The following is a 60,948-nucleotide window of genomic DNA, read 5'->3' as shown; positions in this document are numbered from 1 at the left end:
CCCATGAGCTCTCAGGAAGGCCAATGTAGAAACGAATACACTTTGAAGCCACACACATTTCTTTAGTGCCAAAGCAGTGATGATAGCCTCATGAAGAAAAGGCAATCGTTAAGAAAGAAAATTCAGAGACTAACTTCAGATCCTCAGCTGCATTTCCAGCAGAAGGAAGGCCAAACTGTCTCCAGACTCAGCAACGACGTGAACAGTGAGGCTCCTGATGGAATGCTTTAGATATGTGGCTCTCAGGGACACCTGGATATCAAACTATGGAATAAAATATTTTCAAAACATGGATGTTTCACTGTCGGCATAGAAGAAAAATAAATTAAAAAGCCCAGTACGTTTTCCAGTCTGATATAAATTAATTCTAATGGCATATTTAAAAGAGTCAATTATAAGTTTCTCTCATAAAATTTTAAAAGGCAGCAATCAGTCCGCAGATTGTACAAGTGCAACGGTATTTTCTCCATGATCAAGACACCTCAGTATCTGTGTAAGAATTGCCAGTGTTCCCATTTGATCGAAAACTTGGGCCAGGGCAGTCGATGCAACCCTCGTCATACTGCTCCTTTCCCCTTAATGTCCAGCTTGCTACTGGCTTCTGACTGTCTGCTCGGCTGCTCTTCAGAGAAGGTGATGTAGGAATATGCCAGGCTCCCAGCAATGCTGCAAAACAGGAAACCACCATCAGAGAGGAAGGAAGGAATGGCACAAATATAAGGCAGCCTGGACTGAGGGTTGGAGCTACCTTTATGAATGAACACCACATAAAATGAAAACATACAGCATTTTCATTTACCAAACTAGAGACATTCCCTCATCATGGTACTATCCACTGTCGTTGATGCTTTGGAAAAACGAATATTTGCATATACTTGTCAGCAGAAGTGCCAATTTTTTACAGTCTTTCTTCATGACTATTGGTTGAAATAAAAACCTCAGAATTCCACTTATCCTCTGACCTACCAATCTATTTCATGGATGAACTGTATACATCTTCATAGACTTATTGACAAAGCATTTATCACAAAATCTATAACTGCAGAAAATTAGCTAAAGGATAAGTGTCTCACAATAGAGTATTATATAAATTCATACAATAGAATACTAGGCATTTATTTAAATGGCAGAAAATAAAGAGCTGGCCATGACCTTTAAAATGAAAAAATAGTTCAGCATTCTCCAACCCTATTTTATTTAAATGAACATGAATATGTACATTAATGCATCAGAATAAAGTCTGGAAGAAACAAAATAAGAATATTAATGAATAATTACATCTAGACTGAGATTATAGGTGATTTCTACTTGTATTTTTTGCATTTTCAAAAATAATCATTCGAGGCAGAAATACTTTTTAATAAGAATAAAAAACATCCCAATAAGTAAGAAAAGAGGCTTCCCAGGTGGCGCAATGGAAGGAATCCGCCTTGTCAATGCGGATTTTCAAGGTATCTCCTGTCAATGCAGGAAATGCAAGAGAAGCAGGTTTGATCCCGGGGTCAGGAAGATCTCCTGGAAATGGCAACGCAATCCAGTAGTCTTGCCTGGAAAATTCCATGGACAGAGGAGCCTGGCAGGCTGCAGTCCACGGGGTTGCAAAGAGTCAGACATGGCTGAGAACACATGCACACACACAAGAAAGGAAACATGCAGATCCCGGGAGACTCAGAGCTAGTTTTTCTCCAACTAGCATCAAGGGGAACCTCCATCTTCCGAGCCCTTGGCCTCTGAGCGGGCTGCCGCCACCCCTCACACCTGTCTACCACACCTACTGCCAGGGGGGTTTGCTCTTCTGGGACAGGGATTATTTTGGGGACCTCGCCCACCTGGGCTACACAGGCTCCTGAAAGCTCTTTGGAAGGAATGTATTAAAAGTACCTATCACGTGTGTTTAGGAATAAGTGAATCTTCCCAACTAGATTACAAATTCCCTTAAGGTAAAAATTAGTCTATGCCTTTGCATACTAATCAGTCACCTCCTTAAGGAGACAGGAGAATAAAGACAAGCCGGTGCTAAGACAGAAGGTATGCAAAGAGACTGAAAATGTTCAAAACAAAGTGGGACCATTTTCCTCTCTTATCCGATGTGCTCTCACATGGCTAAATGATGCAGCAGATTTTTATAGTCAGATCAGGGGTAGAGTGTCAGCTCCGCTTCTTACTATGGTGGCTGTGTGACCTTGGGCAAGTTATTTCATCCCGAGTCTCAATTTCATTTTCATGTGAACTCGGGGATGATTAAATGAAACAATGTTGTAAAGGTGGCTGTAACAGACTAGGCACTCAATAAATATTAACACCTTATGTTGCCTTCATAGATATCTATGTCCCTTCTATATCAAGGTAAGTGTTGGTCTGTGCACATACTTTATTTAGTTTTAATTGAAGTACAGTTGATTTACAAAGTTATGTTAGTTTCTGGTGTACAGCAAAGTTATGCAATTTCATATATATACCTACACATGTTCTTTTTCATATTATTTTTGTTATGATTTACTACAGGACATTAAATATCATTCCCTTGTGTGCACATACTTTAAAAATAGAAGTACCTCAGTCACAAAAGTCTGACCAGGATGTTTGTTAACCATTCTATCCGCCTAGGCATTTTAGGAATTTGGCCAGGAGTAAATTTACAAAAAAAAATAAAAGGCTCTCAAATTTTGTTGTGATTTCTTTGGAACTCAATGGCATTGATAAGGATATTATTTATTAACTGATGTGAGTCAGGTAGATGCTCCCTTTTAAGATCAGAATTCTGATAAGATTGCCTTCATGTACAATACAGTTTTGTTTTTTAAAGGACTCAACTAGAGAAAAGTTAAAGAAATAGAATATGAACCTAAAAACTTACTTTCTACCTATTCTTACCATTTAATGTCAGTATTTTTAGAAACAGGGCATTTTTCTCATATATTTGGAAACAGGGTGTTTTTTTTCGTTTGTTTGTTTTGTTGTTGTTTTTGCTTTCCTGGTATCTTTGATACTCTTCCCCGACTCAGGGCTGAATCCAAACTACTCAAGCATTTCCATCATTTTTTTCCCCTACTTCTACTCCTTTTTCTTTTCTGCCTCTTAAAAAAAAAAAAAAAAAAAAACTTAAAAGGTAGGTAGAGGACTCCTGTCAGAACATTTAAAAAGGTAATATATTATATATGTTCCCACACCTGGAAGAAGTTCCTTCAAATGTCATTAGTCTCTTGCAAAATAACTTTAGACCTCATGACCAGGATCAATCAGGGAAGTTTAGTAGCCAAACTAAAACACAACCCTAGCTTAAAAACTGAGAAAAGAAAACTGAGGTTATGAAAAGTGAACTATAAATAGCTAGTGGCAGTACCCATAACAGAATACAAATCTGCTGCTATATTCCATTTCAGTGCTCTTCTGTAAGGAATTATAATATCGCAAAGGGCTAGCCAACCTCCCTACATCCTTTTAGAAGTCAAAGTTATTCCAGTGAGAAGTCAGTTATTTATCTCTATGAAAAGCCTGGTAACTGTTACAGCAGCAGCAACCCACTGATAATACAAAACATGTCCTTCTCTCTCTCCAAATGAGAGAACCACTAAGAAGAGATCATGTCCTTACTTCAGGAGAAGATTGGAACTAGAAGAGTCTGCTAGAATGGAATTATGCAGGAGGAGAAGGCTGGAACCAGGAAGCAAAACCTCCTTTTAAGGAAACAGGTGAAGGATTCCCAGATGCAGGAACAGCAGACTCAGGAGCCAGGCAGAAGTGGCTAGACCAAAGTCCTCTCTGGAGCCAGACTCTGAGCTGCATCACTGCCCACCCCCAGAGACCGTATAGACTCCGGTTTGATGTCAGAAGGTACAGTAAAACGGGGTGTTTTACACAAAAGGAGGCTGGCTTAAGAGTTATGTAACCAGTATGATGACATATGCTGACGGGATATGAAAATAATTTATTCCTCTATTCACTTTTACTGGACTGCAGTTAAGAAAACTTGGAAGGCAATCATGGACTGAATGTTTCACCAGCTGGATAATACATGGCAAGTTTCTCAGCCCCTCTATGAAATGAAATACTCACAGTACCTATCTCAGAGAACTGTTAGATTAAGTATGGCATACTTAGGGCAATGCAGAGGATAAGACTAAGCATAAAAAAATATTGTCTGATATTTGGCTATTATTATTACTAGTTGGATGCCTGTTACAGACCAGGCACTGGTAAGTACTGACACAACTATAAATAAGACAAGTGATTTCTGCCCTCAGATAGCTGAGAATCTAAAGTGGCAATGGTTACATATGGTTCACTTAGGCTACATTATAACTAATTAGTCATTTACTGAATGATAATTCATTAAAGGGTGAGAACCTGGACTCTGGAGTTCAACCCATCAGGGCTGAAATCCTTCAATGACAGGAGCTGTGTGACCTTGGCAGAGCTATGAGTGAATGCACCACCTCTCTCTAGAGCACAGTGCCAGGCAAACAGAAACAGGCCCAATGCATGTCTTCAGAATGCATAAGACTGAAACTTTCTAAGCCTCAGCCTCCTCATTTATAAAATAGCGATAATAAAAGAACTTCAGGGCTTCCCAAGTGACTCAATGATAAAGAATCTACCTGCCAATGCAGGAGACACAGGGTCAATCTCTGAGCTGGGAATTCTATAATAGAATACTGCTGCTGCTAAGTTGCTTCAGTTGTGTCCAACTCTGTGCGACCCCAGAGACGGCAGCCCACCAGGCTCCTCCATCCCTGGGATTCTCCAGGCAAGGACACTGGAGTGGGTTGTCATTTCCTTCTCCAATGCATGAAAGAGAAAAGTGAATGTGAAGTCGCTCAGTCGTGTCCAACTCCTAGCCACCCCATGGACTGCAGCCTACCAGGCTCCTCCGTCCCTACTCAGCAATAAAAGGGAATTCCCCAATGGCTCTGCAGGTAAAGAATCCGCCTACAATGCAGGAGACACAGAAGACTCAGGTTCTCTTCCTGGGTTGGGAAGATTTCCTGGAGAGGAAATGGCAACCCACGCCAGTATTCTTGCCAGGAAAACCCCACAGACAGAGGACCCTGGCGGGCTACAGTTCAAAGCATCACAAAGAGCCAGACATGACTGAGCCACTAAGCACGCACATACCACCCTAAGGGATCTGCAGCCAACAGCAGCAGCAGGAAAGAGGTACAGACTACTGACACATGCATACCACAGAATCTCAACTGCAACACGGAATCTCACGCAATTATGTCAAGTGAAAGAGGTCAGACAAAGAGCTGCATAACATTTTGTATCATTATACAACATTCGGGACATCATATGGATACAGAACAGATCTTTGTAGGCGAGAGAGGTTCAATGAAAAAGGACACAGGGAGATCTGGGAGGTATTACAATTGTTTTATACCTTGAATATGGTGGTGGTAGTTATATAACTGTATGCACTTATCAAAACTTCCAGAACTGTACAGGAAATGGGGGGGATTTTACTGTATTTAAATTATGGTTTATTTTTTTAAATAGAAGGAAAAAAAGAATCATAGATAAAAATAAACTCCAAAAGTTCTCTGAATTCTAGCCTGGGCAGTTATGGAGATGCTGGGGTCATTATCTGGAAAGCCTGCATTTCTTGGGCCAAAGACACAGGCCAGAGCCCAACTTCTGGTGAAAGTACAGAAGCACATTCTGTCACCACCCTTCACTATTCATTCCCCACTTGCTCTGCTGCTTTTTTGAGCCTGAGTGAACACGCAGTAATTGGCCACTGGAAAAAGGCACTTAGGGAAGTTGGAGACAGCCAGGCTCTTAACAGAGCCCTACTGGGGGACAGAAAAAAAAAAATCAAATTGGAGTCTGAGAACCTACCAAACCTCTTGCTTCCTAGAATTGAATCCTATCAGAAAGGACTATTTAAACTTTTCCTGAAACAGCAGGGGAAAAAAAAAAAATTCCAAGCAGGATGAAGGGAAGCTAGATTCATCAGAGTATAATCAGAAAATTCTTTAAGAGGACAGTTTTATTAGTGATTTCTTTCAAAGTGCAATCAGCCAAGGATGGACTCATACCATTTCCAATCAATGTGAAATCTACTAAGCAGCAAATCTAAGTTTGGTTTTTCACATTAAAAAAAATAAAAAGTAATGTTCGCAATCCATGAGTCCACTAACTAGTGTAAGATGTAAAAAAAAAAACCCAAAACCATAATTTTTATTTTAAAGGGGAAAAGTGAAAGAAAAAAAAAGGCAACATATACTTTGCTTTACAGACACTGAAACACAAGTTGTAATGGAAAGAAATGATACTTAAAACACAAGGTCATCTGGACTCTAATCCTAACTCTGCAAATAATTTGAATGCTGACAGGCAAGTAAGTATACTACTTACTCTCCTTAACTCTGTAATGAAACAGAGATTAAAGAGATATGGCCTGTAACATTTATTACAATAAAATGTGAAGGCAATTCGAAAGTATTAAAAATACTACATAAGGGAAGAGTACCAATGACAGCATTATCGACTAACCTTCCTAGCAAAATGGTACTGTTTAACCAGAACTATAATCACTACTTAACACAAAAAGAAACTTTCAAGACTTTAGATTTGACATATGTTGGGCTGACACATGAAACATTCCAACATACTCAGGCACTAAAGTTTCTTTTTTTAAAATAGCCTGCGATGTGGAAAAAAAAGCAATATTTCTTATAATACTATGGATACTATGTTATGAGATTTAAACTGCAGACATCTGAAAATGCAAACAGCAGCTCTTACTTCATTTTTACCATCAAGTTCTTATTTAAAGGAGACAAAAAAAAAAAAAAAAATCAAGGCATTTCTGAATCAGGCCCATAATGTATCATAAAGACTCTTTAATCCAGATTTTTAGAAATGAAGGAAGCTTAGGCTACATGCAACCTCAGAACTAGTTCACCATATTGATCCTTATATCCTGGCGTTCCTCACAACTATTAGTGAAAGAAACTGATTATCTACTAAGCATAAATATCAAGCAATGAATCAGGTACTTCATTCATTGGATTATTTCATTCCAACAACCCTAAAGATACAGGTTTCTAATGGAAATATGTAAGAAAACTGAAGATCAGAAAAAAACAATGCTTTCAAAATCACACAACTGTTAAGTATCAGAACTGCAACTGTGAATGAGATCTGAGACTCAACTGCTCACCTTCCTTCCAGAATATGCAATCCTCAGGCATATTTACATATCCAAATTCCAACCAACATACCCAACCCCCACAAATAAAATAATTTTTCCTCTAAAAAGACAGACAATAATAATGGCAAATAAATGTCATGGAAGGGAAAATAATGAATTATCTTATTAATAACATTAGTATTAATTCTCACACTGAGTCATAAGAAAGGTGGAATAGGCATTATCACTTGTTTACATTTAAAGATATAAAAGCTCAAGAGAGTTATATAATTTATTGTAAATTAAAAAGATACTATCATTAAAGATCTTTATAGTTTTCAAAAAAGTGTGTTTTTTTTTTTTTTCATCACCAATCCACAGAGAATTCATCAAACAAATATTAAGCAATGACCAGAACTCATTCTAGGAGCTTGGAAAGATAAGTGAACAATACAGGCAGAGATCTATACCCTCATGGAACTTACACTGTATCAGGGGAGATAAAAAATGCATAGTTTATATAAACATAAACAGAAAAATAGAATAAGAGGGCTTCAGAGTATCAGAAGAGGAAGAGCAGGTTGCAGTTTTAAATAAGGTGGTCAGGATAAACTTCCATGAGTAGGTAACATTTGAGCAAAAATATATAGGCATAAGGGAACCAGCCATGCAAGTATCTGGCAGTACAGTGTTCCAGGTAAAGAAAATATTCTGTCCAAACACCTAAAGAGACAGCATGCCCTGTATTCGAAAAGAATAGCAAGGAGGTCTGTGTAGATGAAATAGAGTGAGGGAGAAGAGAAGCAAGAGCTGAAATTGAAATTGAAGGGCAAGCAAGAGACAGACTTTGTAGGGCCTCGTCAGGACGCTGGGACATGGAGAGGGGAGTACAAAGAGTGACATGCTCTGACTTAGCTCTGACAAGGAATACGCTGTCTACTCTTGAGAACTGACTAGGGCGAGATGTGGGGATGAGCCAAATCCAAGATGCAAGTAGAGAAGACAGGGCAGTAATCTAGGCAAAAGATGTTGATGGCTGAGATAATGCTGGAAGGAATGCAGGTGGTGAAAAGTGATCTTTTTGGATGTATTCTGAAGGTAGAACCAATCAAATTTGCTAACACACTGGATGTTGGGTATAAGTTGAAGAATTGAGGATAGCTCCAAGGCTTTTGAATTGAGAGGCTAGAAGGATGGAGTGTCACCAGTTGCGATGTTCAGGCTGTGGGTGGAACAGACTTTGGAGGAAATACAAGGAGTTCAGTTTTGGACATGTCAGCTGGAGATGTCAAGTGAGCTAATTAGATGTACAAGTCTGAGATCAGGATAGAGATCTTTAAAATTTGAGGGTTTTAAAGCATATAAGTAGCATTTAAAACCATGAAATTCAAAATTCTCAAACTGAAAAAGCTCTTTCAGGCAAGTTACCCGCATCATTGTTAAAGAAGAATGAAGTCTAAATAAATGCAGTGATGTGTCCAAAGTAAGATGCATATAAAGCAATATAAAGAGAGTTGGTATTCTTTAGCCTGGAATTTTCTTAAGAACACTACACTGACATCTAGCACAATAAATAAAAGATTATTCTTTCAAGGCTAAACAAAAGGAGTTCAACTTCCAGAAAAGACTCCCCAAAAACTGTGCATGAAATATGAAACCACTTTCTCCTTTTTCCTTAAAAAGCACTATCAAAAAGACATTAATTGTATAATGTATTATAGGAATTCCACAAATGTCTGTTTAATAACAAGTGAACAAATTTGCCATTAAATAGTCCAAGCTAACTGTGACTATTTGACAATCTAAATCCATCTGTCAAAGTGGTTACAGTTAAATATTTTTACTTACCTGATATTTAAGCCAATGAAGTTTGTCCAAGTGAAAATATAATCTCCACCAAAGACCATTCCAATATAAGTTATTAATATATTCTAAAAAGAAAAATGGCAAAATACTGTTACACAGGTTTGAACTTTTTCAATATTCAAATAAAGTCATCCACACAATGACCCAAACATATATCCTTAAATTGAAAAAGCAAATAAAGAGAAACTATCAAAAACCCAACGATCCTAAAATGAGTGTAGCATGAGTATGAACATCAACTAACAAACAATAACATTAGTCTCTTCCTGGTCTCTCTCCAGAAGCTAAATGCTTTCACCAATACTGAAGAATACTAAAAAGATCATCAAACTTTCCCCTTCCTTGTGATATGGGCTGACATTACAAATCTAAATAGAGAATCACTTTTATTACCAGGGGTATTTCTACACATTTAACACGTTCAAAAAGAATGTTTTTTCCTGCCACAGAGGTAGCAGTTGATTTTGTGAGGAGAGAGTGAAGGAAAATCTGCTTACAGGCAAGTATCTTTCCCTTTTTTTTTGAAAGGGAAAAAGGGGATGATGGAGAATTTACCAACTCAAAGACTATTTCTAGAGGACTCTTGTTGGTATCTTAAAAAAACAAGGGGAAGTCATCTCAAAGTATCACACCTAAAATCACCTCTCCCAACTCCCTTAATCTCCCAAGTGTAAACACCTGCTTACCTTGCTCCTTTTTCAGCTTGTGAGATCTTAATTCCTAAACTAGGCCTCCCCTGATGGCTCAGAGGGTAAAGTGTCTGTCTGCAATGCAGGAGACCCAGGTTCGATCCCTGGGTCGGGAAGATCCCCCCCGGAGAAGGAAATGGCAACCCACTCCAGTACTATTGCCTGGAAAATCCCATGGACGGAGGAGCCTGGTAGGCTACAGTCTACGGGGTCGCAAAGAGCCGGAGACGACTGAGCGACTTCACTTTCATAACGAGGCCTCAAACTGGGCCCACAGCAGTGAAAACCTCTGGCTCCTTTTTAATTATCCTCAGACCACAAAGATAAGATAAAAATTTCTGAAGTTTAAGCTCTTATTCAATTCCTCCCTAACCTTTTTCCATCCTTAAGTCACTGACTCCTGTGCTGTTACAACTGCCCAAACGGTAAAGGTCACAAATATTTTTAGCACCTGGGCTCTCTTAGATTAGGCCTACAAAGCAGAAAGTAAAGTGTTTATCGTGTTTTGCAAAGGCCAAAAATAAACTTCAAAATTATTCTTATAGTGGAGCAGTACCCTTTGAGAGAGCATTCAAAATTATGTCAGCCTCTTCCAGGTCTAAAAATAGAGAAAAAAAGTCACTTTGGAGCAAATTTTCTTATTATTTGAGAGGAGGAAAAAAAAAATATCATGTAGCCATAAACAAGGCTGGTAGGCAACTTGGGAAAATGTGTTAACAGGACCCCTCTTGGAATAATACAGAGATTCAGGGAAAAGAGAGATTAGTCAGCATAAACTGCCCAAGGAATTTCAGAAAAGGAAAGAACAGAGAACCCAATCTTTTGCTCAATATCAGTCAGAAGTCAGAAAAACTATATATTAAAGCATCCTAACCAAGATTTTCCATCAGAAGACACACTCATGCCCCGCAAAGTAGAACTCACCAGGAGGCACAGAAGAGTCTGTGCTGGGAGCTCAAAACGAAGACCACAATTCTGAGCCTTTAGTTTAACTGAGACTCAGCGGGAAATCCTGATGACTTCCATGCCCTACTTTAGAGATTCTGATTCAAAACATCTGAGGTGGGCCTAGCACCCTCCACATTTAACAAGTTCTCCTTCCACGTTTAACAAGTTCTCCTAAGTAATTCTACCACCACACTTAAGAGAAACAAGGAATGCTGACCCAAGGGTTTAGCAGGTTAGGATCTTCAAGCACAGAAGGCAGCTTAAAGCCTGCGGGGGAACAGTGACTGAGCTACACAGGTTGTAACTGGGAGGCCAATGAAAGAAGCTCCACTCTGGCCCAGCTCCAAACCAGCAAGGCTATCAGGGTACTCCCATCTGTCTGAAGGTATAAGACATCCTTCAATACCTTCCTTAGCAGCTGTGAGAAGCAATAGCAATATAAACCACAGCTGACCCTTGTACAAAGCTAGAGTTAGGGGTGCAGTGAAAAATCTGAGTATAACTTATAGATGCGTGTGTGCATGTCAGCTGCTCAGTTGTGCCCTACTTTGCGACTGCATGGACTGTAGCCCACCAGGCTCCTCTGTCCATGAGATTCTCCAGGCAAGAACACTGGAGTGGGTTGCCATTTCCTTCTCTAGGGGATCTTCCCGACGCAACCCAGGTCCAACCCAGGTCTCCAGCATTGCAGGCAGATTCTTTACCATCTGGAGGCACCAGGGAAGCCCAACTTATGGATGGCCCTCCTTATCTGAGATTGGGCATCTGTGGATTCAGCAACCACAGATGGTACCGTACTGTAATATTTACTACTGAAAAAATTCTGCATGTTAATACATTATTGACTGGGGGATTTTCGCAGACCCTAACGCCTGTGGCTGGCGATTTGTTATGTAAGTAAACACAGAAATGTCTCTGGCCAATGGTTTTTGGGTAACGAAACATACTAATACGTCTCTGGTCAATAATGAGTAAAGTGGACCCTAGCGGTTGAAACTTGCTTTGCTCAAGGGTCAGCTATAATCAGACACTCCAGTTTTTTCCCTCCCTCTAGAGTTTAGAAGTAACACTGTTCCCTTTGGACTGAGGAAGTTCACACGATTCGGTGGAGAGGAGGCAATATCCAAAGAAAGCGCTGGACTCAATGCTGATGAGAGCATTACTGTATCCATCCCTCACACTGATGACGATGCAGAATGTGCACCAAGAAACTGTAGGCCATTAGGGTTAGTTATTTGCTAAATAACTCTCCCATGCCATCCTTCTTCTTGGTTAAGAACAAGGCACCACCTGTCCTGTGTCTCGTGTTCCTGCTGTTTTTATTCTGAAGAGGCAAGCCATCTACTTTGCTCCTGAAGCATTGCCTTTACAAAACCCAAACAGGGCTGGAGAGGTAACTTGGGGCTGAAACTGTCTCAGCCAGCCCAGGCCTTCGAATACTCATCTCTAGCTTTCACAGAAGTCACACAGTTATTACAGCTTAATTTAGAATTCGATTCACACCAAACGCTCCAATTCTACATTTGAAATCACAGACCTTCTGAGGCTTTAACACAAATCTAGTTCTAAAATGAGGTCTGGTGTCTATGAATACAACTCCATGGGGGGTACGAAGGGAAACACAGCACACCAGGACAAACTCTACTCTGCAACCCCTTCCCTCATGATTGACAAATGAGGCACCAGAAGTTAAGTCCCAAGGGGAACTGTGCTGTTTCCTCCAAATGATCAAGGACCTACCTCTCTCTATTGTGCTCTTTTAGAAAGTGTACACCCGTGGCGGATTCATGTTGATGTATGGCAAAACCAACACAATATTGTAAAGTAATTAGCCTCCAATTAAATAAATTTATATTAAACAAAAATAAAAATAAAAAAAGAAAGAAAGCCTACCTCACTAATGCTTTAGGAATTCAGGGATGCTGCGGCCTCTTGGATCTTAAAGCATTAGAATCATAAATTCAGATGAAAGAGGCCTCAGGCTTCAAGCTGCTAAGCAGCTCACTGTTCAAGTCAATGTGGCTCTCCTGGCTGAAGACAAATGAACCTCCCTCAAATAAAATGGATCGGGAGGAAATGACATCACTGGTAATGTCAGACACAGCTTTTAAAAGTGGGCCATTTAAGGCTTGGCTCACGCTTAGGAAAACTCTCTTGATTAGCTTCTGGCAGGCATCCTTCTTCTACGACACAGCCAGAGCTCAGCGAGGAAGAGAATAATTCTCTTCAGGAGTTAAAGGGACAAACCCACCAGTACCAAGCTGGTCACCTTTTCTGTCAGAAACAGGGCTGAATATCATTCTCCTTCATCCCCTCTGAGATGACGCATTCTCCTTTTCTCACTCCTCAGACCTAAGCTGCCTGGAAGTGGAGATCATGTTCTCCCTGAGTTCTTCTGGATTGGTCTAGAAACCATTGCCAGACTTTGTCAAACTAGCAAGGCAACACATCAGGAAATAAGAATGAAAGGGAGAAGGCCACAGTCAGACTTATTTTAGAAGAACACTTTTCAAATAAAGCAGGCACCAAAAAGAATACAGTACCTTTTCAACTCACCTTAATACAGCCAACTATTGTAGTTGTAAGAGCAGAATTATACTGAGTGCAAAGTACTGTAGCATACATCAAGATAAATCTGGAAAAGGAAAGGTATCTTATAAGTAAAATCCAACTGCTTGTTTTATAATAACCCCTAGCCAAGGGAAATGATCAGTGTTGGCCACGCCAGTACATTTTACTAGACACTGACTATGAGCGCTCCCACCTCACTGCTGCTTCTAGTGAAGCTTTGGATTTTTTTTTTTTTAATTTCATTAAAGAGAAACACATGTCCATTTAATGATCAGGTGCTTTTCCCAGATACTGCACCAACGCCTTGAAACCACCATTCACAATCATGAGTCATCTTTTTAGATCATGGTCCTAATTCACCTAACTGAGATACAAAGCTCAGGGCTTACAGACCCTGGCTCAGGTGTATATGTAACATGAAGGCAATATGATTCTGGACCAGGGTAAAGACAAGAGAGATACTTTAAGGATGGAAGAAAAAGAAGTGAGAACTACTTTAAGAGGGGATATTGTTCACTTAACAACAGTGGCAACAGTCGGCACTCCCAGATTTTACAACGAGGCTTCTGAGCCTGACTCAGTACCACGCTATCATGTCAACTTCATTTTGAAGCATCCAGTCACTATACAGGAAGCCTGGGCTAGATCCAGTCACAAATATCAACTGAAATGACTGGTTGAGGGGAAAAAAAAACCATTAGGGAAATTTGAAGGTGAAGAGAGGTGAAGAGGCACATTTGCAGATACCTCTTGCCTTCTTCAACATGGTAGGGAGAAGTCAGTCCTAAATTCAAAAGCTGCTACTGCTGCATACTAACTCTGCAAACTTAAGGCAATTTATTTGAATTCTGAGCCTGTTTTTTCAGGCAGTAAGGAGCAGGGGGCAACAATATCTGTCAAATGGTTAATGTAGAAATAAAATTAAATAATGCATGTTGAAATATAATGGTGCTTATTACATACTAGCTTACTGAATAAATATTTAGTTTTTTTTCATTTATCCTTCTAAAAGCATGACTTTGAGATTAGTTTGGTAGCCCCGGGGGTACATTCCCAAGGATGGTGAAACCACTTGAGTCTGGAGGTTTATCCTAAGCTGATACATTCAAGAGACAGGAATGAGGCAGAAAGACACTAGACCAAATTTCTTTAGGAAAACTATTGCTAACAAGGCAGCAAAGGCTTACCCCATCACACAAGAGAGGGTGAACTGCAGAAGAAAGAGGGTGTCAGCCCAGCCTTCAAAATCCAATGCCTGTAATAAACAAGAAAGCACCGGATTTTAGAGCAGGCCCTCCAAGTCGGCTGTGTCATTCATTAATGAAAACCCTGTGCAGTTGCTCCCATCACACAGTCATATAATACATTTCCATGCATCACTCCAAGGATAAAGAGTGATGTTCAAGAATCTCATATATATGGAAATGAATCAACAAGCAGTTTTGTAAGGTTTTCTCCTTTCCAAAATGTAACATGAGCGAGATTTTATATTTCTCCATGTTGGTACAAAGAAACTGCTATTTGCTTGAAGGCACAAGCCATGTCTTGCTAATTTCAGCAATCTTCCCAGATGGCTGGTATTAAATAACGGCTTTCTCAAATCTTAAAACATATTTCTTCCTTGTCATGTGTGAAAGCTCAAGTATAGTCTTAAGTTACCTAAATTCAGCTGAGGTCTGTCCAGGGAGAATTACTATTCTAAAACAGTTGATTTTATAAAAGCAAAGTTTCTGTTGTTGCCCTTTGTTTCTAAGCCAAACGTCAACGGAATGAACAGAAACGACAGTGTGCATTGATCATCTGTCTCTCACCCATGAGGGAGGGTTTCTCTCTCAAGTACATAATTTCTCTTGCAATATGAGTTTGTCAAGCAAATGTGAGGAACATTCCACTTTTTCTCTCTCTACCAACCTGTCCAACTTCAACTCTTGCCACTTCAACACAAATCTCATAGCTCCAGGGCTCCAGCAATACCAGGCTCCTCGCAGTTTATAAAATATAACATACATTTCACACTCACATGCCTTGGCCTGGAATGCCCTTCCCCTCGACATTCACCTGACTCCTGCTCACCCATCAAACTAGAAGCCAAGCAGTTCCTCTGTGGGGCTTTCCCAGATCAAGAACTCCTTCCCCTGGGCCTCAGCACTACTCCTCTTCAGTACTTCTCTCTCCATGAACTCCAAGTCTTCCTCTACCACATCTACAGGCGGGGAGCTCCCTGGTGGGAGGACCCACTTCACATTAGTTGAATCACAGCATTTGACAGACAGTAGACATTCAACTTGCTTATGATTCCTTGTTGAGGCATAACATATTAAAAAAATAAATTCACCAATTTTTAAGTGTTTAATTCAATGAGTCTTGACAAATGCATAGGCATGAAACCACCATTACAATCATGATGAAGAAAGTTCGGCCTAAAACCATAAACCCTAGAGGAAAACAGAGGGGAAAGCACCTTGGCAATGGTCTTGACAACAATTTTCTGGCTATGACACCAAAAGCAACCAAGGCAAAGAGGGATGACATCAAACTAAAAGGCTTCTGCACAGCAAAAGAAACAATCCACAAAATGAGAAGGCAAACTATGGGATGGGAAAAACATTTGCAAACTACATATCTGATAAGAGGTTAACTGTCAAAGCACGTAAGAAACCCATACAACTCAACAGCAAGAAAAACCCCAAACAATCCAATTAAAAAAGGGGCAAAGGAATTGAGTAGATTTCCCCCCCCCCAAAAAAAGTATAAATGGATAACAGGTACATGAAAAGGTGCTCAACATCACTAAAAAAGTACAAATTAAAACCACAATGAGATAGCACCCCACAACTGTTAGAATAGCTGTCATCAAAGAGATGACAAGTGCTGACAACGGTGTGGAGAAAAGAGAATCCTTGTATATTGTTGGCAAGAATGTACATTTTACAGTCAGGATGAAACACACACACACACACACACACACACACACACACACACACACACACACAGGAACACTATTTAGCCATGAGAAAGGAAATCCTGCATTTTGTAACAACATAAACGGACCTTGAAGGCATTATGCAAAGTGAGATAGATCAGACGAAGAAAGTCATACACAGTTTGATCTCACATGTAAAAATCTAAAAAAGCCAAATGCATAGAATCAGAGCAGAATGGTGGTTGCCAGGCACTGGCAGGGGGAAACAGTGAGATGTTGGTTTTATAACTTAGAATACGTATATGTTCTAGGGCTCTGATGTGCAAGCACGGTTTTATGGTTAACAATACTATAAAGTTCACATACTTGAAAGTTACTAAGAGAGTAGATCCCAAGTGTTTTCACCACAAAAAAAGAAATGGCAGTTATGTGAGGTGACGGTAGGGTTAACTCATGTTACTACGGTAATCACTTCCTAATACATAACTATCAAATCAACCACTGTACAACTTAAACTTACACAATATTAAATGTCCATTGTATCTGTAAAGTTGGGGAAAAAAATATTTGCTAGCCTAGAAAGGTCCCTCCTGACCCTTTATAGTCAATCCCTCCCCTATTACAGGGTCTGGGAACCTCTGATCTCCTTTCTGTTACTGGAGTTTTGCCATTCAATAATTTCATATAAATGGCATTGTATACTATGTACTCTTATACATGCCTTCTTTAACTTGACATATACTTTTGGTTCCTTTTATCTTTTCATATGGAAACGTCAAACTGTTTTCCAAAGTGGCTAAAACATTTTGTATTCCCACCAGCACTGTGTGAGAGTTCCCACTTCATTTAGTTTTTTTTTGGGGGGGTGGGGTTTAACTCTTTTTTTTTTTTTTTTTAATTTTTACTATATTTTACTTTACAATACTGTATTGGTTTTGCCATACATTGACATGAATCCACCACGGGTGTAAAAAGCCAAAATAAATGGAACTAGAAAACTTGATACTGTTAGTCTGTTTGTTAGGGCTACTGTAGCAAAGTACCACCAACTGAGCGACTTAAAAAACAAAAGTCATTTCTTATGGTTTCAAATGCCAGGAGTCCAAGATGCAGGCGTCAGCAGGGTGGGCTCCTGCTGACTGCTGGGAGGGACAATGCCTCTGCCCGAGATGCTGGTGATGTGCTGGCAATCTGTGGTGTTCCTTAGCTTACAGAGGCATCATTGGGATGTTTGCCTGCATATTTTCACGGCATTCTATGTTATTGTCTGTATCCAAATTTCCTCTTCTTCTAACCACACCAGTGATACTGGATTAGGGTATACCCTACTCCATTACCTTTTCATCTTAATGAATTGTAATGACCCTATTTCAAAGGCACTGGGGTACTAGGGGTAGGACGTCAACATGACTTAGGGGAGTAACACCACAATGCAATTCCAAATACATTTCAAGTTAATTTTTGTGTATTTCCTGAGGTACGGGTCAGGTTCATTTCTCTGCACACAGATGTCAAATTGCTATAGCACCATTAGTTGCAGAGACCATCCTTTCCTCACTGATTTATTCAGGCAACTTTGACAAAAACAACGGACCACATGGTCTATTTCTGCTTCTTGATTCTCTGCTGTTTCATCGATCTATTATTGTTTTGTAAAGTTTTCAGGGCACAGATATAGACATTTTTTGCTAAACTTTTCCCTGAGTATTTCATACTTTTGAAGCTTTTGTAAATGGTACTATTTAGTTTCCAAAAGTTCACTGCTGGTAAATCACAGTTCAGTCGATTTTTACATGCTAACCTTGTTATCTTACAACTTTGTAAACTAGTTAGTTCTAATCACTCTTTTGTAGATTCTTTTTTCTCTACATATATGATCGTGGTTTTTATAGAGGTATTTTAAATTCTTCCTTTATAATCTCTCATTCTTCCTTTCTTGCACTGATGAGGTCTTCTAGTACAATGCTGAATAGAACATTATATAAGAGTGGACATCCCTGCCTTGTTCTCAGTCCTAGAGAAAAGGTACTGAGTCATTCACCACTAAGCACGATAGCAACATATTATTTTGGTAGATGTCCTTTATTGGACTGAGAAAGTTCCCTTCTATTCCAAGTTTGCTGAGAATTTTAAACCCATAAATGGGTGTCACCTTCATCAAATACATTTTCTCTAACTATTGACGTGTTTCTTCCATTTTTGCTGTTGTTTACTCACTAAGTTGTGTCCGATTCTTGTGACCTCATGGACTGTAGCTCCTCTGTCCAGCCTCCTCTGTCCATGGGATTTCCCTGGCAAGAATACTGGGTTGATATTTCCTTCTCCAGGGGATCTTCCCGACCCAGGGATCAAACCTGCATCTCCTGCATTGGCAGGCAGATTCTTTACCACAGAGCCACCTGGGAAGCCCTTCTTCTATTTTACTCTTGCCAATATGATGAATTATACTGATTAATTTTCCAGCTTTAAACTAACCCTAATTCCTGAGATAAACACAACTTGGTCATGAGATAGTGTCCTTTTTATATACTGCTGGATGTTTTTAGACTAGTTTTTTTTTTTCTCTCCTTATAATTTTTTTGTCAGCTAGTGGTAGAGGGCATGCTGGCCTCATAAAAAATCATTTGGGAAGTGTTCCTCCTTTTCTACATTCTGGAAGAAGTTATGTGGAATTAGCATTATTTCTTCCTTAAACACTCCAGTGAAGTGATCAGTGCCTGAAGTGTCCTTTTTCAGAAGGTTTTAAACTACAAATACAATTTCTCTAATAAAGATGGGGCTAAATAGCCCTATTAATTAGGACTTTTAATTATTTTAACCAAATCAAGCAAGTTAATTATTTTATACAGTAAGGCTATTCATGTTACCTATTTCTTCTTGAGTGAGGTTTTACAGCTTTGTCTTTCAAGAATTTGTACACCTCTCAGTTTTTCAGTTTATGGCATATTGTTCATATAATTCTCTTATCCCTTTAATATATACAGGCTCTGTATGTTTATTTCTGATGTTGGTAATTTGTGTATTCTGACTTTCCGTCCTGATTAATTGGCCAGGGCTTAGCAATTTTATTGATCCTTTCAAAGAACCAGCTTTTACTTTTATTGATTTCTCTGCTGCTTTTCTGTTTTCTATTTCATTGATTTCTGCATCCTTCTATTTACTTTGGGTTTAATTTGCTCTTATTTTCTAGTTTCTTAAGGGAGACGTTTTAGATCACTGAATTGAAATCTTTCTTGTTTTTGATATATTTTAACTTCTAGTTTAATTCTGGGCTGATCACTACACACACTTTGTATGGTTGCAATTCTTTTAAACTTCCAAGACTTGTTTTACGGCCCAGAATGCAGTCTATGTTAGTGCGCTGTTCCGTGTGCACTTGAAATGAATGAGTATCCTGTTGCTGTTTGACAGAAGTGCTCTACAAACACCAGCTAGGTTGCATTGGTTCATGGTGCTGGTCAAGTCTTCTCTATCCTTAATGACTTTCAGTTTAGGTATTTTCATCAATTACTTGAATATTAAATCTCCCAACAGGTTGGTCTATTTATCCTTTCTGTGCTATCAGCTTTTGCTTCATATATTTTGAAGCTCTCTCATCAAGTATATACACATTTAGGATTGTTGTACCCACCTATATTAACCCTTTTAGCATTATGATATGTCCCTCTCTATGGTACAGTCTCCTTTATGTTTATTCTATTTAAGGTTTACTGACTTTCCTGTGTGTGCAGGTTTAGAGATTTCATCAAATTTGGAAAAAATTCAGCTATTGTTTCTTCACATTTGTTTCTGCCCCCCACTCACCCCTTTTCAGAACTCCAGTCACGCAAATGTTGGTGCTCTCAGTGTTATCCCACACGGCACTCATGACCTGCTCACTTGCTTTCTAGCCTTCCCCTGCCCTCGTCTCGAACGCTTTCTACTGCGTCTCTGTAGCGCACCGAGCTCTGCCTCCTGCGCAGTGCCTGACTGCTGCTTGATACTTTCCGCTGCGTTTTCAAATTCTGACTATATTTTTCATCCCTACAAGTCCCACTGGAGCCTTTTTAAATATATATATATGCACTCTTCTCATCCTTTCCCTCTCAACAATCTTTTACTGCTTTCAATGTACAATTTGACACCTACTAAAACTCAAATCGTGCTCCAGACCCCAAGGTGGGCCTCAGAGCACTGAGCTGAAGATAGCTAAGTTGAATTTGTTGATAATGAAGGGATAAATAGTGGCAATAAAAATGTATTACCTTCACAGTTAAAAATGTACTGCTGCGTATTGTGGAGCACTTTATGGTTGGCAAAGTGCTTCTATATACACCCCATCATTTGATTCCTACAACAAGCCAGTGAGGTAGAAAGGCCAAATCTTATTATTCCCAGAAGACAATGAGTGACTGTCTTTAAGTAACACAGCTAATCAATGGGAGACTTAATATATTTCAAGCCCAATGTTCTCTACACTGAACATTAAACTCTATTCAGAAAAATGCCCCAAATATATAGTGCACAGTGCCCTTTGGGAACCTAATAACTGTATCTGTAGAACACTAAAAATAAATCTCATGGACATAATTCTATTTATATACAATTCAGAAATAGAAAAATAATTCTAAGATTTTTTTTTCTTTCCCTACATACTCAGCCTATCTCTGGAGAAAGCCAGTCAACGGGTCAGGCAGCCTGTGCATCCCCCTGCTCTGCCACAGGAACGGGTCTTGGCTGACACAGAACAAGCAGCAGCCATCTGAGAGCACAGCTGCAGGATAAATACAAGCCTAACAGCATTACAGTACAATGCAGTCCACTCTCCCTACCATAAAACCAGCATTAAAAACAAATAAATAAATAACCCCACAACTTACTAAGCTATTATGCTCTAGGCTAAGAAACATTAGGTAACTTTCTCCAAATTACTCACCTAGTAAACGCCCATGCAGTTCTATATCTTATCATCTTTCCATCTGCACTACTGGGGAAAACCAAAGACAAGGCAATATAGTCTGAATTTTTTTCTCCCAGATGGTTCTACATGGTTGCTGAGTCAAAAAGCCGAAGTTCTAATTCCAACTCTGCCATTAATTTCCTGTGAGGCCGTTAGGAAGTCATTAACCTTTCTAAAGATGGAGCCAAAGATGGAGAAGCTCTATACAGTCAACAAAAACAAGACCAGGAGCTGACTGTGGCTCAGATCATGAACTCCTTATTGCCAAATTCAGACTTAAATTGAAGAAAGTAGAGAACACCACTAGACCATGCAGGTATGACCTAAATCAAATCCCTTATGATTATACAGTGGAAGTGAGAAATAGATTTAAGGGCCTAGATCTGATAGATAGAGTTCCTGATGAACTATGGACTGAGGTTCGTGACATTATACAGGAGACAGGGATCAAGACCATCCCCATGGAAAAGAGATGCAAACAAGCAAAATGGCTGTCTGGAGAGGCCTTACAAATAGCTGTGAAAAGAAGAGAAGCAAAAAGCAAAGGAGAAAAGGAAAGATATAAGCATCTGAATGCAGAGTTCCAAGGAACAGCAAGAAGAGATAAGAAAGCCTTCCTCAGTGATCAATGCAAAGAAATAGAGGAAAACAACAGAATGGGAAAGAGCTCTCTAGCCTTCGACTGTGTGGATCACAATAAACTGTGGAAAATTCTTCAGTAGATGGGAATACCAGACCACCTGACCTGCCTCTTGAGAAACCTGTATGCAGCCCAGGAAGCAACAGAAGGACAGAAATGGTATGGACCTAACAGAAGCAGAAGATACTAAGAAGAAGTGACAAGAATATACAGAAGAACTATACAAAAAAGATCTTCACGACCCAGATAATCATGATGGTGTGATCACTCATCTAGACCCAGACATCCTGGAATGTGAAGTCAAGTGGGCCTTAGAAAGCATCACTATGAACAAAGCTAGTGGAGGTGAAGGAATTCCAGTTGAGCTATTTCAAATCCTGAAAGATGATGCTGTGAAAGTGCTGCAATCAATATGCCAGCAAATTTGGAAAACTCAGCAGTGGCCACAGGACTGGAAAAGGTCAGTTTTCATTCCAGTCCCAAAGAAAGGCAATGCCAAAGAATGCTCAAACTACCGCACAATTGCACTCATCTCACATGCTAGTAAAGTAATGCTCAAAATTCTCCAAGGAGGCTTCAGCAATATGTGAACTGTGAACTTTCATATGTTCAAGGGGGTTTTAGAAAAGGCAGAGGAACCAGAGTCCAAATTGCCAACATCCGCTGGATCACTGAAAAAGCAAGAGAGTTCCAGAAAAACATCTATTTCTGCTTTATTGCCTATGCCAAAACCTTTGACTGTGTGGATCACAATAAACTGTGGAAAATTCTTCAGTAGATGGGAATACCAGACCACCTGACCTGCCTATTGAGAAACCTGTATGCAGCCCAAGAAGCAACAGTTAGAACTGGACATGGAACAACAGACTGGTTCCACATAGGAAAAGGAGTCCGTCAAGGCTGTATATTGTCACCCTGCTTAAGAAGCACAAGCTGGAATCAAGACTGCTGGGAGAAATACCAATAACCTCAGATATGCAGATGACACCACCCTTATGGCAGAAAGTAAAAAAGAACTAAAAAGCCTCTTGATGAAAGTGAAAGAGGAGAGTGAAAAAGTTGGCTTAAAGCTCAACATTCAGAAAACAAAGATCATGGCATCTGGTCCCATCACTTCATGGGAAATAGATGGGGAAACAGTGGAAACAGTGTCAGACTTTATATTTTGGGGCTCCAAAATCACTGCAGATAGTGACTGCAGTCATGAAATTAAAAGACGTTTACTCCTTGGAAAGAAAGTTATGACCAACCTAGATAGCATATTCAAAAGCAGAGACATTACTTTGCTAACAAAGGTCCATCCAGTCAAAACTTCTGAACGGTGGTATTGGAGAAGACTCTTGAGAGTCCCTTGGACAGCAAGGAGATCCAACCAGTTCATCCTAAAGGAAATCAGTCCTGAATATTCGTTGGAAAAACTAATGTTGAAGCTGAAATTCCAATACTTTGGCCACCTGAGGCAAAGAACTGACTCATTGGAAAAGACCCTGATGCTGGGAAAGATTGAAGGCTGGAGTAGAAGGGGATGACAGAGGATGAGATGGTTGGATGGCATCACCAACTCAATGGACATGAGTTTGAGTAAGCTCTAGGAGCTGGTGATGGACAGGGAGGCCTGGCGTGCTGCAGTCCATGCGGTTGCAAAGAGTCGGACACGACTGAGTGACTGAACTGAATTGAATGAAGATAATGGCAACATCCTTCAAAAGGTCCCAAGCATGCACTGCTACACTCAGTGCCCCCAACCCTGCAGCAGGCCATTGCCAGCTCACGCCTCCACTGCAGACTCCTGATCACTCCCAGGCAAGTCTGGGCCAGTTTCTTGTGGGGTCACTGATCCTTTCTCCTGGGTCCTGGTGCACACACAGTTTTTTTTGTGTGTGTGCCCTAAAAGAGTCTGTTTTCCCAGTCCTGTGGCACTGGAGCAGTGGCTGCATAGCTCTGGAGCGACTTTGAGGACATACCCCATGTCCAAGGGCAAAGGAGAAGCCCCAACAAGACAGCAGGAGGGGCAAAACTGTCTTTGGAATCAAACCCCATACCTGCCAGAGACACTCAGAGGACTCAAACCAACCTTGTGCACACCAGGACCCAGAGACCCCACAGAGACTGAGACAGAACTCTGTTTGAGTGTCCCCTGGGAGGAATGGGTCAGCAGTGGACAGCTACAAGGCAAGGGGCTCTGGGTGCATTAGACCTGGGTATGGTATACGCCCTCTTGGAGGAGGTTGCCATTAACCCCATCATAGAGAAAGACCTAGTCATTCGTAAATAAAGAATAACTGATCCAATCCACTCATATTATGTTTGAGAATACCAAGGCCCAGAAAAGCATAAGGGCCCTGTCTCTATGTGGGAAAGAACACTTCAGGGTTTGAGAATCAGTCTGTAACGGTTCACAGAGTGACCCAGAAAAGATTAATAACCCTGGACAGGCTAAGGCAACAGCCTAATAATTCTTCATTATTTAGTAGCAATGCTTAGTAAGAGATACCTCCCAGTAGATAATCTGTGCAAGAACTTTTCCTGTAAAACTCATCTGAGCCATGTAATTTAACCAGTGACAGAATGAAGACATTATACAGTGCCCCAGGGCCTACAGTGCTGGCCTTGTGAGAGCTACAGCAAAGGGTCTGTTCTCCCATCCCTACGTGAGAACACCTAACAGGGGGTGCTGCCAGCAAGCCAGGCTCCAGCTCCCAACGCTCTGAATCGCTGGCTTTGTGCTGCACACATTCCCTTTTGGAGGTAGCGACTAACAAGTTTAAACACAGTCTTTTCAATCTGACACTTCAGAAAGCCATCAGTTAGCTGGTGCTTGCTCCACCTTTATCAATGTTAACTACATCTCTTCCGTTAATAGTAAAAGCTGGCTTTACCACAGTTTTTGTTTTTTTCTAAGGAGTATGTTTTAAAGTTAGAAGATTTGTGTTTAGAAAAACTAAATGCTGAATATATTGGTTCCTTGGTTTCTGGTAAGACCAGGACTTCGAGAACTTAAACTTTTTGAAAAATTACACCACAAACACACACACACACACACACATACACACACACGGTTTCTCAGAACACTCTGCCAAGGACAAGTATGGAAAAGTGAAAGGATCTTGCCTTTCACTTTTATGGAAATTTAGTTATTTTCTTCACTGGCTTTCAATTTTTCCTTAAAAGCCGTGCCAGCTCCATCAACTGCTCTGTGTAACTCCTGCCTCCCTGGGGTGCTGACCTTTCAGAGCCCTCTTATTGAATTCTTGCTCCAACAGAGGGAAGTCTTCCCTTTTCTCCCTACTAAGGTTAACAGTGGGATTTTCAGAAAAATAATTTGGATCTGATTTTGCTTCAATTTGAATCCTGGCTCAGGAGTCTGAAACACTGAAACAGTAAAAACAAGTTAATTTTCCCCACTTCCCCCAGTCATTTTAAAGTTTAGAATTCATCACTGGATAGCCATTATTTACAGGAAAAAAACTATCCTTTTTTATGTTCCTTTTATAAAATGCAGTTTAAATAAATTCATACAGTTCTACAATCAGAAAAAAAATAAGTAATGAAGTCTTCATTGCATTTCTGTTCTACACTTTCCTATTTTCTCTCTCACAAGCAAACTGGTGATTACTTTATTAGTTTCATGTATTTTCTTCCATAGTCTCTTTACTTAAACAGTAAGTAAAATAGATGAATGTGTACATATATTTTTATTTTTTCCTTTGTATTTTATTCTAAAGCTAGTATACCAGATGCATTATTTTACACTGCGCTTCTTCATTTAATAATTTATCTTGGCAATCTTTTCATTCAATAGAGAGCTTCCAAACAAAATAGCTCTAGGTCAGGAAAGCCATAAGTCCAATAGATGAGAGCAGTTTATCAGCATAGGTTATTAGGAGTCAGGGAGCAACTGGGCTCATGCCAGCTGTCAGGAACAGCAGCTCAGTCTCCACACTGGCGTGCCTTCTACTCCTCAGACATGCTGTCTCAGCCCTGAAAAGGCCCTACCTACAGAACCCAGCAACTTAGCGGATCCAACCTACTCAGTTACCATGTGACAGAGCAGGCCGAGAGAGCAGACAGGACTTGCCCGGAGCCAGACAGTGCTCGTAAACAGACCTGGAGGTTGCTGGTCTTTTGCATTCTGGCCCCAAGTTCTCTCAGCTGTACCACTTATGTCACAAACTTTTAGGGATGTGTCGTTATCGACACAGTAAATTTCAAATTCCTGTGCCTAGCACTGGTTCCAACTTGGAAGGAAATGGGGTGTGGCGTGGCAGGAAGAGGGAGACACCAGCTGCAGAGTCAGGAAATCTGGGTCTAGTCCAGAGCCCTCGTTGGGGCCCAGTTCCCTCATCTGTGAGATAAGGGGCTGGAACCGCATGCTCTCTAAAGGCTCTCTGCTAAAGGCTCCGAAGTCCTTGACTTACACTTTCTAACCACACTGAAGATTCTGGTCCTTGGGGCTGTGCCTGTGCTCCGGTTTGTCAGTTCCACCCGGAATGCACCTTTTGTTTCTCTGCCTCTTCATCTTTCAAGGCCCACTCTGACTTCTGATATTTACCTCTTCAGAAAACATCCCCTGTCAACAAGCTCCTACCTCAGCCCTTAGAATACCTGGCCTAGACTACCCCTTCTAAAGAGCCACACCAACTGGTCTCTGAGTCAATACATTCAGTGTCTGCTCAAACGAAGCTTATAAAGATGCTTTCCCTAGTCATCTTATCCAAAATAGTACTTCCCTAATCACTCTCTTCTTTGTTTTATCTCTCTTTATAGCTCTTACTATATAATTTATGTTTAGTCTATCTTACACCATCGGAATGTAAGCTCCTTTGAAGCAAAGGCATGTGTTTTTAACTTAGAACAGCGTCTGACATATAAGAAGCACTCAATAGATATTTGCTGAATGAAATAATTATTTGTAAACAATTAACAACAAAGCCAAGCTGCAGAGACTCCACTTCTAATATTAATCTGAGCTATTTCTTCCATTCAATAGCTTGTTCTGTATGCATAGTCCCGAACAGTGGAAAAAGTCAGTCAGGGAGTCAGCAAATGGCTTTGGGCAATAGACGTGGTCAGGCAAACAGCAAGAGATCTCCTTACAGTCAGAAAGACTGGTTTTAGGGAATTCCCTGGTGGCCCAGTGGTTAGGACTCTGCGCTTCCCCTTCAGGGGACCCAGGTTTGATCCCTGGTCAGGAAACTAAAATCCCTGAAGTTTGGGATGGTCAAACAAACAAAATCCCATGGCATGGTCAAACAAACAAAAAAATAGGCAGGGTGGTTCTAGTACTAAACTCTGTCATCAGGTAACCTCAAGCATGTCTTTAACCTCTATAAACCAGATTAACAATCTACCACACAAGTACACAATGAAGATTAGGGGGAAATGATCAACATGGAAGCATCTTATCAGGTACAAAGCTCCATATCCTATAGGTGAAGTACTACTTGAACACCAGAAGTAGACTTGTTAATACGGAACAGTTCTATTTAAAGCTAAACTGTCACACCAGAAAGTGTCCACTCTTTTTCAAAATAACACATGCACATACATGAATGTTTGCCCACTTACAGATACACATATTTTGAAGGGGAAACCCAACCTAAAAGACACACACTGAACATGAACTGGACTTAAGAGAAAACACTTACTTGAAATCCTGCCACATATTCTACTCTGTAATGCGAACCCCTTTGCCAGAACTTCAGACAAGCAGTCCACTGACTACGAAACTGAACCTTTCAGTGGAAGGAATCAACTGCAACCTCTGGTAGGATACCACGAGCCTCTAGGACGTGTTAGGGCGTCTATGGCTTCCCCCCAGTGCTTCTGTGCTCGTCAATAAAACCAAACCATTCAACCACTTCTGTAAGCTGTACCTCTAATGAGGATACTCAAAGAATAGGTTAGCGTTACTTGTTGCAGTTGGTGGATCAGAAAACCAAGCCCTATCTTCTCTAATAAGCCAAGCTTGATATTTCGCCCACACCTGCTTCCTCCTACAATACTTACAGCACTGACTGACTGGCACACACTTTGGTGCTGGATCTTACACCACCTCTGTAGCAAGTCAAATGTCCTCCTTGAGTGGCAAAGACTGCACTGTATTTCTCACATATTCCCAAGAGAACTTAGCACAAGGCTCTCTCAGCACAGGGAATATGCTCAGAAATACTTAACTGAATGAATCCGAACCGAATTTAAAATTGTAGTAATAAGCATACAAAAATTTAGAAACAAAGGGATTTAGAAACAGAATCAAACTCAAAATTCTTGGAGTTCCTAAGTGCCGAATTTAATTCAAAACCTACCAAACAGTACTGATTATTCACATCATTTGTATTTTCATTCTGTTTGTAGGCAAAGTTCCATAAGACAGGCATTCCCTCTCCAGCAAGGAGGTGGAATTGATCCACTTACATTTTCCAACCCACAATGCCCCCAACAGCTCTCCACGGAACCTATAACACTGATGACTCTGCTGCTGACAGGTCTGCTCCCCAAGACAACTAAATGATCCTCAGAGGCAAGAATACCACCGAATTCATCTTTCTTTCATATCACCTGAGCCCAGAGACACATAACAGCACTTAATAACTACCCAAGAATGTTAGAGGGAGAGAGTGTTAAGAAAAAGAACATGAGATTTTAAGCCTGCCAGCCAGTAGGTCCATCTGTACTCCAATAAAGATTGCCGAGAGAAATATCAATATCCTCAGATATGCAGATGACACCACCCTTATGGCAGAAAGTGAAGAGGAACTAAAAAGCCTCTTGATGAAAGTGAAAGAGGAGAGTGAAAAAGTTGGCTTAAAGCTCAACATTCAGAAAACTAAGATCATGACATCTGGTCCCACCACTTCATGGGAAATAGATGGGGAAACAGTGGAACAGTGTCAGACTTTATTTTTGTGGGCTCCAAAATCACTGCAGATGGTGACTGCAGCCATGAAATTAAAAGACACTTACTCCTTGGAAGGAAAGTTATGAACTACCTAGATAGCATATTCAAAAGCAGAGACGTTACTTTGCCAACAAAGATCCGTCTAGTCAAGGCTATGGTTTTTCCAGTAGTCATGTATGGATGTGAGAGTTGGACTGTGAAGAAAGCTGAGCGCCGAAGAATTGATGCTTTTGAACTGTGGTGTTGGAGAAGACTCTTGAGAATCCCTTGGACTGCAAAGAGATCCAACCAGTCCATTCTAAAGGAGATCAGCCCTGGGTGTTCTTTAGAAGGAATGATGCTAAAGCTGAAACTCCAGTACTTTGGCCACCTCATGTAAAGAGTTGACTCATTGGAAAAGAATCTGATGCTGGGAGGGACTGGGGGCAGGAGGAGAAGGGGATGACAGAGGATGAGACGGCTAGATGGCGTCACCGATTCGATGGACATGAGTTTGAGTAAATTCTGGGAGTTGGTGATGGACAGGGAGGCCTGGCGTGCTGTGATTCACGGGGTCGCAAAAAGTCGGACACGACTGAGCGACTGAACTGAACTGAACTATTTTATAAGGATCATATTAATTGATAATAAGAATGAGGATGAACAAACACGTGAAACCCAAAAACACTGATGGGGCTGATCACAAAGCAATTGAGTTCAGTCTCCCTAATTAGTTTATCATCCCAACTTGAAAGCATTTAGATCAATTCTGTCATTCTTTAAAAACATTATTCTTCCAAAGAAACCTTTTGTGACCTTTGCTTGGCATTTTTATTAAGAAAAACAAAAAGATTCCTCAAATTCCACTCCTCTGCCTTAAAAAAGTCATGTCTGACTCTTTGCGACTCCATGGACTGTAGCCTAGTAGGCTCCTCAGTCCATGGGATTCTCCAGGCAAGAATACTGGAGTGGGTTGCCATTTCCTTCTCCAGAGGATCTTCCTGACCCAGGGATCAAACCCGGGTCTCCTGCATTGTAGGCAGACGCTTTACCGTCTGAGCCAACAGGGAAGCTTCAAAAAAGAAGAGTAAAATCTAAATCTCATCCCAATATAGGTGGCAAAGTCATTTTTTCCACTATAAGTAAACACTTATATTGAAGCATTTAAAATTGAAAGTATGTTAGTGAACTTCAAAACATGCACGGATTTTGCTACAACCTGGCAGGTAATTTCTAGTTAAATGATCATCACTCTGGAATGAAGAAATATCTCCTTCAGTCAATTTTTTCAAGTAGCTACAAGTTACTAGTCGAAGTTTCAAATTAATGAAAATTACATTTTTTGCCAAGTCTGTAGAATACCTAACCACATTAATTCTTCCAACTTTCTCATGTACAGATTGGCCTGAAGATTTGGAACACCTGTGTTGCCATGAGGTATGGGGTTATTTTACATTACATTCTTGCCCCAAAGCTAAAGGGTGGAGGGTACTTCTGCTCGGGTTAGCTAGAGGTAGGCAGAGCACTGAAGAGACCATGGTCCCTGCAATCAGGCTTGGGTTTAAGTCCTGACACTACTACCCTGCTGACAGTATGATGCTGGGCAAGTTATTCAGTCTCTCTGAACCTCTATTTCCACATTAATAAAATAGGGTTCATTCAGTGACTTCCCCGGTGGTCCAGTGGCTAAGACTCTGAGCTCCCAATGTAAGGGACCTGGGCTTGATTTCTGGTCAGGGAACTAGATCCCACATGCAGCAACTAAAGATCCTGCATGCTACAACTAATACTGAATAGCCCACGTGCCTCAACTAAGACCTAATGCAGCCAAATAAATAAAATAAATTTTAATTTTTTTAAAAAAATATAGGGTTAATTCAAACTTCCTATAGCTGTTATGGGGTCCATAAAGTAAAAGTCGCTCAATCTTGTCCAACTCTTTGTGACCCCATGGACTATACAGTGCCTGGAATTCTCCAGGCTAGAATACTGGAGTGGGTTAACTTTTCCCTTCTCCAGGGGATCTTCCCAAACCAGGGATCAAATCCAGGTCTCCTGCATTGCAGGCAGATTCTTTACCAGCCAGCCGAGCCACAGTGGAAGCCCAAGAATACTGGAGTGGGTAGCCTATCCCTTCTCCAGGGGATCTTCACGACCTAGGAATCGAACCAGGGTCTCCTGCATTGCAGGTGGATTTTTTACCAACTGAGTGATCAGGGAATCCTTGGGGACTATATTACATTATATATACATAAAGTGAGTAGCACATAACAGGAACTCAGTAAATGTTAGTTTCTCTTCCCACTTTTTTCAGAGCCACAAAAAAACTTATTCAACACTCTATTCATTAAAATATTTACATATGTTCTATGCCAGTTTTACGAGAAAGAGCGAGCTCTTGATTTAAAAAAAAAAAAAAAAAAGCTTTATTATCAGTCACTCTTCTCCTACCGCTGATTTTTTTTTAACAGCCTAAGTATTTCCAAAAACCTTTGCTTTACTTTGGTTCTGACTGATTTGTGGAATTTGTCACTGTCATTAGAATAAATAACACATTTATTCTGAAGAAACTGCTAGCCAGGGGAATCATTAGAAGGAATTTTGGTACAGAAATCTTTGGCAGAATTCTAGATTTCCATTAAGTTCTCAAAATTTTGTGAATTCTAACAAAATGTTACCAATTTTTATCCTATGAATATTCATTTGTTTCAGAGAAAAATTCTTGTCTGGATTTAGTTTGTTATGTTATTCTGGATTTAGCTAGACATTTGCAGAAAATGAGTTAACTACTACATTAGTTGCTATTTATGTGGTTAAGTCACCACTGGGCTAAATATCTCCTGAGGGGAAAAAAAACAGTCTGGGATTTAAGCCAGCATAACAACTGTCACCAAAACTGAGAGCTTCTGGAGATGCCAAGCATTTTGTTTAGGTTTGATGAATTCTACTACTTCTGGATTTTTTGTTTTTCAAGGATAATCTGCTACTATTCCTACTCTGTAGTTCAGCAGAAATGTAAAAGTTCCCTTCCTCTAACGTTCTGGCACGTAAAAGAAGGACGATAGACGGCATGCACTATTTTTATGTTGACAGCCAGAGCTATTTTAAGCTATTTTAGTACTATCCAAAAAGGTTAGCATGACATTAGCAAGCTAAAAAGTAAATTCTTGGTTTTTGGTCACTTAGTAAAAACATTACTTTTTAACAACCAAACTATCTTTTGATCATACAAGTAAAAATAAAATTCCAAAACATAAGGCATGATTGATGCCATAATTAGAAAGTCTTACCTTTTGGGCATCTCCCGTAAAATATGCAATGGCCAGGGTAGGCAGAATCATGAACAGTGCATTGTAATAGAGCAGACCATATTTTCCCAGCTCCTAGGAGAGTGAAAAATTAGGTGGTTCATTTGGTTTCAGCAGATAGATGGAGACAACCCTGAACAGAGCACCACTCCCATTATACACACACACCACTCTCCCCACAATATACATAGCACATTAAGTCAGAAGTTTTGCAAACACTAAGAAATAACCTAAGCTTTCCAAAAAAAAAAGCAAACTTACAAGATTTTTAGTTTATTTGACATAACTTCCTTGAGTACTTAAAATCAGAGAAATAAAAATGGTATCAAGTGGCTGTCTCAAAAGAGCAAGGAGAAAAGAAGTTATTTTGAACAAAAAACATACATCTCTATACAGACATGTCCTTGGAGCCCTTCCGTTTCCAAAACTGAATCAAAAGTCCCTAGATTAGTCCTAGGCTGTTCCAGAAACATAACAGTGAGATTTAAGAGAGAAGGAAGGCCAGATCCACACACACAGACTCACACAGAACAACACAGACAGACATAATTTCCCAGTATTTCTGAAGTTATTTCTGAAAATGTACATGGGAAGCTCAATGAAGATTAAGATTACTCAAAAAAAAAAAAAAAAAAAAGGGAAAGAAAAAGATTACCATTACCCTACAATTCCCAAAACATGGTATGCCTAGTTGTGCCCTCAGCTACTTGGGAGCAAAAAAAGGACCGCACACATCTTCAAACACAGGGAGCCTATGAGAACTCTGGGTCTACCTGTGATTCACACAGTTCTGGGACATTCAGCAGGAAGCTGTCACCTGAAAAAGCGGTCCTAGAGTTTAGGGGATAAAGGAGCAGTGAGGATAGGGCCCTAAGATCTGCCTGACTTCTGTGACTGAGAGCGCACCAACCGACACGAAAAGCCAAACTACCTTCTCAAAAGCGGGTTGTTTCTTCAGTGATTTTTAAACCTTTTTTACTTTATATTGGCATATAGTTGATTCACAATGTTGTGTTCATTTTAGGTGCACAGAAAAGTCATTCAGTTATACACATACATGTTCGGTTCAGTTCAGTCGCCCAGTTGTGTCCGACTCTTTGCGACCCCATGAATCTCAGCACGCCAGGCCTCCCTGACCATCACCATCTCCCGGAGTTCACTCAGACTCACGGCCATTGAGTCAGTGATGCCATCCAGCCATCTCATCCTCTGTCGTCCCCTTCTCCTCCTGCCCCAAATCCCTCCCAGCATCAGAGTCTTTTCCAGTGAGTCAACTCTTCCCATGAGGTGGCCAAAGTACTGGAGTTTCAGCTTTAGCATCATTCCTTCCAAAGAAATCCCAGGGCTGATCTTCAGAATGGACTGGTTGGATCTCCCTGCAGTCCAAGAGACTCTCAAGAGTCTTCTGCAACACCACAGTTCAAAAGCATCAATTCTTTGGCGCTCAGCCTTCTTCACAGTCCAACTCTCACATCCATACATGACCACAGGAAAAACCATAGCCTTGACTAGATGGACCTTAGTTGGCAAAGTAATGTCTCTGCTTTTGAATATACTATCATGTTATATCTATTCTTTTTCAAATTCTTTTCCCACTTAGGTTATTACAGAATATTGAGCAGAGTTCCCTGTGCTTTATCAAAAGCAGCTTTGGAAAACTGTAAACAAAGATGCAACAATAGAAAACCAGTTGATTAGACCATGATACACCCAATACAGTGAAATATTATGCAGCCACTAAAAGTGTTTAGTAACACTGACTGGTGAGGAAGGTGCTCATGAAACAGTACTAAATGAAAAATACAAATTAGAAAACATTATGTATCATCACTCTTAAGTTTTTCTCATAGTTAGGTGTGTATATGCATATATAAAAACACATACATTCCTATAAAAGGGTATCTACTAACACAGTGCTTCTCACTCAATGGTGGAATTAAGAGAGATTTATATTTTCTTCCTCTTGTTTACCTATGTTTTCTACCACTTCTATTATAAATACATGTTATTTGTATGAATTCTTTAAAGTTGAAAATGTTTTAAATTCAGTAGCTGCATTCAGGTCTGAAATACAGTGCTAAGTCCTATAGGCCATGGGATTCATGCTCAAAGGACCATGATTACAAGTAGTTCTGAAATTATAGGTAATAAAACTCCAGATTTATTAAAAGCATCTCAGACAGCAAGACAGCAAGAAAAAAGCCACAGCAGGACAAAGTAACCTGTAACATAAGGTGCCCCCTCAGCAAGCGATGTGTCATCCAGGAAGTAGAGAATGCCTACACACATACCCCACCCAGACAACTGACGAAGGCCAAACTGTTGTTTTTCCTTTTTACTTGCTGTTTTGAATATCTTTTCTCCTGTCCTCTTAAACAGAGGACATTGACTAAAATCTAATTTAGGGCATCATCATAAACATGATTATACTGTGTTTTTACATGATGTTGCCATGTTTGAGCAGTCCACTTGACTGTCAAGTTTTCCTGTTTCTCCTGTTATCAGCCAAATTTTTATACTGCTGGCAAGCCTCTTTCTCTAGTTAGGATTGTTGCTCCTAATCCATGAACTATGAAAAGCAGATTAATATGCTTAGAAGTTCTAATACAAGTAAGTCATAAGTCATTTCTGAATGAAGAACTAAAGGACACCCTTGGAAATAAATACAGAAACCAGAAACCATCTTCACTTTTTTCTACATTCTAGGATGTAGTCCAGTAGTCATGTATGGATGTGAGAGTTGGACGGAAGGATTAAGCGCCGAAGGATTGATGCTTTTGAACTGTGGTGTTGGAGAAGACTCTTGAGAGTCCCTTGGACTGCAAGGAGATCCAACCAGTCCATCCTAAAGGAAATCAGTCCTGAATATTCATTGGAAGGACTGATGCTGAAGCTGAAACTCCAATACTTTGGCCACTGGATGCAAAGAACTGACTCATTTGAAAAGACCCTGATGCTGGGAAAGATTGAAGGTGCGAGGAGAAGGCGACGACAGAGGATGAGATGGTTGGATGGCATCACCGACTCAATGCACATGAGTTTGAGTAAATTCTGGGAGTTGGCGATGGACAGGGAGGCCTGGTGTGCCGCAGTCTATGGGGTCACAAAGAGTCAGGACACGACTGAGCAACTGAACTGAACTGAGGATGTACTCTAGATTGTGCTAACACAGTAGTCACTGGCCAAATGCAGCGATTTCAATGTAATTATAATTACATTAAACTATGACTGCAGTTCCTCAATTAGGCCATCACCTATCAAGTGCTCAACAGCTATGTGTGGCCAGGTGCTACCATTAATGGATAGGAAGAAATAACAGATTTCCATCATTACAGAATTGTACTGGACAGTACTGTTTTAGACAGCTAAGCCTGGTGGACTAATAAAATGTTATTATTCCTATTTCCAAAGCAGCAAAAACACAGAGCAAAACTAAATCTCAAACTGCTCCCTTTTCTCTAGCTACAGTACAAAGATAAAAATTTTTAATAGCAGCTCCCATTAAAATGCAATCATCACATAGCCATTAAGGCAAATAAACGGAGAAAAAGACATAAAAGGTATATTCACAGAAAAGGTGTTGGAAATAGATCTGCACTGTCCCTAGATCTTCTAGGTTAATTTAGAAATGATTTAAAGTATATGGGAGGATGTGCATAGGTTACACATAAATACTCTTCCATTTTATATAAGGTACTTGAACATCCAAGGATTTTTGTAATCTCAGGGGTTCCTGGAACCAGCCCCCCAAAGATACTGAGGGACAACTGTCTGTAGGACAAATATGCAAAGTCCATTCTTGTTCTGTAGCTGCTTCTAAATCACTTTTGAAATCTGCTCAAGGGCTTCCAGATACTTCTTTCTTGTCCAGGTCCCTCACCAAGTCCTCCAGGACATAGCCATGAAGATTCATGACACTTTTCTCTAATGAACACTTCTTATGTCACTATTCCACTCAAAGTCAATATTCACCTAGTCCCTTCCAAAAAACCCAACAGTAAAATCTAACTGCTAATTAGAAAATAGTTTCTTACATGAGCACCAAGGTCCAGGCATTCTTACCCTCAGAGATTCCCTAGTCTTTCTCATCTTTCCCAAGTATCTTCCTTTATTCTCCACTTTTCCCCTGAAGGACTGACATGACCATTCCCAGTATCAGCAAACATCTCTTAAAGAAGCATTACATTGCTACCTACTTTTGAATCTAATTTTTGTTTTACGTAGGCACCATTTGCTGCTGTCAGGACATCATTGATCAGAATAAAAACATATCCTTCCAGATCAAATGCCAAGTCAGAGCTGCAAAATATAAACAACACTTTAATAACAACTAACATTTAAAGAACATGCATTAAATTTTAAATAGGTCTGAACTACAATATTTCCAAGAACATATGCTTATCTATGTAAGTGAATATTACACATTTTATCAGCTACTAGTATCTCCTGGTTCCAGGTTACAGTTTGCAATTTCATAATCAGTAAGGGAGTCTGCAGAACTGAGAAGCACTAATGCTTAAACACAGTCATTAGCAATAATCAACCTTGTCAGTTAATAGACACTATTCTGAATTCAAAGTCAGGCAAGACAGAACCAACCAAATTCACCATTACAGTACATCTGAAGCAAGTAGAAGGCATCACAGCTCAGTTTCACAGATAAGGAAACCAAAAGGAGAATGAAATTGTTAACATGTCATTTTTCAAAGGTTCACACAAAAGATAGGTTTATCTTGCATAGATGGCTGGGCCACTCGGTGGAATTTCTGAAGTGTGGATTGTGGTTAGTTCTGAGATCACGGTACGCTAGTGTCTACGCACACAGTGTAGTCGCAAATACTTAAAATAATTGCCCAGTGAGCACATTACATATAACTAGTGAGATTGGGAAACTGAAGTTTCTTAGTATTTTGCAGAGCACCAGGCAGAAGAACTTAGTAAACTGAAGAGAATAAATGAAACTCTAAGAAGAGTATGCCATCTGCATACTTAGCACCCTAGCTACAACAGGGGCCTCACATTCTGTGATTCTGCAAAGGTGCTATCTCTTTGGAGTTCAGCTTCTCCATGGGACAGACTTCTGAGGAGCTCTAAGCCACTGCAATGTTGGGCAGAACTACCTAATGACCCCTCCCTCTTCCAAGCAGCCTGAGAACCCTGTAACTCTTCCTCCAAATTTCTTTCCCAAGTAAAAGTTTCTAATTGGATAAGGCTGGCCCAGATAGCATCAGCCTCAGAAACTTTTTGCAGGCTAGAGTTAGCTTGGAGAAAATTCTGTGTTCGGTTCGATTTTGGATCCCACCAGCTTCAGTGGGATCCAAGATTAGCAGGGCACCTTTAAAAAGAATGGTAGGTGATTCACACTGAATTTTTCTCCAAGAAGGCAAGATTACCTAGAGGGAAAAGCAGTCAGCTATATAACAAAATTCTAGTAACTAATTACCCTATTTTTTTTTTAGAATGAAATTTTACTTGGAGAGTTAGGGTAGAACAGAATTGACTTATATCCCTCCCCCCACACCTGTATTACAGGGATATGATAAAGGTCAATGAGCCAATTCAAGAAGCACACTGGAACTCCCAGATGGAAAATATATGTCAGGTAGAATCTACAGCATCAGCAAGCCCATACATGCATGCTCTGGGCTGAGTAAAATATTGTAGAAGACTTCTACTCATCATTTCCATTTTCTGAGTCTTTGCATATGTGCTGCCAAAGCGAGCACTAATTTTCCGAGTCTCTGGATATACATTTTCTTCATTTTAAAATTAAAAGTTAAGAACAATGGGAAAAAAAAAACTTCATGATTAATAATTTAATAGAATATCCAAGTTTTGGTATTTGTGACGCCTTAGGTGAAGCCAAATAAAGCAATTCTATTATTTATTATCCCATAAGGCAAATAATTCATGATCACTTGTCTTCTCTGTGACACCATTTTCTTTAGCAGCATGCGAAGGAATAGAATGCTACACGGTTTATAAAAGCACACAGGCTTTGCAGTCAGGCATAGACTCAAACTCTAGGTCTGTCATTTAATAGCTATGTGACCTCGAGCAAGCTATGGAACTTAGATTTTCATTTCCTTAACATAAATAGGAAAATAATACCCATACCATTCGGTGTAGTTGTAAAAAACACATAAATAGTATGTGTAAAATACCAACATATTGAATGGCATATGGTCTGTGCTCAATAAATAGAAGACAGCATAATAAACTCTAAATTACATGAATTTAACTTTTAAGAATCCCAAGAATCTGATTTTGCTAGCCTTAATCTTCACACAACCAAAAAGATTTAATTTTCTGAAGTCTCTGAATACTTTTTAAAGACATGTCTCTTATTTAGTCTATAAAAAATTCTCTTCATTGGTAACTAATCATTTATTATCAGTAATTATTGACAAATTCTAATGCACTCTCATAGGTTTTATACAAGCCCACATCTTACCTTGCAGCTACAAAGGCTCCAATAATCATTGCAAATACAGTCATCTTAATACCCCAAGAAAAAGTCTTCCTATAAAATAATTTAAAAATATACATGTGGCTTTAGTTATTTACAAAGACTCATTTTACAACAAAAAATATGTTTTCTTCCAAAAAAAAACTATAAACAAATGATTCCAAGGAATTAGATATTTAAAAGAACTCTTCTAATGAAGCAAAAGCTTATTTTCTTATATAAATAAGTATGCTTATTTCCTATTCTTATGTTATTATTATTGAGTTTACATTTTTGAAAATCAGATTTCTTTAAGCAGAAAATAGTCACACACATTTGTAGTAAAGTAGCATAGTCATGAACATGATTTAAAACCTATATTGATCTTCTGACTCAGCTTCACCCAGTGGCTTCAGTAGGTATAGGAATTCTTGAAAGCATATCTCATGTTCAGACAGGCTCCCATAAGGAAGTCATAAACTATCAATTCCTATAGCAAAGGAAGAAAGCTGCTTAAACTTCTCAAAAGATAAAGTAAAACAACACAAATGATTGGAATATCTTACATACGCTGGAGACCTTTTCAGGGAGCTAAAAACTTGTTAAAGACTAAATATATTAGAAATTTAGCTCACTTGAGTAAAACTCCTTCAGCAAACATTGTAAACAGGATGGAGAACCTTCTCAGAACTGTAAACATTGGTAAGCTGAAAAAAAAAACAAAAAAAATACTTAGGTAGAGTAAAATTTGGTTCTCCAAAATTAGTATTTTAAAATAATGCTAACCTTTTCCATTATAAAAATTCCATGCTGATTAACCTGTCACTAAATTAAATCCTTACTTCTCTATAGAAAGTGTTTAAAAGTCTGAAAGGGTTGCTTTTATAAAAGTACTAGAAGCGAAAAAACTGAACTAATTATAAAATGGTAGAAAATATACATCTATTATCAAAGACTAGTAACAGCCACTTTTTAATTTTACCCTGCTTATTATGTTAGACATACTCATGTTGGTCTTTAAAAGATCTTTCTTTTCTAGACTGATCTCCCTTCCAAGCCCTAACCTTCAAACAACACTGGTAATCATTTTACCCTATAAAACATTCCTTGACTGTCCTTTTGTGGCAGTAATTCTTTCTTCCTCTAAATTCCCAGAGTATTTTGCTTGCACTAATCGAACATACAGCCTCTTGCAATATAATTATTTCTGACTCTATCATCTCACTCCAAAGTGCCTTATACTTGGCTGGCAATCAAAGATGGGCATGAATAGATGGATGGATGAATGACAATGGAGGAAAAAGAGCAAACTCTATACACAAGTAGCACTCTGCAGCAGGTCTGTATTTCTTTCCAAATGGGTAATGAGATGTATGGATAAAAGGATGCCCCACCCATGATAAACATGACTTCCATGGAACCCTCCCCAGAAATATCATCGTGGTCATTCTGTCAAGTTTCTTGGGTCTGAGGAAATGAAAACACCTTGGTCTCTGACCCTCAGAGATCTCTCCATTCTGTTTTACAATCACCCATTACACCAGAGGTTTAACTCACGTGGCAGTGGTGAAGCCCTGGGTTTCTGTTAAATGGTTTCCCTATGTGTATATTTTTAACATCACATGTTCCTAATACATATACTCCTTAAGTGGAGAAGATAAGAATTGGGAAGTTACAGGGTAATAAGAGAATATTGTCATGGAGTAGACAGCTATTGCTTCTTTCTAAAAGTGAAAACGCTGCCTCTACAGTCATATGACCACAGGAAAAGTGTTAATGATATTTTTATCAGGGTTCTATCAGATGTTATTTTAACTACCTCATGTTAATGAAAAACTATATCTAATCTTACTTGTGAAATTTGCCTAAAATATAATATTTAAAAATTGTACTAAAGAATTGAAATCTCAGAAGCCTAACATACATCCTTCGCTATTATATGTCTAGAAAAATAATGAAAATCTCCCATCACAGTATTTTATAACATTTTAAAGCTTCTATCATCAAAGTGAAAGGGAAAAAACCCAAAACAAACAAAAAACTCCTCTTCCTCTTCAAACTTAAAGATATTAAACTAAAACCTTCGGTGTAATACTTATTTAGTAACAGAAGCTTTCTGGTCCTTTCTTTTTCCAGAATCAGTAACCATGTGTTAAACATTTGACATTTAAGTACAACTTTAAGAATACATTATATTAACCTCACTAGTAAAATAAAGTTATCCATACTTCAGTTTCTTTGTGCTGAACAGTCCCGTGATTTGGTTCCCAAAATATAGTAGAGGTAGTGGAAACGTCTAGAAAATTTAAAAAGGGATAACAAAACTCAATAATAAAGACAGCTAAAACAAGGTCCTTTTCAAACAGAAACAGTTTTGTTTATATGATCAAATTCTTTCCACATAAAACATAAGATTAGTTCTCACACACAATTTTGGCTCCTATGAAGCACCCAAATATTACTCCTGGATAAAGAGCTCTGTGCAAAATGAGAGAGGAGAGAATGGAGGGGAAAAAAAGAAACAGAAATATGAATATGATCAAATCATATGGGACAACATCTTTGCTTTAAAGAGTGATAATGTAGAGCCAACAGGTCTAATGTTAGCAGAAAAAGGAAAGGTATTCCATCTTCAGGTGGAGTCAAGCAAAGACAGACCAAAGAATAATGACTGAAGAATACACCAGCTAGATTACATAGACGAATGCAGAAAATGCAAAATGGTTGTAATCCCAACAAGTGCTTATTAATTAAAACAGAATACAAGATCTAGGGGCTTCTTTTTTTTCTTAACTTTAAAGAGACTGTGGGACTTAAAAACACTTATTACTACATTCATTCTTTACCTTCCTATACCCACTTTGGACTGGGCAATTTCAAGGCTGCAGTTTTTAAATATGTAAGGCACCCATGGAAAACATACATAGTGACTTCATTTCGAAAATAAAAGTATTGCTTTTTTTTTTTTTTTTTTACCTTTCGAGGTACATTTCTGTCAAAGTCAGGAAACTTGACTACTCTGAGTGCCTTTCCCACCCAAAGTACTGCCACTGTGGCCACCATCTGTAAGCAGAGAACACAGATTCACTGTTCCACACATAAAGACACACTCAGAAGTTCCAACGACACAAACCACGTAATGCTGAAGATTCCAACTAACCTGGCCAAGTCCAACACACAGTGAAGAGGGAAATCTACAAAAAATGGTAGAGAAAAAAAAAAAAAAGAAAAACCCACAGCGTCAGAAAAACCCGAACTCAACCTTACAAATGCAACCTCACAATGCATTTTGATACAAAACACACCAATGTCCGCCCCTTATCCAAATGACAATCAGCGAGGAAAATCACTGATGGTTGTCAGGCAACACCGCTGATTTTGTAGCTTCGGGCTGCCACTTGTCTCATCTTGTCCGTTTCTACAATTTCAGTCAGTTTTCTGAAACAGATTTTTCTTGGAAGTTAAGACATACATCTTTTAAACGGTTTCGCACCTTTCTACAAAGGTGCTTCTGCCAAGGGGTCCCAGTGGCAGCATCACAATTTTAAATGGGCTTGAGGATGCGTAGGTCCCCAGAGGCTGTCAGCGAATTCGGGGAACCCTGAAGCCCCGGACCCTGGCCCAGGCTGTGGAGAAGGGCGGGCATCCCTCTCCGGCTCCCAGTCAGGCATGCACAGGAGTCGAAGAGTCACGAAGCAACTTCGCTTCGTCGCTCGGAAGAGCGGCATTTGCAGGGCGCTGCACTGCGGGCAGGGCAGGAGCTTTCCAAACGCACGCCCGGCGGTCCCGAGCTCCGCGCTCGGAGCGGGACCCCCACTCCGGGCCGCCGTGCAAGCCGGCTCCGCCGCCCGAGCCGCGTGTCAGCCGCCTGCCCGCCCTCGCCGGCTCCCGCCCAACTTTGTTCAGCTCCAACTTTGGAGCCAAAGTCCAGGGTGCCGGCGCCCAGCCGCTGCCGCCGCCCGCTCCTTTCCTTTCCTCTCCGCGGCCTGGGCCGCCGCCGCCTCGGCCCTACCTGTAGTTGGTGAGCACGCTCTTGTTGACCACCACGATCAGGAAAGAGCTCACGCCGTAAAAGCCGGCGGCCAGCAGCTTCAGGAATACGGTCAGCGTTTCGGCCGACGCCATCCCCAGCTCCTCCTCATGTCTGTGTGTGGAGGATTTCGCGGGGGCTTCTCCTTTAACCCTGGCATGCTGACGTCTATGAACTTCCGCCATGGCTGCGGCGGCGGGGCCTGCGAGGGAAGCGGCGGGCAGCGGGCCCGAGCGGCGCGGGGCTCTGCGGCGGCAGCTCGCGGGGAGCTCGCGGGGCCGGGGCCGGTGCTCTGAACCGGCTGCGCTCGCCGCCTCGGCTCCCCGCGCGGCCGCCGCCTGTCTCCGCCCAGGGGCAGGGACGCTGGGGTTCACACGCCCGGGGACTTTGATCGGGCATTGTGCAACGCGGGGTCAGAGGGTAGGGACCGCGCCTGGCTCGGCCTGGACAAGGGCTGGAGAGGGCTCCGGGAAGGGGCACCGGCGACCCTGAGTCCCGGACGGAGAGGGAGAGGAACCTTAGGGGAACCACTCGGGGACACCGGGGCTCCCGGCAGCACAGCACAGTCGCGGAAAGAAGCTGCCGAACGGCGCCTGCGCGCGAGCCTGCTCCGGGTCTCCGCGGCCGCGTACCTAAGATGCGGAGGCTGGCTGCTGAACGACTGGAAGCCGTATTTTCTAGATAACTCCGGCAAGGGAAATAAATAAATAAATAAAGACCCGCCTGCAATAGGTAACAGGTGGTTGGCTCAGTAGTTAACAAGGTGCGTGTGTGTAGGCTCATTTGAATGCTCTTTTGGTCTCTCTTGCAGAAGGTCCACGCCCTTAAAAAGTATCAGATATGGACCAAGTGTAAACATTCAACAGCTATTTGAGGCATTCTGCGTTGCCTCGGATTTCTTACGGTTTCTGAACCCAGAAAATACCATACAATACAGTTTTATTTGCAGATCAAGGGAGACTGTTCAAAGAAAAGCATTGCGGTATCCAAAAAGTAGAAAGATAATCAATTGGCTTGCGGATTGGTGCAAGAGCAGGGTGTTAAGAGCTGAGTTCCTATTCTAGGTTTCCTAGAAATGCCGCCTCACTAGCTATGTACTCGGGTCAGTGAGTTGACCTCCCTGAGCCTGCATCGCCTCATCTCTGGATATAAAGCTGCTGCTGCTGCTGCTGCTGCTGCTGCTGCTGCTGCTAAGTCGCCTCAGTCGTGTCCGACTCTGTGCGACCCCATAGACGGCAGCCTACCAGGCTTCCCCGTCCCTGGGATTCTCCAGGCAAGAACATTGGAGTGGGGTGCCATTGCCTTCTCCGGGATATAAAGCTAGTTTTCAGTAAATGGTGGACATTATATATAAGAGAAACAAATCATTATTACCAGCTTAAGCAAGGAAATGACATACCTAATTTTAATGTCAAGAAAGAAAAGTAACTTTGAATTATTTATCCCAAAATTTTGTCTATAACTTTTCAATTTTTTTCCACATTTAAAAAATTATAGTAAAATTTACATAACACAAAACTTACCATCTTTACCTGGTAAGTTAGTATTTTAACTTTTTTTGAGTACATAATTCAGTGCTGTTAAGTATATTGTTGCACAACTCTTACTGCTACCCTTCTCTAGAACTTTCACATCATCTCAAACAGATTATGAAACTACTAAACAATAACTCCCCATTGCTCCCTCTCTCCATCCTCTAGTAACCACTATTCTATTTTCTGTCTCTATAAATTTTATGATTCTAGGTACCTCATATCAGTGGAATCACACTGCATTTGTCCTTTTGTATCTTCATTTCATTTAGCACAGTATTTTCAAGGTTCATCCACATGTAGCATGTGTCAGAATTACCTTCCTGTTTGAGGCTATATAATATTCATTGTATATACATCTTTTGACCTGTATGTTTTAAATTATCCTGAGAACACCTGTGTTCTTTGAATGTTCCTTAATAAAAACTAGCACAAGGATGAAATTTTTAGCATGGTCCACGAGGGCTTAAGTGACATGGCTCCTGCCCTCCCCACCTGTTCCTCCCCAGGTTTTGGCTAACTACACCCAGTTCCCTAAAGGATAATGTAGGTTCCTGTAAAACCCTAACCCTAACCACACCCAGTTCCCTGAGGGATATCATAGGCTCCTGTTGCCCCTTTCTCTGTCCTTACTCCCATATTCCCTCCGTCTGGAATGCTTTTTCCTCTCCCTCCCCTGCCTCCTGAAGAACTCTTACTTTTCCTTCAATATTTATGCAAAATATTCTCTCCTCTCTGGGTACCTTCTTTCACACTGCCTCTCCTTGCCCTCCACAGAAATGTCATCTCTTGTGCTTCTCCCACCCCAGCTTTGTTCATCCCCTTTTATAGGGGGTCTGGGATTAGGTGTTTGCCTGACAGTGTGTTCCACTTCACAGTAAGTTCCTGGGGGCTGGATGAGGCAGGGACACCTAGCACTGTTCGGATGTTATTACTAAATGAATCGATGATGTAACTTCAATGATGAGGGGAAAAATGGCCAAATTTCTTCCTTAACTGCTGGTAGTAGAAGACAAATATTCGGGAAGTTATATTTTGAGAAACATCCCTTGTGAAAAAATTATTTTGAAAATAATAATGCCCCTCATAACAAAAGCAAACAAGCAAAAGAGACTTGTATCACATGCTCTCTTCCTCTCACCCCAACCCACTTTTCAGAGAAAGTGACTGCTAACAGTTCAAAGGCTGTGTACGTAGAGTCACTCTCCGTGCCTACATACACACATGCGCACATACATATACATTTACATACATATACATATATTTACATATGTCTATTGTTATACATTTTTTAACATAAATGGAGAGAATCATGTGAGAAACACAGATGCTCAAGCCAGACACTGTTTCTGATGCTGGTTTTGCGACCTTGGGCAAGTTACTTGACCATATGGTGTTTCAGGTCCCTTGTCTGTAAAATGGGGATAACAATAGCACCCACCTCTTAAGGTGGTGATGAGAATTAAATGAGCTAAGTTAAATGTTAAGAATATAGTACACACTTTACAAGTGTTCCTAATAATAATAATCAAGGAGATCAAACCAGTCAATCCTAAAGGAAATCAACCCTGAATATTCAGTAGAAGGACTGATGCTGAAGCTGAAGCGTCAATACTTTGGCCACCTGATGCAAAGAGACAACTCATTAGAGAAGACCTGATTCTTGGCAAGACTGAAGACAGGAGGAGAAGCGGCTGACAGAGGATGGGATGGTTGGGTGGCATCACCAACTCAATGGACATGAGTTTGAGCAAACTCAGGGAGATGGTGAAGGACAGGGAAGCCTGGCATGCTGCAGTCCATGGTGTGACAAAGAGTCAGACACAACTTAGTGACTAAGCAAAAATAATTACTATTATTACCATTATGCAACCTTTCTCTTTTCACTTAGTATTCCTTGAAGGCCTTTCTGTGGCAGTAAAGAGACTCTACCTCATTCATTTTTAATGGCTGCCAAGAATTCTGTCAGCTGGATGCGTCAAAATTCACACAGTCCATCCCGTGGACATTTAAATTATTGCCATTTTTTCAGTTTATAAACAATGTGTCTTTGATTATCCTTGTCCATTCCACTTTTGCAGGTATCAGTTTCTAGAAATGGAATTGCTTAAAGACTACTTTTTAAAAATATTAATAAAATGAACAAATTGATCCCCAAAGAGGTTGTACCAATTTTATACTATCACTAACACTGTATGAAAAGTAACTCTTTTCTAAAATCAGATGTAGATAATGAAAACCACTGAAAAAGGCCAGATAATTGTTCAAGTACTACTCTGTGGAAGATGAAATGCCAGGTACAAATTTATGCAGTAACACAAAATGAAATAAAAATAAATTGCTTAAAAGTACTGATCTGAGCAATTACTATTGTTTTTCTCAGCATGTTTATATACTTTATTCACAAGTATTTACTAAGACCTACTGTAGGCCAAGATTGCCAGAAGAAATATCAATAACCTCATATATGCAGGTGACACTACCCTTATGGCAGAAAGTGAAGAGGAACTAAAAAGCCTCTTGATGAAAGTGAAAGAGGAGAGTAGAAAAGTTGGCTTAAAGATCAACATTCAGAAAACAAAGATCATGGCATCTGGTCTCATCACTTCATGGGGAAACAGTGGAAACAGTGTCAGACTTTATTTTTTGGGGCTCCAAAATCACTGCAGATGGTGACTGCAGCCATGAAATTAAAAGATGCTTACTCCTTGGAAGGAAAGTTATGACCAACCTAGATAGCATATTCAAAAGCAGAGACATTACTTTGCCAACTAAGGTCTGTCCAGTCAAGGTTATGGTTTTTCCTGTGGTCATGTACGGATGTGACAGTTGGACTATGAAGAAAGCTGAGTGCTGAAGAATTGATGCTTTTGAACTGTGGTGTTGGAGAAGATTCTTGAGAGTCCCTTGGACTGCAAGGAGATCCAACCAGTCCATTCTGAAGGAGATCAGTCCTGGGTGTTCATTGGAAGGACTGATGCTGAAGCTGAAACTCCAACACTTTGGCCACCTCATGTGAAGAGCTGACTCATTGGAAAAGACCCTGATGCTGGGAGGGATTGGGGGCAGGAGGAGAAGGGGATGACAGAGGATAAGATGGCTGGATGGCATCACCGACTCAATGCACATGAGTGTGAGTGAACTCCGGGAATTGGTGAAGGACAGGGAGGCCTGGCGTGCTGTGATTCTTGGGGTTGCAAAGAGTCGGACACAACTGAGTGACTGAACTGAACTGAACCATAGGCCAAGAACTGTGTTGAATTTTCTCAATTCCAGTAATGATTTGTGGACACACAGTAAAATGCTATAAAGTCTAATAGAGTCACACATTCTCAGTACGTGCCCATAACGATAAGATCAGTTTCCAGTATTCTAGCAGGATTTTTATTATAGGTATTTAGACTTGTAGGCATTTTAGGCACTCAAATCTGTTTCCTAACCTTAGTAATATTAATCACAGAATTATATATGGGAAATGTATGCATTATCTGATAAAATTTGATGAAGTTTAAAACATATCTAAATAAACTACAAGACTGGGAAAACTATGTTCTCATTGATATACATGCTTACTCTATTTAGAAATGTCAACATTGTAGGTTGATATATTTTATATCTTGCTAGGTGTAATTACTAGCAGAAAAACCTTCTTTGTATTTAAATCATGTCTTTTGCTTTAGCCATTACATTTCTCCATGAGGGAAATTGATCTGTATACTATTTTTTAACATGACTCATATTTCTACGTTTCTTATCCCTACACTTCTCCCTTTCTCTAGCTCACTTGCCCTTCTTATACTGGAATTTATTTAGCCTTTTTTGGTGTTTACTTTTGTTTACCAATTTGTTGTTTCACTGCCAGCCTAGATCACACCCAATAACCAGTGTTGCATCACTGATAACACTATAGCCAGGGAGCAAAGGTCTTAGGTGTTTCCTAGTTGAACAATGCTTTTAAAGTTCAGAGAACCACAGTGCATGGAAGAAGCATGCAGCTTCTCTGCAGGGCTTCATTCTTTTCTGTGTTGGGTTGGAAGGAGACCTTATTGATAATCAATGGTGAACCTGGCAATGTGCTGTAATTGAAATTCATTATCTCCTTTCATCCTTACCACTCTAGGAAGTAGGTATGGTGAGACAACATAATAACAGGAAAACAAAGACCTAGTGGAAGTCCTGAGTCCCACAGCTCTAAGTGACTGTAAAGATTTGGCCCCAGTCCATTCAACGTTTGGTTGGTGCTCCTCCACTAGACACCCCTGTCTTACACAGGGTAGGTGGACATACTTACTTTTAAAGTTCTCACAATGCCGTTACTTCCTTCAATTACCAAGGTTAATGTTCAGTAACACTATGAAGAAGAATAACCAGGATATAGGGACACCAATCTATTAAATTCATTGTCACTTATGACCTATTCACAAACACCATACCAGACATCAATTTATGCATCGAAACTACAGAGACATTTCCAACTGAATTTATTTACAACTGAAGCTTACACAAATGTATTCAAAGTCAGTTGCTTTGAATCTATCTCTGTGAACTAGCCTCACTATCCACCTGTTCACTGGATCTATAACTCCCTCAAACCACCTTCAAACTCACACCAAATTAGTTTCATCCCCTCCAAAACCCTGAAGCTAGTCACCCCTAAGCCACCAATGACCTGCAAGGAAGTACACCCAGCTGACTCTCAGTCGTCCCTTATCTGTGACCACCTCGCAGCATCTGCACTACAGACCCTCTCCCTGCCTTTAGCTACACTCCCCTCCCCTAACTTCTGGGACACTGTACTCTCTGCTACTCCTCCTGGCTCTCTGAATGCCTCGTCTCATTTTTGCCGGCTCGTTTTCCTCTACCATATCTTTAAAATATCCATATCCTCCAAGGCTCCATCTTGAGTCTTCTCATTTGATTCCTATATGTTTTCACTCAATAATTACATCCCATTCCATGGCTTCAATTATGATTTAACATTTTGTCAACACTTCCTAAATCTACTCATGTGTGTTCTCTTGAACTCCCGATTTGTATATCCAACTCTGTCCTGAACATCTTCACTTGGATGACTCTCTCTGAGCCTCTTCAACATGTCTGAAACTAAACTCATCCTTATCCTCTGAACTCCAGCAAACAACTCTGTTGTTCCCTATTGTATCAAGTAATAAATCCTGACCAGCTGAGATCCTGGCTCCCTTACTTAGCCACCCAAAATGTTTGCTACTTCATGTTGTTCAGAGCCAATGAACATAATTCAATTCCTGTATTGAACCAGTTGATTTTGTAAGAGAATGTTAAGATGATTAATATCTTTGTAGACTATACTATGGTGGAGAGTACATTTGATGTAATCCTGAGGCAAAACTGTGATGATGTACTCCTGACCCTGCCATTTAAGAAGTAAACTGCTTCTAGTTGATCCTTATAACTGATGAAGAAGAAAAAGCATTTGTCCCACCAATAGTTGTGTACTAGGTGTCTGAAGCTGTAGGGTTGATCTGCCCAGTAGAAATGCTATATATGGAACATTAACTAAAATTGGAGTCACTTCCTGATTAAGTTGATAATCATTTTCAGATATTGGTCAAGATTTGCCTTCTGTATTGGACAAACAGGTGACTTAAACAGAAATTTGTTAGGTATCACCACCCATGCATCTTTCCAAGTCTTGGAAAAGATGACAGCACTACTTTCTGCAGTTTCCCTAAAGGTATATGATTCCTTTTTGTTACTATCCTGGTAGGACGGGAAAGTTCCAGAGGCTTTCTCTTTCTACCATTATGGTCTATTCCATGGGTCAAAGAGCCAATATAAGGATTTTCCTAGTTGCCAGGTATATCTGTTATGTCTAAACATATATTTCTTCTATTTATACATTCAGGAATCAGATAAGGCTCAGCTGGTAAAGAATCCACCTACAATGCGGGAAATCTAGGTTCAATCCCTGGGTTGGGAAGATCCCTGGAGAAGGGAACAGCTACCCACTCCAGTATTCTGGCCTGGAGAATTCCATGGACTGTATAGTCCATGGGGTCACAAAGAGTCGGACATGACTGAGCAACTTTCACTTTCACTTCAACCACACATTGGATCTACAGACTCACCAGGGCCACTGTGTTTCAGATTTGGGCTAAGACTCCAATTGTTACCTGACTCAGCCCCCAGTTTCACTGGAGTCTACTGTAATATAGGGGCCCAGGAATTAGTATCAAGTAACCACTGTTCCATAATCCCCAAAAGGTATGGGTATTTCCTTTTCCCCAATATATAGTCACTCTCATCAATGACTGCAGGCCCTTTGAGGAAGATCTGGTGGAAGTTATACAGTGTATTCAGTGCTGAGAAAGATTGAAGGCAAAAGGAGAAGAGGGCAGCAGAGGATAACGTGATTAGGTAACATCAACGACTCAGTGGACATGAACTTGAGCAAATTCTGGGAGATAGTGGAGGACAGAGAAACCTGGCGTGCTACAGTCCACGGGGTTGCAAAGAGTCAGACACAATTTAGTGATTAAACAACAACAACTATAGAGTGTATCCCTATCCCATGATACAGGAAGGAAACTTGATTCCCCCTTCAATGCAAGAGTTCTGGCTGTATAAATTGGCTTATGTCTAAAAACTGAGTGAGAAACTCCATTTCAGAAACCTGTTAGATTTTTAAATTTTATTATTAATTATTTTTAGCTTCATTGGGTCTTAACTGCGATGCGCAGGTTTTTCTTGTTGCGGAGCAGTGGTTCAAGGCATGCGGGCTTCAGTAGCTATGACTCTCAGGCCCAGTTGCTCCAAGGCATTCAGAATCTTCCAGGATCCAGGATCAAACCCATGTCCCCTGCATTGGCAGGTCGATTCCTAGCCACTGGACCTCCAGAGAAGTCCTCAAGTTGGATTTTTTTGTTGTCAGTGTGTTTTCTTCTGTTGTATAGATTAAGCACTATTTTAGTAGACTGCCATGCTATTAACATTCTTAGGGATGTTGTAATCAATTAACCACTGCCAAAGATTCCTGGGATTAAAACATTCTGGTTACCACTATGTTGTTTCTTTCCTTTTATGGTAAATAACCACCACTCACCTTTGGTGGTTAAAAACCACTACTTGTCTCTGATACTCCAGGATTTCTATCATCTCTATCATAAACAGCAAGCCCACCTCCGTAGTGAAATTCCTCACCATTATGCCTGGTTTGTGGAGAACAGCCCGAACAGAACTTCTCAAGGACATTTGCAGTCTACACACAAATATGTTTTTCAACATGCTGACGATGGGCATGTCCTCTGGATCCTCTCAAGATGCAGTCGAGAGATGGGTATGTAGATCATTCATGATAAAGGCACTCCAATATTCCTATCTCCCTAAACCTTGGAATTCCTTCCTCTACATTATAATGGGGGAAGTTCTGGCCTCTCAGTCTCATTAAACACAGGCCACTTTTGAGCCCAGTTCTCTGTCAGCTAACACATTTTTAGACTACTCCCACCTTTATGAGCTAAAACAATAAATCTAGAACCTCAGGTAAGAGCACTCATGTCAGTACATTTAGCTCAAACCAGTACTATAGCTCATCTTCCTTAAAACTCATTACATATTCTCCAGGTTTACATTGATAAAAATTAGGAAATTCTTACAAATTTTTGGTTTATAAACTGCTTCCTCCTGGGTCAGACTTTGTACTTGTACCCCTGGAGCATAATGATATCTGACCCTAGTAATAGAGATACTAGATAGTTTTGAAGCAAGGAAATGCTATTAATAATATCCTCAGGCACAGGAGGACAAGCTTCTTCTACTGTTAGAAAGAGTATGACCTGGGAATTCAAAATTCTCAACTTGTTTTAAATCTGGCCAGATATATCCTTACTTCAAGATTTAGTGTCCCTTTGCTTCCCTATCATTTTTCCTAACTTCTTCATGAGAGACACAGCAAAGCTATAAATTCAAATAATGTAAATTCTGTAAACTTGACAACTAAATATTTACTCACTTTTAGCAATACCAGCCCTGTGACTATGAGAAATGAGACATTCTCTTAGGGCGGCCATAGACTCTCTCTAGCTCTCTCATGAGACTTTAACAGAGAATATAAGGAGTATAAGGAACCAAGTCTGATACTTCTTTCTGTGTTTAAGTCTACTCAGAAGAACTGCTCCACACTGCAGTCTTCATGGTCACAATACTGCTGTAACAGGCAAGTACAGCAGGCACATGCTCCCAGGCACTTGTGTCAGCAGGTACATCCTTACAAAATTAACTACAGGTGATTATTTAATCAATCGTGCTACTTCTGCATGGCATGGGTTACCAGCACCCATTTCCCATTAGCAAGGAGCTCAGCCACTACATTGCAACCCGAGGACAAAACCAAGTTCAGTTCAGTTGCTCAGTCGTGTCCGACTCTTTGCGACCCCATGAATCACAGCACGCCAGGCCTCCGTGTCCATCACCAACTCCCGGAGTTCACTCAGACTCACATCCATTGAGTCAGTGATGCCATCCAGCCATCTCGTCCTCTGTCGTCCCCTTCTCCTCCTGCCCCCAGTCCCTCCCAGCATCAAAATCTTTTCCAATAAGTCAACTCTTCGCATGAGGTGGCCAAAGTACTGGAGCTTCAGCTTTAGCATCATTCCTTCCAAAGAAATCCCAGGGCTGATCTCCTTTAGAATGGACTGGTTGGATCTCCTTGCAGTCCAAGGGACTCGCAAGAGTCTTCTCCAACACCACAGTTCAAACGCATCAATTCTTCGGCGCTCAGCCTTCTTCACAGTCCAACTGTCACATCCATACATGACCACAGGAAAAACCATAGCCTTGATTAGATGGACCTTAGTCGGCAAAGTAATGTCTCTGCTTTTCAATACGCTATCTAGGTTGGTCATAACTTTCCTTCCAAGGAGTAAGCGTCTTTTAATTTCATGGCTGCAGTCACCATCTGCAGTGATTTTGGAGCCCAAAACAATAAAGTCTGACAGTGTTTCCACTGGTTCCCCATCTATTTCCCATGAAGTGATGGGACCGGATGCCATGATCTTCGTTTTCTGAATGTTGAGCTTTAAGCCAACTTTTTCACTCTCCTCTTTCACTTTCATCAAGAGGCTTTTGAGTTCCTCTTCACTTTCTGCCCTAAGGGTGGTGTCATCTGCATATCTGAGGTGGTTGATATTTCTCCCAGCAATCTTGATTCCAGCTTGTGTTTCTTCCAGTCCAGCGTTTCTCATGATGTACTCTGCATAGAAGTTAAATAAGCAGGGTGAGAATATACAGCCTTGACGCACTCCTTTTCCTGTTTGGAACCAATCTGTTGTTCCATGTCCAGTTCTAACTGTTGCTTCCTGAACTGCATACAGATTTCTCAAGAGGCAGTTCAGGTGGTCTGGTATTCCCATCTCTCTCAGAATTTTCCACAGTTTATTGTGATCCACACAGTCAAAGGCTTTGGCATAGTTAAAAAACCAAACCAAGCCCCAAATCCCATCTTTTGGAACAATTACGAGTAACAATTTCTATATCAATCAAAGTCCAGTTAGGAGAGAGAAACCACACTAGTTATTTGATTAAACAGACTCTAATATAAAGAAATATTAACTAGATAAAATGAAATGTTTAAAAAAAACCCCATAAGGTGTAAGGTGTCATGGAGATAGCAACTACAGGAAGGGAAGGAGTAATAAAGGGAAGAGACTGGAATTATTAAAACCAATAAGAGGGAGACTTGTGGGTCCAGCAGTTAAGGATCCTTCTGCCAGTGCAGAGGACAGGAAGATTCCACGTGCCTTGGGGCAACTAGGGCTGTGCACCACAGCTGCTGAGCCCACACACTGCAACTACCAGAGCCCACGTGCCCCAGAGCCTATGCTCTGCAACAAGAGAAGCCAGTACTATGAGAAGTTTGGGCGCCGAAAGTAGAGAGTAGCTTGCATTCTCTGCAACTGGAGAAAATCTGCCAGTAGCAATTAAGATCCAACACAGCATCCCCTCCCTCAAAAGGAACATTGTGGAAAAATTGGTGAAATTCCAAGTCTTAGTTCAGTGGAGCTTTTTTTCACGTGTCTTTTTTGACCAACCTACCTAAAATATCATGCCTCCTGTGGCTTTCTGTTTCCTAACCCTACTTTATCTTTCCCATAGCTTTGCCACTGCTTGATCATGTTGTATTAGTTTATTGTCTGTCTCCTCCCAGTAAAATATCAGCTCCAAGAGCAGCAGTGGATGAAAGTTTTATGAAACCTGAAGCTTCTGTAGTCCTCCTTAAGAAAAAAATGCAAAGGTAAAAAGCCTCTTGATGAAAGTGAAAGAGGAGAGTGAAAAAGTTGGCTTAAAGCTCAACATTCAGAAAATGAAGATCATGGCAGCTGGTTCCATCACTTCATGGGAAATAGATGGGGAAACAGAGGAAACAGTGTCAGACTTTATTCTTTTGGGCTCCAAAATCACTGCAGATGGTGACTGCAGCCATGAAATTAAAAGACGCTTACTCCTTGGAAGGAAAGTTATGACCAACCTAGATAGCATATTCAAAAGCAGAGACATTAGTTTGCCGACTAAGGTCTGTCTAGTCAAGGCTATGGTTTTTCCAGTAGTCATGTATGGATGTGAGAGTTGGACTGTGGAGAAAGCTGAGCACCAAAGAATTGATACTTTTGAACTGTGGTGCTGGAGAAGACTCTTGCGAGTCCCTTGGACTGCAAAGAGATCCAACCAGTCCATTCTGAAGGAGATCAACCCTGGGATTTCTTTGGAAAGAATGATGCTAAAGCTGAAGCTCCAGTACTTTGGCCACCTCATGCGAAGAGTTGACTCATTGGAAAAGACTCTGATGCTGGCAGGGATTGGGGGCAGGAGGAGAAGGGGACGACAGAGGATGAGATGGCTGGATGGCATCACTGACTTGATGGACGTGAGTCTGAGTGAACTCCGGGAGTTGGTGATGGACAGGGAGGCCTGGCGTGCTGCGATTCATGGGGTCACAAAGAGTGAGACATGACTGAGCAACTGAACTGAACTGAAGAATGTAAAAATAAGGTATCAAAATGGATATCCATTTAATGTATCAGAATTAACAAATTTTTAAAATCTGACAAGAGTATGATGGGCCTATTTGGGCTCAGAAGTAGGAAGAACTATGAGACGGTCCAGGAGAGGGAGGTCGTAGATGGAAACTTGGGTAGAGTCAAAAGAAGAAACTAAACTGAAGATGGAAGGTTTACATATATATGTAGATGCAAGCAGGCATTTCTAAGAAAGGCTGGAGTATTGCAGGCTTCTTCTGATGACCCTGAAAAGGGCAGGTAAATAACATAGCTGTGTGTTCATGCTGCCTCATTGTTCCTACTTCCAGTTGATATTCAGTACCAACACACCAGTATTGCCACTCTTCAATTAGAACATAGGAATATGTCTATAAATGCTGATAAACAGTAACTTCCTCAGATCCTCTGAGACTTGACCTACTGCTAATCATCACTTTTGCCCCTCTGAAATTCCTCTGACCTCCCTACAAACCAGCAACAAAGTCTCAGGTCAGTTCAGTTCAGTTCAGTTGCTCAGTTGCGTCCAACTCTTTGTGACCCCGTTAACAACAGCATGCCAGGCCTCCGTGTCCATCACCAACTCCTGGAGTTCACCCAAACTCATGTCCATCGAGGTGGGGATGCCATTCAACCATCTCATCCTCTGTCGTCCCCTTCTCCTCCTGCCCTCAATCTTTCCCAGCATCAGGGTCTTTTCCAATGAATCAACTGTTCGCATGAGGTGGCCAAAGTACTGGAGTTTCAGCTTCAGCATCATTCCTTCCAAAGAAATCCCAGAGCTGATCTCCTTCAGAATGGACTGGTTGGATCTCCTTGCAGTCCAAGGGACTCGCAAGAGTCTTCTCCAACACCACAGTTCAAAAGCATCAATTCTTCAGTGCTCAGCTTTCTTCACAGTCCAACTCTCATATCCATACATGACTACTGGAAAAACCATAGCCTTGACTAGACAGACCTTTGTTGGCAAAGTAATGTCTCTGCTTCTCAATATGCTATCTAGGTTGGTCATAACTTTTCTTCCAAGGAGTAAGCGTCTTTTAATTCCATGGCTGCAGTCACCATCTGCAGTGATTTTGGAATCCAAAACAATAAAGTCTGACACTGTTTCCACTGTTTCCCCATCTATTTCCCATGAAGTGATGGGACCAGCTGCCATGATCTTAATTTTCTGAAGGTTGAGCTTTAAGCCAACTTTTTCACTCTCCTCTTTCACTTTCATCAAGAGGCTTTTTAGTTCCTCTTCACTTTCTGCCATAAGGGTGGTGTCATCTGCATATCTGAGGTTATTGAGGGCTGAGCTTTCTCACGGTAGAGCACTGAACAGGTAGTTCACTTCCCAATCAAATTACATGTGGGCATGAGCCAAATCTGCCCCAGTTACTGTTGCATTTCCAGCAACTAGCACAATGATGGCACATAGACATTTTTTACTAAAAAACAGTAAAGAGGGAGAAGGTAGAATCTTAAAGGTCTACACTTGGAATGGTCATCTAAAATATTAGGAAAAAAAATCATTAGAAGCATTCTCTGGTATGCAAGTGTGAAATCTGAAGCTGGACAGGTTAAAATAAGACTGGTTGTAAAACTCTGGCCTCTTGTATCTTCATCCAGTATTCTTTTCATTGCACTGGGCTCCCTATTATCTCCAAGGACACTCCACTATGAATTTATTATAACATGGAGAAATTCAGAGGAAATCAATACTGTCATCCACATAGGAAGTGGAAATTTTAAGTAAGCTTTAGGATTACACAGGAAGTAATCTCATACTACAGCTGCAGAGTGTAGTTTTCTTCCTATTCTTGGAATTGGTGGGCAGAGTGAAGTCATGCATTTGAGTAGAGTGGGAGAGTTTGGAACAAGCCCTATGGAACACGCATGCTGAGAGCTGAGGGAATGAGGTTGAAATTAAATAGGATGACTGTGCATGAAACTACTTAGCATGCTGAATAAATTTCTCAGCAACGTTGCAATAATAAAGAAATATTAAACCCAAAATGTTAATAGTGCTGAGTTAGAGAAATCCTGCCCTAGACACATTTTAAGTGTTTAATGGCCACATGTGGCTGGCAGTTACTATACTGAACAGCACAAATATAGAATTTTTCCACCTATGCAGAACATTCTACTGGAGAGCTCTGGTCTAGAAAGTTTTCAAGATCCTTTTTTAACCTCTGAGATCCTTCAATGAAAGAAAAGAACAACATAGTAAGTATACTGAGAGAAAGGAAAATAAAGGAATGGAATGAAATAGAATTGTCTTTGGAGGCATCAATTAATTATTGACACTAAACATAGGTAGTTCATATCTGAAACATAGAGGGTGATATTTTGATTCTGCTTCACATGTAGTGAAGTGTAGTGTTTGGATCAAATTAACTATTGACTAAAATTAATTAAGCATGCTGACAAAGTAAATGCCACTTTGGAATCTACAATGCGATAGTTGTCTGAATAGTTATTTGTTTTTTTCCTGTTGTCATACAGCTGCTATAATCCCATATACAGTGTCCTACCTGTTTGGGAGGCAGAGAAAATATACAGTGGAAGCTTTCTTTAGAGCGAAATAGGCAGCAAATAGGATTTACATTTAATAATATACCCCAGTTTTAATAATGCGTTGTGTTGATTCTCCCTTTTCAAACTGAAATAAAACACCTTCTTGTTCATTACCGCACCTGTGCCTAATCCTGAGCACCTGACTCCGGAGGTAAATGAGATGAAGCTGGTGTCTTTAAATATCTGAATAGCCTGCAGGCAGAGGAGAAATGTTTAAAAACATTATCAAGTGTAGAAAAAAGGGAAAGTGATTACTGGATGTTCTTTCAGTGGAGCACTGGGCATTGTTGAATGGATCCTTGGAAGATTAATTAATTCCATGGTGGTATCCACGTTTGATGGGCTTTCTGCTTAGAAGAGGTTTGGACTTACCTGGTGGTACAGTGGATAGGAATCTGCCTGCCAATGCAGGGGACACGGGTTCGATCCCTGGTCCAGGAAGATTCCACATGCTGCACAGCAACTAAGCCCCTGTACTACTCTATTGAGCCTGCAATGTAGAGCCCACAAGCCACAACTCCTGAGCCCATGTGCCTGGAGCCTGAGCTCTGCAGCAAGAGAAGCTACTGCAATAAGAAGCCCGCCCACTGCAACTAGAGAGGGGTCCCCGTTTTCACAGCTAGAGGAAAGCCCGTGCAGCAAAGAAGACGGAGCACAGCTAAAAATAAATAAACAAAATTATTTTTAAAAAGGATAATCCCTCAAGTTTAAGTTTATTTCCTTATGGGATGTTAACAAGCTTTGTATTTGTTATGAGCATATTCACTTTAGCATTCTTTTGGCTGATATATAAATCTGCCTTCATATTTTCTTTTGGACTAGTTTTAACATCTCATTCTTTACTCATTAATTGTTATTGTTCAGTTGCTAAAATTGTGTGTTGACTCTCTGTGACCCCATGGACTGCAGCATGCCAGGCTTCCCTGTCCTTCACTATCTCTGGTAGTTTTCTCAAACTCATGTCCATCAAGTCAGTGACGTCATTCAACTATCTTATCCTCTGTCACCCTCCTTCTCCTACTGCCCTCAGTCTTTCCCAGCATGAGAGTCTTTTCCAATGAGTCGGCTCTTTGCATCAAGTGGACAAAGTATTGGAGCTTCAGCTTCAGCATCAGTCCTTCCAGTGAATATTTAAGGTAGATTTCCTTTAGGATTGACTGGTTGGATCTCCTTTCCTTGCAGTCCAAGGGACTCTCAAGAGTCTCCCCAGCACCGAAATTCAAAAGCATCAATTCTTCAGTGCTAAGCCTTCTTAATGGTCCTACTCGCACATCCTTACATGACTACTGGAAAAAACCATAGATTTAAATAGAGGGAACTTTGTTGGCAAAGTGATGTCTCTGCTTTTTAATATGCTGTCTAGGTATGTCAGAGCTTTCCTCCCAAGGAGCAATCATCTTATAATTTCATCACTGCAGTCACTATCTGTAGTGATTTTGGAGCCAAAGAAAAAATCTGTCATTGATTCCACTTATTTGCCATGAAGTGATGGGACCAGATGCCATGATCTTAGTTTTTTGAATGTTGAGTTTTAAGCCAGCTTTTTCACTCTCCTTTTTCACCTTTATCAAGAGGCCCTTAGTTGCTTTTCAATTTCTGCCTTTAAAGTGGTAATTATCTGCATATCTGAGGTTGTTGATCTTTCTCCTGGTAATCTTGATTCCAACTTGTGATTCATCTCATTAATTAATGAATTGATAAAATCTTTGACCTGTGCTCATTTCATATTTCTATGAGAGTCACACTTTTTTTAAAATTTAAATTTATTTATTTTAATTGGAGGCTAATTACTTTACAATATCATATTGGTTTTGACATACATCAACATGAATCTGCCACGGGTGTACACGTGTTCCCCATCCTGAAGAGAGTCACACTTTTTAACTTTTTGAAAGTTATACTTAGGAAAACTCTAACTTGGTCAAATAATGCTGATGGATCAAGTCCAGTGAATCAAGTGGGTTCAGAGGAAGCCATTTTTTGTTTATGACCACACTACATGCTTACAGGATCTTATTTCCCCAACCAGGGATTGAACAAGGGTCCAGCAGTGAAAGTTCTGAATCCTGAACACTGGACCACCAGTAGAAGTTAACCTATAGAACCTTCTGACAGTGTGTACTGAGTATCTTCCAACTGATCCCCAAACCTGCTCACCACCCAGCTCTGGATTCTGGGAGTTGATTTCTGTGGGTTACTTCATGGGCTCTCCTAACTCAGGGCTGGGACTACAATGAAGCCAGAGAGACACCTAGGGCACCACATTAAAAAAACACTCATTCTCAGACCCTGATAGAAAGTGCTTCCTTGAATGTGGTGCCCTGGGCACTTCTCTAGCTTCACTCTAGTCTCTGTGCTGTGCTTAGTTGCTCAGTCCTGTCTGACTCTTTGTGACCCCATGCACTGTAGCCAGCCAGGCTCCTCTGTCCATGGGATTTTCCAGGCAAGAACACTGGAGTGGGCTGCCATTTCCTCTTCCAGGGTATCTTCCCTACTAAGGGATCAAACCCATATCTTCTGCATTGCAAGCAGATTCTTCACCACTGCACCACCTAGGAAGCCCCCACTCAAGGCTCAACCTGTCTTAAACCCAGACTTCACATTGATTTTATCCAATAGCATTATAGTCACAAGAGTGAAAGAGGAGAGTGAGGTTATGATATTTATTATAACACCTGTAAGCAGATGAGTCAAGTATGCAAAAGATGTGGATTCAATCCCTGGGTTTGAAATGAGCACAGTAGTTTGAATGTTCTTTGGCATTGCCCTTCTTTGAGACTGGAATGAACACTGACATTTTCCAGTGCTTTGTTTACTGCTGAGTTTTCCAAATTTGCTAACATATTGAGTGCAGCACTTTCACAGCATCATCTTTTAGGATTTTAAATAACTCAGCTGGAATTCCATCACCTCTGCTAGCTTTGTGCATAGTAATGCTTCCTAAGGCCCACTTGACTTCACACTCTAGGACCTCTAGCTCTAGGTGAGTGACCACACCAATGAGGTTATCCAGGTTATTAAGACCTTTTTTGTATAGTTCTTCTGTGTATTCTTCCCACCTCTTCTTAGTCTCTTCTGCTTCTGTTAGGTCCTTGTCATTTTTTCCCTTTACTGTGCCCATCTTTGCATGAAATATTCCCCTGGCATCTCCAATTTTCTTGAAGAGATCTCTAGTCTTTCTCATTCTATTATTTCCCTCTATTTCTTTTCATTGTTCACATAAGAAGACTTTCTTGTATCTCCTTGCTATTCTCTGGAACTCTGCATTCAGTTGGGCCAATATTTCCTTTTCTCTTTGCCTTTCGCTTCTCTTCTTTTCTCAGCTATTTGTAAGGCTTCCTCAGATAATCACTTTGCCTTCTTGCATTTCTTTTTCTTTGGAATTGTTTTGGTCACTGCCTTGTGTACAATGTTATGAACCTCTGTCCACAGTTCTTCAAACACTCT

The 60,948-nt window shown here is 40.5% G+C and overlaps 1 protein-coding gene across 1 annotated transcript; it reads right to left on the bottom strand.

Moving 5' to 3' along the window:
• Positions 1–309: 309 nt before the first annotated feature.
• SLC35D1 (solute carrier family 35 member D1) lies at positions 310–42,562 on the bottom strand. The gene is made up of 12 exons (XM_052637791.1): positions 42,360–42,562; positions 41,508–41,541; positions 41,324–41,410; positions 40,576–40,643; positions 38,983–39,054; positions 38,354–38,422; positions 36,096–36,198; positions 31,882–31,974; positions 14,397–14,464; positions 13,195–13,273; positions 8,984–9,066; positions 310–666 (listed from the first exon to the last, which is right to left on the bottom strand). The coding sequence occupies exons 1-12, from the start codon at positions 42,560–42,562 to the stop codon at positions 558–560; spliced, it is 1,068 nt and encodes a 355-aa protein (XP_052493751.1). The 3' UTR covers positions 310–557.
• Between the last annotated feature and the right edge of the window lie 18,386 nt (positions 42,563–60,948).

Source organism: Budorcas taxicolor, chromosome 3 (assembly GCF_023091745.1).
Source record: "Budorcas taxicolor isolate Tak-1 chromosome 3, Takin1.1, whole genome shotgun sequence".
NCBI lineage: Eukaryota > Metazoa > Chordata > Mammalia > Artiodactyla > Bovidae > Budorcas > Budorcas taxicolor.
Note: the sequence above shows the minus strand (reverse complement) of the source record. Positions and strands in the feature narration are given on the sequence as shown.

What these genes read in the sequence shown, in the direction of transcription:
- SLC35D1 (XM_052637791.1), bottom strand. Translation starts at nt 42,562, where the DNA reads ATGGCGGAAGTTCATAGACGTCAGCATGCCAGGGTTAAAGGAGAAGCC. An exon ending in ACAGAAATGTACCTCGAAAG is followed by an intron (nt 40,644 to 41,323) that starts GTAAAAAAAAAA and finishes TAAATTTTCTAG; the next exon opens with ACGTTTCCACTACCTCTACT. An exon ending in ACCCTCTCTTGTGTGATGGG is followed by an intron (nt 13,274 to 14,396) that starts GTAAGCCTTTGC and finishes TTCCTTTTCCAG; the next exon opens with ATTTATCTTGATGTATGCTA.